The sequence below is a fragment of the Amphibalanus amphitrite genome, unplaced genomic scaffold, assembly GCF_019059575.1.
Source record: "Amphibalanus amphitrite isolate SeventyFive unplaced genomic scaffold, NRLGWU_Aamphi_draft 002198F_arrow, whole genome shotgun sequence".
Lineage (NCBI taxonomy): Eukaryota > Metazoa > Arthropoda > Thecostraca > Balanomorpha > Balanidae > Amphibalanus > Amphibalanus amphitrite.
In genome coordinates, this window is record NW_024883689.1 from 1 (window position 1) to 51143 (window position 51143).

Sequence of the window (51143 nt, forward strand, 5' to 3'; positions counted from 1 at the left end):
TATTCCTCCTTATGTGTTGGTAGAAAATGGAAACGGGGGTGGTAACTCTGGGAGATAATGAGATAATGTTCGCGCCGGGGCGGGGCGGGGTCGTGCGTTGGGCACGGCTCTGGTGACGCGCCAAGCGGCGTCCCCTGCACGCGACGTCCGCGTGCTCACCCCCCCCCCCCATGGTGACCCCGCGGCGGGGGGGGGGGTGCGCCTGGCAGCCCCGACTGCTGAGCCAGTTACGGTACCGCCCGCGTCTGCTGAGGTGTTTACCAAAAAGAGCCGCGCGCGTGCGGTGTGTGGAAATGGGGCGCTTTTCACACGTAATCTGCGTGTTTTTGTGGGGGGTCCGGGGTGGATGGAGTGTTTTCTGAGCTGCGTTGTTGTTTCTAGAAGAGATGCTGGACTGCCTCTTCGTTTTTGTCGGTGTTTTTACTTTTTAAAGGGACTATCCCACCTTCTAAAGACTAAAATGTTGTTAAAACCAGTTAAATTGTGCCCGACTTTATAGATTGGATGACCAGGAACACGGTTCTGGCATTTATTTTTCATTAAACATCTTAGGCTTCCCGTATTCCAAACACAAACTTTCAAATATGTGACGTCACAGCCAAAATAACCTCCTTCCCCAGGCCACATTACTGTCATAAAGCTGATTCTTTTTACTCTGTAGGCACCACAACAAAGTTCAGACCAAGTTTTAAGCGATTTTTCAACGAACAAACCCATTTAAATCAGAATGACTAAACGAGGTGACGTCACACTAACGGTCGCTCCATGTTGAAGATAGGGCCTTGTACAAGGCCCATTTTCAAATGAAGGGAACGAATTTCTTCAACACCTAGAGGCCGCGGGGGTTGCAACCTAGATAGATAGTGGTTTCTGAACCTCGCCGCAAACTTGGCTATCTCAACTCAAACCCCATGTTAAAGGTGGGATAGTCCCTTTAAGGTGTGGGATTCCTACAGCCAGTTAATTGTTTTATTTTATGGTTGATAAGATCCGCAATGCATTGCAAGTTTTCTTGATCATTGTTAACAAAGTTAAAAATAATGAAACTTAACTCATGCTGCAAACACCGATATTCGTGTATGAAAAAAGTAGCACTCCCCTGCATTTTCTGTATTATTTCCGATCTACCTGTCCAAATTGTGACGGGTCACTGGCAGAAGCCAGTGTTCGGCAGAAGCCAGAGCCTGGTCATTTTAAACAGCAATACTGTGACGATAACATAACGTTAACGGAGCTAGGATGAAGCTATCTGGGACCGATTCGCGTTGGCGCACTAAGGCCCTAGTGACACTTGATTTCAAGCGTCACTATGCGATTTCGGTTCGCGCTGAGCCACTAGCCGATTGGTGTAAAATACCGCTTAGTGTCACTACATTCAAGTGTCACTTGGCCGCCTAGTCTTACTAGCTTCCTAGTGCGCCATCTCGAATCGGCCCCTGGCCCTGCTTTTGTACCCTGTTTTCCAAGCCATTTATTGCACCATCTTGCTTAAATTGCTGCTGGGTGACAGATGATGAGATGCTCCTTTGTTGGATAAAATGAAACATAGTCGCATTTATTTTCTCCCGCTGTGCCATTGCCTGGATGCTATTGTGCGTTTAAATCCCGAATGCGTTGGTGCGTTGGTTAAATGCGAAACGTTCTTGTTGTAATGCTTGGAATTCGTTTCGAAATACCTACAAGTAATATTTTACAGCAACTTGCGGGAGTAATAAGAAGGCACACTGGTTTTGGTGCACTGTTTGATTTTTGTCGACTTTTGAGCCCTTTTGTGTCGAAGGTGAACTGAACCGTTTCCTGACACAGATTCTCAATATCACGTACGGTTTTTATTTATCGTATTCCGTTCCCTTGATGTTGGACGGAAGCTGCTCGCATTGCGACATGTCTTGGCACGTTTCATTGTGTCTAGTATCCGCTCCGGTAATAACTCGTTCTGATTTTTTTTGTAATATATTTTTCTTACGTTGCAGGTATGTACCATTTACCCGGGGCGGTTGCTGCCATCATCCCACCATCGATCCCTGTGTGTCATCAACCAAGGTGAGAGTATCGGCCGTCTGACAGTGGTGACGTCATCGAGGGGTCCGAAATGACGTCACAAGGGGCACTAGTCTTCGAAAACCGATACAGAGTTTTTTTTTTGGTACAGTCTAGCCGCAAATCGGTGTCATTTCCGGATTTTAGGATATTGTATGTAACATGGAAACCTGAGCGGAAGTTTTGTCGGCGTCATTGATGTGTGAACATTGGTGAGCAGAGAATTCTTACCTAAATCTGGAGAACTAAAACGGATAAAATCGCCTCAGGAACGGAGACAGCCCATGAAACCCATTGGCCTCGGTAGTCGGTGCGAGACGCTGCATTTCCTTGGGCGTTTACTGGACACACGGGAACAATTCACAACTCCCAGGGTGGTCTGCTCCAGCCTGCCCCATATCCGTTTTTCTGACCGCCAACTCTTCCCATCCATTTCTCCCCTCCCCTCCCTTCCCCCACCGACGCCAGTCTCCCACGGCGGACGCGGCATTGATCTTACCGGGTACACTCTCTGACATACCGTCCCCGGCTGCGGCGTCAGAGACTGTACCGGTCGGAGCGGCGCCGGCGCTCGCTCCTTTCCGAGGCGCTGAGCCGCAAACACGTGCTACTCCGCGCCGCCGCCGCCGCCGCCGGCTGAGTTTGAGCGATTGTGCGTGCGTGTGGACGCCAGACGCCAGACGCCAAACGTGGAACGCGAGACGCTCACGCGACAGGGCGCCGTGCGTTGCGTGCGTGCGAGTGAAGCTCGACTGCTCAAGTAACGGTGTGGTGTGACTGGGACTCGCCGGCGGTGCTGTGAGTCGGGAGTCGTTGCCGGCGCTGTGAGTCGGGAGTCGCTGGCTGAGGTGTGCCTGTGAGCGGACCGCGCCGGTGTCGACACCGACGGGCCCCCGGCGACTGTGCGCGTGGTCCGGGCGTCCTAACATGTGGCCCGCGGCCGGTGCGGTGCCCTTCATCACACCCGAGATGTTGTCTGCTTCTCAGGTGAGTTGAGTGGTGTTTCGGGCTGTAAGACTGAAAAATTCACCCAGAGACTGATTCCAGATAGGCTGCTGTCGGTTTTGGGGTTTGAGTTACCTAGCTTTGCCTTGAGATGACGTCGATCTTCGAGGACATATTTGAGATTCTGTAGACTCGGGTTCGATCCTGTCGCGTATTCGGTGTTTCGTCTCCGTTCAATGTTCAGCTTTGCTGGTTACATGCTTGGCTACTTCACTGGTGAGTTTGATGACGTTGGACGCCAAATGTGCCCCAAGCCGTGGTTTGCGATAGGTCCGTTATAGTTTTGAGGTCAGGGTTGTGGTGTGGTTCTGTCAGTCTGGACTCCGAGCTCCTTTCGGACGACGGTGAAAACAGGGCGCCTGGGGCGATTTGATCAAGGTTCGTGAAATTCACACGTGATGTTTTACATGTAGAAGGCCCATGAAGGGGGAGAACTTCCAAATATCACGTGACTACAGGGTGGGGCAGAAAGATTTACCTCTTGATTTTTGAAAATATTTCGGTCCAGAACGAAGATATTCAAATGATTTTTGGTACACGTATTCAGTAGCATGTACACATCTCAGCAACGGCACTATGAACCAATTTGACCACCTTTGGTCTTCACCCCTGCCCCGAAACCTCTCCCTGCGGAGAGGCGCGAGCGCCGCACGGTGTCTTCGTCGAAATTCGACCATGCCGTCTCGAGTGCCAGCTTCAGAGCGGCGATGCTGCTGTGTGGTGTTGCACACTTCTCCCTCTCCAGGATGGCCCAGGTGGTGAAGTCCATCGGGTTCAGGTCTGGACTTGGTGTCCGCATGTCCTTGTCCCAGAATCCAGGCATGTGGGTCTTGCACCACTGTTGAGTGAAGTTGGCCGTCTGAGACGACGCAACGTCCTGGACAACGACGTATCCGTCTCGGAACGACTGAGTGATCCAAGGCAGAGCATGTTACTCCAGCAGATGGACATTAACGTGTGAACTGACTTTCACATCCGCCTCGATGAAGATCAAGGGTCTTTTTGAGCCGTCGGATGCGACGGCAGCTCAAACCATGACACCAGCAAGGTTGTAGCGACCAAAACTGGCCTGGATAGCAGGATCAATGCTGGATGTACCATCTGCCAAGATTCTGACGCCTTGAGAGCTCATCTGGGGCTCAACCGTGGAAATCTTTTTATCAGATCAGAGGAAGACCTTGCTACCGGCGCTTCTGATTTCCTCCAATATCTTTTGGACCATGTGAAGCCGCTTCTCCTTGGATGCCGCCGAAATTAGGCGTCGACGTTGCATCGTGTATGACTCAAGGCCCAAATCATCGTTTATGATTCTCCTGATCGTTTTAGGCGAAAAATCGAGGTCCTTTGCCAGTTTGCGCATGTTTCGCCAAGGAGTTCGAGACACCATCTTGTGCACGATATCAACCAGCTCTTTGGCGCGGACATGTCTTGTTCTGCCTGGGATGGGCTTCCTCGACACCGTACCTGTCCCTTTAAGGCATTTAATTATACTGTTAGCAGTTTTTATGGCAACACCGAGCTGTTTGGGAACGCTTCGGACGCTGTGGCCAGCCTGCATCGGCGCCGCAATTTGGGTTCTTTTTGCAATCTCCGCCATAGCTCATCAACAACCATGACGAAATAAAACACAATCATAAAAATTATACACGAGTCAGTTGGGAAGCCGCATGCAAAATTTCACTAAAATCCGTCCAAAACTTTTTGAGTTATGGGCTGAAAACAAACAGGTAAATCTTTCTGCCCCACCCTGTAATATGCCCTCCGGCGCCCTGTTTTCACCGGCGTCCCTCCTTTCGCCTGTTCTGTTGTTTGGTTCATGCTTAGAGCGCGTGTTTGAGAGGCCAAATTCCAAAGGCTCACTCATTTCAGCTCGATTGTGGGTAGAGTCGGGGTTTCGTCAGTAGGCGTTTCGTTGCTCTTCCACCTCTTCCACTGAGGCTAGTGGCCAGCGTTTGAGTGCTCCGGGCATGCAAAAGGAGGTAATCTGCCCGCTCTCACCCTGCCCTGTGTCCGTGTACTCCGGTGCCACTGCCGGCTGTCCTACCCCGTCCCACCCCGTCCCTCCCCAGCCAGAGGGTCGTCCCAGGGGGGGGGGGGGGCGTCTCCTGACGCCATATGTGGCCACGGGTCTCCCCTCCCCCATCCCCTTCCCTCCCCTCCCCCTTCCCTCCCCTCCCCTCCCCTCCCCTCCCCTCCAGCTGGCGCCTAATGGTTCACAACGGAAGTCGCCTCTGACGGCTGGGAACACTAAGAACCCCCACCGGGAGTCCTGAACTGCCAAACTGCTCAAACCCTGAGAACCCCATACTGTCCACTGGGAATCTTGTACCGTTGATTCTAATTCAGTGTCCAATCGGAACCCTGTGTCATTTACTATTTTGCTACGCACCTGGAAGCCATGTTCTGTCCTCCAGCAACTTTGAATTGTCTTTGGAACGCCATTGTGATCGAGGAACCCTGTACCCTTCACTGGAAGTGGAACCCCACTCTTCTGGAAACCCAATTACGCGTTTTGAGAAGCAAACTGCTCACATCTTATGGAAACGACCCCTCAACTCGTACTGTCCAGACTGGCTAACCTACAAGCTGCACTGTTTACAAACCTTGCACTGCTCACAAACCTTGCACTGTTCACAAACCTTGCACTGTTCATAAACCCTGCACTTTCCACAAACCCTGCACTTTCCACAAACCCTGCACTTTCCACAAACCCTGCACTTTCCACAAACCCTGCACTTTCCACAAACCCTGCACTTTCCACAAACCTTGCACTGTTCACAAACCGTGTGCCGCGCTTAGGGAACCGCGGGCTGCTACTGGGATGATTTTCCTCGCTTCTAGGATGCATCCACAGACCCCAATATGCATCCCGCTCCTGATCAAAAGTTTTCTCACAACGACCCATTCATCCATAGTGTGGTGAACAACTTTTGTCATTAAAGATGCATGATTTATCAATGGAAGTTTAGCCATGCTATGCAGAACTATATGTGGCTGAGTGCAAAGAGTCCGCCATCGCACCAGAAGTTGTATGGTTGTTTTGGATGGAATCTAAACAGACCCGTCCCTGCTGGTCATTTCTACCCGGAACAGAGCTAAAATCTATCGCGCAATGTGTATTGTGGCCGTCTGACTGGGTTGCCCTTTCACCCTCATTCAGAGGTGACGTTGAGGTCCGAGATGGGGCTGGTCCTCCCGCTCCGCTGAGGTCATATTGCGGTCAGTGGGGCTGGTCCAAAACCTCCACACACCTCCCATTACATTGGCCACTCGTGCTGCCCTGAGACCTACCCAGAGGTCATGTCCTGGGGCCCAGAGTACTTTTCTGCGTGTCCCGGCGGTCGTGAGGGAATAATGGCTCGCGCGCGTGCCGTGGGACACAGGTAACAGAGGCACTCTGCCAACTCGGGGGAGGGAACGGAATGCCAGGCGCGGTATAGGTTATCGCCGAATAGCGTGCAGAAACTATTGGTGCCTAGCAGATGGAGTGATCCGAGTTTTTTTCCTGTGTTTGCCTCATCAGCGAGATTGGCTCCGAGTGTTTTTTTTCTTTGTGTGTTCCTCATCAGCTAGATTGATCCAGGAAGGTTTTCTTTTATGCATGCTCGCGTCGAGTGATTGGTCACGGAGGAATACCGATTGCCCATCCGTTGATCTTTGGTCATCGGTCACTGTTCATCGGTATTGTATTGTATTGTATTGTATTGTATTGCGTTGCGCATCGTTGTGGTCTCCAAACATGCAGTTGCTTGGCTCTTACCACCACAGAGTCAGAACAAGATATTGCACGGCCTATCTACAGCACGAACATCTGTCCCTATGCTTAGACATAATGTACAATATAATAATATACATAAAAGCGAATAGCGATGTTGATGAAAATTACTCGGGTAAAAGCTTACAATAGAAGGCAATAAAACACAGAAAAAGAAGCACTCAGCCGCGAATAAGAAAACCATCATACCATCTAGCTAAACATGTGTCGGGTCGACAAGCGCGGCTCGGACGCGACTTCTAAAACGTCTCCTGCCCACCTCCTGCCGTAAACCAGCGGGACCCGTGGATCGTTCGGAGGTCATTGGTCAGTGTTCAATATCATTGGTGAGCGGTCACTGATCTTTTACACTCGGTCAATCTAGAACTGTTTGAATTTGCAGATTCACCTTTGTTGATACGACTGTGATGGGAGAGGGGGACGGTTCCGACTTTTGCTCCCAGTCCGTAAATGGCTTGGATCCATAGAGCGTTGGTTTAGAGCAGGGCTGCAGAGTCAATGACGTTTCGATGACCCTGACTCTGACTCCGATTTCGAGTCGGACTCCGCAGCTGTAGCAGGCCTGCGGAGCCGATGGATTCTCGGTGACTCCAACTCCCACTCGTAGTTTCGGCCTCCGAAATTGACTCAGACTCCAGTCAGAACTGTCGACTCCGACTCCGACTCCGACTCCTGGTTTAGAGTTTGTGTATTCCTGAGCCTCTACCCGTCTCTATCGATCCGTTCGTTGCCGGACGGTAGACTGCGCCGCAGTACACCCCGCCTGGCTGCAGGCTGTGCCGCAACACTCCACCAGCTCAGCTGATCGCTCCGTCACCGGCCCTGTCAGCGTCACTGGCAGAGGTGTCACAGACGTCCGCCTGGCACCACCTAACACCATCACCACCATCACACAATCCCGCTGGCCGTGTTCCAGAATTTGCTAATAACATAAAAATGAAAATAGTTTTTCACACTCTTTCGTCCAATTAAGAACAATTTTCCACTCGATGTTACAAAAAACAACAACATTGGGTTGGCTTGTTGTTTCATGCCTTTACCACACTGGATAGAAATGTAGGCAATTGATCCTTTTCTATTTTTTGGAGCCGGCTATTCCCGTTTTTTATTAGGAATTTTTTCCTCTTACACTTCTGCCAAGATACGATTTTCGGACACTGCCCACTGGTGATTGGTGATTGGTGACCCCTCGCCACCCATTTATCCACCCCCCCCCCCTGACCTGTCGATGCGATCAGCGCGGCTCCCCGACCCCGACCGGTGCGACCTTTGTTCTGGTCCGTCTGATTGGACCTTCCTTCGCCAGAATGGCCGATGCGCTGCCTGCCGATGGGCGTCGGTTGCGATGGATGGCTCCGATTTATTATTTACCTCTATCGATGTCTGTGATCGGTGCCTTGGCCAGGTCGGGTTCCGGAAAGGGTCCGAAGGCGGCCTCCCTGATCGACGCTGGGTGCTCCCGTCGTGTTGCAATCTGGATGCAGTGAAATTTCACGATGCTTCTTTTCGGTTGGCGATAATGGAAACAAGGAATGATAGCATATTACTAGAAAAATAGTTTATTCAACAATCGCCTGGCTTGTTGACAGATATGCTGTTTACTTGTTGGCTGAACCAACAATGCTCCGACTACCATTTTATTAATTATGTATATGTAACTACACTTGTGTCGAGGGCAGCACTTCACTCATTTCTCCATTCAGGCCCAGCGTTCAGAATTGAGGAATGTCTTGTTTACAGGCCCATATAAATAACTTTTTGTGGAATGGCCCTTACATAAACCCGCGCTCCGGTCCGCCAGCTGGCTTTTTGTCGGTGTCGGGGACCAGACCAGCCAGCGCTGCGCGACGAACCGCACAAAGACCCGAGTGTTTACACGGGTGGCCTGACGGTGGTGTGAGTCGCAGATCTGGCACGGGCCGCGCGCCCGCCGCGCTCAATGGCGGCCCTGTGCGCCCCTGCTCTGTGGCGGGGGGAGGGGAGAGGGGGGACGCGCAGTGAGTCGCGCTGGAACGACGCTCCCCACAGCTGCCGACGCGGTGCCTCGCGGAGGGAGGCGCTCCGGTGAATCCATGGACATTTTTCGGGCATTTGTCCCTACGCAGCTTCCCAAATTGGCAAAATTCTGTCATTTCTTAGCATGGAAAGGAAACTAGTCAAGTCTGTCATACAAATTTGTAGTTGGACACCAAGCTTACTGAATGTGAAATCCGAGGAATTTTACGCCATAAGAGAACCTTTTCGGGGAGAATCCCCGTCCCTCGCGGCGTCCAGTGGATCTTTCTGTCTGGCTCGGCCAGTATGTGCGCTGGGTGGCAGTGTCCCAAAATGTGTTGATTTGGATGGGAAACGACATCCAAATAAAAATCGTTTTTCACTCTCATCTCTACTTTTTAAGAACAATTTTCCACTCCCAATTTTACTGACAAAAAACATGTGCGTGGATGGTCTTTTACATCTTACATTTTACCACACTTGTTCATAAATTTATGCCATTGACCCCTTTTCACTCTTTTTGGGCCTTATCTGACTTGCAATTTTCCACTCTTATCCCCATTTTTGGAGAGGAATTTCCCCTCTGACACCCAAGCCCCCAAACACAATTTTGGGACACTGCTGGGTGGGGTGCTCCGCCGGGCCACTGCTCGGAGCACGGCTGGTGCTCGGCAGCGGCTGCACAAAGGTGCCGCACAGGCGTCTGTCAGAAGAGCGGGGCATCTATTTCTGTCCCCCGGACCGTCACCGGAGAGCCCCCGGAGACAGGTCGGGGAGGTAACGCAGCTCCCAGAAACAGTCGTCAGAGATTTCCGGTGACGTGGGGCCTCGGATGGCTTCCAGGATGGGATATTTGTAACTGGGGTTTGTGAAAAAATCGGGTGATTTATTCTTTTTTTTTTTGCTCTGCTTTGGAATATTTAAGCAAGCTTTTTTATCACATTACCTACGTCACGAATTGGCAATTGAATGTGGTTGAAACTTGAACAAATTTATCTGCGGACCCAATTGAACAGGAGAAATACAAGTGAGCCTTAAAAATGTCAAATGATGTGTGTCATAGGAGTAGGAGTGTGATTTTAATGTGTTCAGTATTGTTTCATTATTTTTATCAACTGCATTGAATGCGTCAAGCATCTGTTGACACTATCAAGTATCAACTAATTGAGCCAAAGTCTTGGCTGAGCTCAGCCCGACTCAGCCTAATTCTAAATAAATCGTTCCATACTGATGGCCAGAGCTACGTCAAAGTCGAAGATGAACTTATCGATTTCGCTCAGATAAGCTTAGAATTATTTTGCGATGAAAGCTCATGGCGCCCGGTGACCATTTTCCAATTCGAGCCTCGCTCCAATGACGGTCATTGCGCCACCATTGCGCCACAAATGTCTGACGCCGTTAAAACGAATGGCATCCTGAATTGTGGTCATCTCACGTGCCTCTGATGCTGCCGCCGCTCGCTGGGACGGAAATTTAATCCACTGTGTGGGGCTACTGGAATCAGCTGGAGTTCGGCTGTACTGAACGACGGTCTCGATGGATTGACCGGAGCTGCAGCTCTGTCGCTAAATTAGGTGACGCAACGGTTCAGAGGATAGTCATAGAGTCGCTCTCTGAAGTGTCTCCAATGCTCATTTGAGGTAGGGAATGCTGGATTTTAGTGACATATTGCTAGGATATGACGTAAAATATCTTTCTCTAGTTTCTGCATTTTTATTTATGTTCGGTATATTTACGTCTCCGGGCTCTGTATCTGATGTCTTCCGATATTTGAGATTTCTGAAATATTTTAGTCGGTCACTTCTTGGCGACGGCCTGAAATTCATGTGGCAGCTATTGACTCCCCCCTAGCAAAGCATGCATAGGTACCTCTCACATCCCTCCCCACCACCAACTGCGCCCATCTCTGGTGCCCTTTGCTAATGCTCTGGTGCCCTTTGTTAGTGAGTTGAGCGCCATCGACCGACAGATCTTGTTTTCTCGTTGGCCGCGCAGAGAGCCTGCGAGGGCCGGGGGTCAGTGCGCTCCCCCTGCACCAGAGTATGTTTGTCGTTCTGACGCCGGACCAGAGGCGGATCCAGCTCAGAGTTTTTTTTTGGGGGGGGGGGGGGCAAACCATAACAATTTATCGATTCTTTCCATGCATCGTCCATAGGCGTAATGTTAAAATTCTGCCGTTTGGGGGGGGGGGCAAATGCCCATTTTGCCCCCCCCCCTGGATCCGCCACTGCGCCGGACGCTCTACGTCTGGTGATCGTCATTCGGCGGGGGCGACGGGTGGTATTCTTGGTACTGGGGCTCTGCGTCAAGAGGAGGGGGACAGGAAGGCCTGGTCAGTTGAACTAGTGAGATGTTGCTGGGATTGAGGGCTGAGGGGATGCAGGGCTATGCTCCTAGTTCAGATATCAGCCCAAATGAACTGTATTTCTGGCTGTCTATTTGAGTGGAATAAGACTGGACCCAGGTCACCTCGATGTCATTTCGACTGTTCTTTGGTCACCAACGTCCAGCTGAATCAGGTGTTTACCAAACAGTGCAGAGTCCAGCCACCGGGCGGCGCTGACTGTCGGTCACGTGATATGTGATCTGAACCACCCCCAGTCCGGCGGCACCGTGCCGCTCACGGGCCACGGCCAGTCGCGGCCCGTCGTCAGCGGCGCAGCCATGCGGTCCTGGTGCCTGGTTCTGGTTAGCGCCGTCCTGCTGGGGCCGGCCGGCGCGCTCCAGACGCCTCTGGGCCAGTTCTTCCCCGAGGTGCCGCCCCACCAGGCGTCCCCCGATGCCGGAGATGCGCTCTTCCTCACGCCCTACATCCGCGCCGGCAAACTGGAGGAGGGACGTAAGATGGCGCGCGTGAACGGTCTGCAGACGGACGTCAGCAGCTTCGCCGGCCTGTTGACCGTCAACTCGACGCACAACTCCAACATGTTCTTCTGGTTCTTCCCGGCCAAGAGCGGCGCCGCCGACGCGCCGGTGGTGCTCTGGCTGCAGGGCGGACCGGGAGGATCGAGCCTGTTCGGCCTGTTCGTCGAGAATGGTCCGTTCAGCGTGGACGCCGCCATGCGGCTCCACCCTCGCCAGTACTCGTGGCACAACACGCACAGCGTGCTCTACATCGACAACCCGGTCGGCACCGGCTTCAGCTTCACCGAGAGCGACGACGGCTACGCCAACAACGAGGACGACGTCGCCAGGGACCTGTACGCGGCGCTCGACCAGTTCTTCACGCTCTTCGACAGCTACCGCGCCAACGACTTCTACATCACCGGCGAGTCTTACGCCGGCAAGTACGTGCCGGCCATCTCCTACAAGATCCACCAGGAGAACCAGTCGGCCAAGCGCAAGATCAACCTCAAGGGTCTGGCGATCGGTGACGGTCTGTGCGACCCCGTCAACCAGCTGGACTACGGACACTTCCTCTACAACGTCGGCCTCGTCTCGGCGCGCGTCCGCGACCAGCTACTGGAGCTCCAGAACAGAACGGCCGACTACATCAAGAACGGTCAGTTCGACAGAGCTTTCGTGAGCTTCGGCATCGCCATGGAAATGTACGAACAAATTACTGGTCTGGGGTTTGTCTACAACTATCTCCTTCAAGAAACTCCAGTCGAGTTTTCATACTACCCCAAGTTTCTCACCGCCTCAACAACTAGGAGTGCCATCAACGTTGGGAACCTAGTCTACCACGACGGCTCGGATGTTTACAAACATCTGGAGGGTGATTTCATGCGCACGGTTCGTGACAAGATCGCGGCGCTGCTGGACGCCGACTACAACGTCCTCATCTACAACGGCCAGATGGACGTCATCATCGACTACATCGGCACGGAGCAGATGGTGCGGGAGCTGCCCTGGAAGGGCCGCGACCAGTTCGTCCAGTCCAAGAGGCACGTCTGGTACGTCGGCGACGAGGTGGCCGGCTACGAGCGACACGCCGGCGCCCTGACCCAGGTCATGGTGCGTAACGCCGGCCACATCCTGCCGTTCGACCAGCCCAAGTGGGCCTACGACATGATCAGCAGGTTCACCTCGGAGAAGAGATTCGCCTGAAGTCCTGCTGACTGCTCCCGATTTTCATCACTGGTGTTTTATCCCGATGTATTTTCTGCGAGTTTTACTCTGACCAATTATAAGCGATATCTGCGGCCGTTATTTGGGCCGCTTTAGACAAAAGACAAAACCCTAACTCATTATTTGTTTCCCTGAAGCCATATCTAAGGACTGATGTGTATCTGTGTTTATTGAGCAATGTTTACCTTTGCATAGCGTCGGTCAATAAATGGATCGTTGACGTAAGCCTGGTGTGTTTCTGTGAAAACTGAATTCAGATTCTTTACCGCTGAATTCAAACAATTCAGTCATATTGGTGTGAAACAGGTCACCATAGAATATATTTGATCTTCGGTGCCTAGGTGCATTGCAGTGTGGGTTGCATTGCATCGGCACTGTATGCTTTCGGTTGCAGAGATGTTCTAATTCATTTGAACAGTGAACACATTAGACAGCTTGGTCCTTTGGGATTATGGTTTATTGAAAATATTGGTACAAGCATGGTGCACTTACACAAGACATAGATGTTCAGAAACGTTCTTCATCATTTCACGCTCAACGCACGAAAGCCTCAAACGCACCACAAATTATATACATTACCCAGCATTTCAACGGGCTTAGTATTTCAGTACTTCAGTACTTACTTTTATCACGTCTCACACATTGGGGCAACAACTTCGTGCTTGGTATGTGTATGACGGACATCAGGAAGTCGCTGTCTGTCAAGGCTCAGGCGAATCTCTTCTCCGAGGTGAACCTGCTGATCATGTCGTAGGCCCACTTGGGCTGGTCGAACGGCAGGATGTGGCCGGCGTTACGCACCATGACCTGGGTCAGGGCGCCGGCGTGTCGCTCGTAGCCGGCCACCTCGTCGCCGACGTACCAGACGTGCCTCTTGGACTGGACGAACTGGTCGCGGCCCTTCCAGGGCAGCTCCCGCACCATCTGCTCCGTGCCGATGTAGTCGATGATGACGTCCATCTGGCCGTTGTAGATGAGGACGTTGTAGTCGGCGTCCAGCAGCGCCGCGATCTTGTCACGAACCGTACGCATGATGTCGCCCTCCAGGTGCATGGCGACATCCGAGCCGTCGTTGTAAGCGAGGGTGCCGACATGAATGGCTGCTCGAGTCGCCGAAGAGGTCACAAAGGTAGGGTAGTAGGAAAACTCGACCGGGGTCGATTGAAGGAGGTAGTTGTAGACAAATTTAAGTCCAGTGATCTGCTCGTAGACCCCCATGGCTTCATCAAATCTGGCCGATGCCTCTTTGAACTGGCCGTTCTTGATGAAGTCTGCTGTTTCGTTCTGGAGCTCCAGTAGCTGGTCGCGGACGCGCGCCGAGACGAGGCCGACGTTGTAGAGGAAGTGTCCGTAGTCCAGCTGGTTGATGGGGTCGCACAGACCGTCACCGATCGCCAGGCCCTTGAGATTGATCTTGCGCTTGGCGGACTGGTTTTCCTGGTGGATCTTGTAGGAGATGGCCGGCACGTACTTGCCGGCGTACGACTCGCCGGTGATGTAGAAGTCGTTGGCGCGGTAGCTGTCGAAGAGCGTGAAGAACTGGTCGAGCGCCGCGTACAGGTCCCTGGCGACGTCGTCCTCGTTGTTGGCGTAGCCGTCGTCGCTCTCGGTAAAGCTGAAGCCGGTGCCGACCGGGTTGTCGATGTAGAGCACGCTGTGCGTGTTGTGCCACGAGTACTGGCGAGGGTGGAGCCGCATGGCGGCGTCCACGCTGAACGGACCGTTCTCGACGAACAGGCCGAACAGGCTCGATCCTCCCGGTCCGCCCTGCAGCCAGAGGACCACCGGCGCGTCGGCGGCGCCGCTCTTGGCCGGGAAGAACCAGAAGAACATGTTGGAGTTGTGCGTCGAGTTGACGGTCAGCAGGCCGGCGAAGCTGCTGACGTCCGTCTGCAGGCCGTTCACGCGCGCCATCTTCCGTCCCTGCTCCAGTTTGCCGGCGCGGATGTAGGGCGTGAGGAAGAGCGCATCTCCGGCATCGGGGGACGCCTGGTGGGGCGGCACCTCGGGGAAGAACTGGCCCAGAGGCGTCTGGAGCGCGCCGGCCGGCCCCAGCAGGACGGCGCTAACCAGAACCAGGCACCAGGACCGCATGGCTGCGCCGCTGACGACGGGACGCGACTGGCTGTGGCCGTGAGCGGCACGGTGCCGCCGGACCGGGGGTGGTTCAGATCACATATCACGTGACCGACAGTCAGCGCCGCCCGGTGGCTGGACTCTGCACTGTTTGGTAAATATGATCCAGGCGCCAGTCACCCCTGACTCAGCAGAAAGTTGTTACTTGGTCTTCTTTATTAGTTTTTGTTGCTCAAGTGGAGTGTCTCATTTCTGCTTATGTATCTGTGTTCCTAACCCGAGCTCTCCAGGGCCTGACTGCGACGTTTTCCTCCATCACTTCTTTTTTCGCATTCCAACATGTTGATTTGTGTGTCTTTTCAAACATGCAGTGTGATTCGATATGTTGAAAAAATGCACGACATGACTGCCACGTTTACCATGTCTCGTGATTCACCTCGCGTCCAGTCACCCACACCTCGTGCCTTGACCATTACCCTGTAACGTGACCTTAACCACCTTACCTGACCGATGCCCGGTGACCTGATCTGACCCCCCCCCCCTTCTGTCCAACAGCAAATGGTGCACACGGCCCAGATGACGTCAGCGTTCCCGTTGCCGGCTCCGCACGCCGAGCCGGCCACCTCTGGCGCCGCCACAGGAGGGAAGGCTGCTGAACAGGCCAAGGAGGCGGCATCGGCAGCAGCGGCAGCAGCAGCAGCGGCGGCCACCAGTCTGGCCCAGCCGGGTCTGACGGCTCTGGCGGCCGCCGCAGGGGCCCCGAACGGCCGCGAGCCACCGCCGGCCGCCGCGGTGAGGGGAGAGGGGTCTAGAGAGTCAGAGGGATAGTGAGGGAGAGTTAGTGTGTTGGTATAGATATCAGTTTCCTTTTGTTTGGATGGAAAACAAGGAAAATACCCAACAGTGGCTCAAGTCGGTGATATGGGTGCAGTTTTGGATGCCCAGGCTCATTCGATCAATATTTGGGGACGAACTTTTATTTTGACAGCAATGAACGAGACACGCGAAACTCCAGCAATGATCTGATGATCTAATTGATAGTGGATCGAATAACAGTTGTGTTCCGCCGCGGTCTATTGATGTCAAATGCTCTGTTGGCCTTTTCTGTCCATCACCGCCCCCGACCCGACAGTACTGAATCCTTCCCACCTGGCACCCACGCTAAACTCCTCTTGTTCTCTCCATTCCAGGCCACTGAAACCAGCGGCGATCCGCCCGCCGGAGCCGGCGACGGCGAGGGAGCCGCCGCCGCGCCCGCCGCCGGAGGGGTCGCCGCCGCCCCCGCCCCCGCCGGCGCCGCCACGGCCGGCGCAGCGGCGACCAAGGAGCAGCCGAAGCGTCTGCACATCAGCAACATACCGTTCCGGTTCCGAGATCCTGATCTACGGGCCATGTTCGGGGTGAGAAGGGAGAGGGGTGGGCTGGATGGAAAGCCTTTGGGGTGAGGTAGATGCAGAAAGCTGCATTTTGGTGGACTTTAAATTGATGAATTGGGAAGGTAGTTAGTACAGCTTCCAAGGTAAAATAGAGTTTTAAAGCTAAGTTCTTCTTGGTATGTAGTAGTTACTTTCATGACATTTATTAGTTACTCTAGTGCGATGGTTGTGCCGACAAGTGTGGTAATTGTTTCTTAGATATTATCACCGGAAATATAATCATTAATCCTTGTTGCCTGTTTCAGCAATTTGGTCCGATTCTCGATGTGGAGATCATTTTCAACGAGCGAGGCTCCAAGGTAGGGTTTGCCGGAATTGACGATCGCTGTTAGCCTTGATATTCAATAGCCATGTTTTCATTAGGTATATTCTATATAAATATAGCTCAAGTTATCAGAAGTCTTGCTAGCATTTATATTAATGTAATACCTATGTAACGTAATCTACAGACGTCATTTTGATTGAGGACAGATATAACCTAGGTACACATTAACTTCGTTTTATGTACTGCTAGAAGTTTGTTGTTCTAAGCGTTTTGAAGGACCCACTCTTGTCTGCTGATGATCGTTTATAGGGGTCTGATTATCATTTTTGGCATGTGTTGGACAATCATTGTCTTGCTACTTCTTTTGTTGTATATTTCTTCTACCGGCTCTCAGTTTTGTCATACGATCGGCTTCATACCATATCTGATTGTGAGGATGCTTGCCCTTGCCGATTGTAATGAGATGGCTAAATTAGAATTAATCGTAAGCCCAGTTTGCCTTTCACTAGCGCTGTTCACTGTTGATGTCAGTTAGCCCCCACTCAGCTGTTTCGTGTTGGCCGATGCTCGTGTACCCGTTTCGTGTGTCCATAAGCTGGGAGCGCACAGCTCGGGTAGTTGGTGTCGGGTCTGGTTAATTGGCCTGTCCCCGGTCCCGGTACATATCCTCTCCTTCTGATTCCGGCCATGTTTCTCCGCAAGTGGCAGCGACTAACCGAGCGACTCACGTGCAGATTTAGTGCTTTGACTCTAAACTCACTGACACTCACTCAACTCTCACTCAACTCCTAGCCGACCTCGGTAATCCGAATATGATCCGCGAGTTTTCCTTTCGTCCTAACACCACAACTCTTTACAGTTCAAAATTTTCCTCGTTTCAAAAGTATAACTGGTCTAGCTATTAGCACATCATTTGAAAAATGTAAGCGGTTTCCAGAGTCATTTGAAGCTTTTTTATTGGTGTCTATCTTTTGCAATATTTTGCATTGACGTTTTTTCGTGCTAAGCACGATTTCAAGTTACGAGTTCATATGCGTACAAATGCAACCAAATCAGTCGCATTCTGAAGTCTGGCCCCATCCAGCCGTTCTCCCGTGACCATCCCCTGTTCCCCCTCCCCCATCCCCGCCCCAGACAGAGCCAGGTCACTCTGTGGCCGGCGCCGTGCCTTTCTCAGTCAGTCTGTCGGGGTAGCTCGGTGTCTGGCTGCTGGACGGCTCCCCGTCTGGAATTGCGGCCCAGTGGGAGATCCTGGTCCTAGTTTATCCGTCAGTATCCCGTATCATGGCCAACGTTCAATCCTTCTTTGCTTTGTTTCGGTTAGGTATTACCTTTTGATTTCTTCCTTGCTGCCTTCAATGGCTCAAAGGAAATCACAACTTTTTCATGATATTTTCTTACGTAGCTCTCCTGCTACCAATCGCCCTATCCTTTTTGCTCCCGTCGCCTTTGCTTATGTTTTTCTTCATCCTGACGAAAAAAACATGATCCATGTGCTCTCTTTCCAGCCTGACCTGGCCTTGCCTGACCGTGCCTGACCGGACCTTGCCCGGCTTACCAAATATTGCCTTTTGTCGACTAGGCCTGTGCTATTCCTTCATGCCTTGCCATCCTTTTCCTTTCTCCTTGCCTGGCTTCACTCCTCCCGTGTCTGGATCTGTCCCCTCTCCGCCCTGCTCCTCCCTCTCCCCGCCCTGCTCCTCCCTCTGCCTGCCCCCACCCCTCTCTCCCTGGTGACTGCGCACCTCAGCACTCTAGAGCAGCCTGGCGGGCGGCCGGCGCTCCGCCGCCGCCGCCGGCGCCCGCACGCTCGTCCGGCATCTGGGCGGCATGTGAGACCGGCCGGCGCCGGGTCTGACGCCTGCCGCCCCCGCCCCCGCCCCCGCCCCCGCCCCCGCCCCCTGTCTCTGCTGCATGGTGCCTGCGCGCGGCCGGCCGCCGCCCCGGCGCAGGGATTTGGGTTTGTGACGTTTGCCAGTAGCGAAGACGCTGACCGCGCTCGTCTCAAGCTTCATGGACAAGTGGTTGAGGGCCGGAAAATTGAGGTGCGTGTCGCAAACGAGCCGCCTGAGCGCGCTGCCGCCAGGGTGGAGGTGTGATCCCGGGCAGCACGGCCGCGCCCCGCTCGGCGGGTAATAATGGTAGTGAAAATACCGTGCTTGTTGCATTTCTAAAAGCTAATTGTCAGTCAAACTAGTCGGAATTGGACCAATGTCGAAATTAGAAAACAACATGTGACTGTGAGCTTAACTTTCCGAGTTTTTTTTGCTACATATTTGTGTAGTTTTCCTTTTCAAATAACCCTTTGGCCTTTCTAAAAAAAGTTTTTCTTTCTTTAAAGCCTCAGCGCTATCCAGATCTCAACTAAGCCGTTTTGGCTGCCCGGCTGCACCTCTGCCCTCCCGGTGGCCGGTAGCACTGCCGGAGGCGGGGAGAAGGGGCGCCACCCCCCCCCCCCCCGGCAGCCACCCCGCATGTGCCACTGTGTGCGGGTATGGGGCGGCCCGGCCGGCGGCGGACTCGGTTGTAACCTAAAACTGCCGCCGTGACGTCATGATGACGTCACGGTGGCAGTGTGTCTCGGTCGGCCGCTGGCCGTCCGCCGCCCCGTCCCTGCTGCCTGACTGAGGCCGCCGCTGGGCGCCTATACTAGCTCTACTGTCGGAAGGTGCTCCTAAATGGGGGGACGGTCACACATGATCACTCATTGCTCCGGCCGGGTTGGAGTTTTGTCTAACATACTTTATCTTGAAATTGACTGAGCCTGTTATTTCTTACGATCATTTTTGAGATTTTTATTTTCTTAGTGATCCTTCAAAATGACTGATTAAAACATCTCGTGCAAACTTCAGATTTCTCTTCAGCTCATAAAAGACGCAGAACCGGATAATTACATGCCAACTGTTGTTTCTGACGAATCTTTGGCACAAAATTATCTCGAGCGACTGTGCACCTTGCTTTAACAAAGCTCTGCTTACATTCAGGCAGTCGGGCTTCTTCAATTTACTTACCCCTTCAAAGGCATGTGAAAACGAGACAGACCTAATGTAAAAATGGTTAATGTGATTCTGATGTGTTTCCAAGTTTCAATTCCTAGCACGTGACCGTCCCCCCTGGGTGCCCCTGGCGCCGCACTCTGTACTCTAACTGGCTGTCCGTGAACCACGGTGTGTGCGCGTCTGAGTGTCTGTATGTCTGTCTGTCTGTCTGTCTGGCTGTGACTGACCTGATGGCACGCAGCTCGACGTTAGCCACGCCCACTACCACTCTGTCCGTGTCACCGGCGGCTCCTCGAGGCCCCCGCGGTGCTTGACGCCTCTCTAGGAATGCTCGTGTTGGCTGAACAGGCAGACCTTCAGCTCGGCTGCTTGGATGTGTGATGTCCACAGCAGGGGAGAATGCAGACGCCGGCCGGCGCAGTCGCTTGCTAGCTAGGAAGTGTCGCGCAGACTGTCCGGGCACATAACGTTACGTGTGACGTCACACAGTAGCTGTTGGTGACGTCACACACAGGCTGCTGGTGACGTCACGGCTGGGAATGTTGTATCTAGAGTGAGCGGTGCTGCTCCCGGAGAGTGCAATGGGTGGCTGGTCTGTCTACACTCTCTGACTGATTCACTGACTACCCTAACCGGCACGAGAGAGACCCACGGGGCGCCTAGTCTGGGCTGTGTACTCTGCATTTCAATAGATAATTGTAGCTAGTGCTTCTGACGGCTCCTCACGGTAATATGCTTCTTATTCATTTGAATATCCAGTTTTGAAGCGACCATGATTGAACGCTGTGCGCGTGAATATGTCACTTTTTGAGATGAACACCTTTCCGGCCCCGCCCGCTCTTCATGTAGCTCTACTCATCACCGGTTCTCTGAGCATGCCACGTCCCTCGGTGGGTTTTCTGTGTCCCCCCGCGGCCGCGCCGGGTGCCTGTCCTCTGGACTGACCCCCAGCTGAGGGGATGCCTGCCCGCTCGAGTCTGTGTCGCGGCGCCGCTCTGAGTCACCCTCTCTGCTCTCACCCTCTCGATTTGTGGACTGGAAACACGCGTGGCCTGCCTGCCAGTTGACCGTGTGTGGCTTCGGGTGAGCGCGTGTCTCTCGTTGTGTGACCTGCGGCCAGAGCTGTTTGGTTGGCTGCTGAGGGGAGGCGGTGGCCGTTTAGTGCACCGGACACTAGTCTAACGCACGAATGGCGCGCGCGCGCGAGCTGCCTGTGACCGTGCCGGCTGTGGTCCCGCCCGCGAGCTGGTTGGTAGTGTTGTATATATCTATTGTAACTGCGGGCACAGATCAGATCCCTGCTCACTGCTCAGTTTCCGTATCATTACACAGACCTATAATAACATTCCCTGATCCGAAATGGTCTGGGGCTCAAACCCTGGAGGTTCGATGTGGTTCCTTATCTATGAGTCTGTCGTTTTCTCCTTTGCTTTTCCGGGATCTTGTGGGCACAGTTGTAAGTAGAAGTACTAAATTGTAGCTGGACATACAAAGTTCCCTAGAAATCCTGACATGAATGGTGGCTTGGATAGCATGGCAATGGATTCACGGTTCTAGCTGGCATTGGTAAGCCTTTTTGGATTTCCATGTCCCAAGTGACCCCCGATCGGGCGATCTCTAAGGATCTGGGTCGACCTGGGCTGACCTCTGGTGTCCCCCGGCTACCTGTGGCGTCCCCTGGCCACTGGCGGTGACCTCTGGTGATCGCCGCCCGCCCCTCCATCCGCGCAGCGCCACCGCTGCCCCGTCGGGCTATCGTCGGCCTCATAGGCTATCGGAGAGAGAGACAGAGAAACACACATGGTGATATCTTCGTCACGGGTCAGCGCGGAAACAGTGGTGACGCGTCGCGGGTGACGCACCGTGCTCGGTGGTGACGGGTGAGTGACGTCATTGTGGCGGAGAGCGAGCCGCGCTCCATCCAGGTGTACCGACCATTTGCGGTCCACCTGTGGTCGGCGTTCGTGTGATCATGCGCCGCCCGCGCTGGTTTTATTTAGCTTGTCAAAGTCCTGCGTATGGCTTTTGCAGGTGCCTTGCTTCCATGGGGTCCCCTGACATTGTTATGTGACCTTTGACGATGCATAGATTGACTGCCTTGGATACACTAGGACGTGGGTCCTTGGTTGTTCAAGGCATGAGCTCCGACGAATAGCTGTGTTGAAAATATCTTGCACGTAAACGCAACACATCAACCGGATCACAGGATCTGACATGCCTCGATAAGATGATAAGTCTGATCCGTCTCTGTCAGAATCAATCAGGCCTGAAAAATATGCAGAAACGGAGCTGAAATTCAATACAAAATGCAATCAGCAGAGGCTTATAGTTGGCGTCAGAAGTAGGTATAATTGTGTTGGGGAAGGGGCTATTGAGTATTAGGACTGATGATTACCTTAGTACCTATGCGGTTGATGGGAGAAGCTTAGCTGCTTCGCTTGGACGATGAAAGGGAATAAAGACATGAAACTTGTCCTAGTGACGACTTTTCTGACGGTTTCTAAAATTATAGCATTCAACAGGATGACGAGTATCTAATCCAATGAAGAACGTCATTTTCATGGGTGAATGCGATCGTTTTACGATTCCAAGTACAAACATTATGTCACGTCTAAAATTTCGTTCATAAGAGGTGACGCCAATGCCGACTTTCCATTCATTCTTCCATTTATCCGTGCCTCCACGAAAAGAACCAAGCCTTCCGTATGTGCCGGGAGCAGTTTAAACTGTGTACCAGTGTTTTACCGACACAGGCGCTGCTTCTTTGCCGCTAAATAGGCGACGTTTCACGATGTTTAGTCACCAGTTTCAAGGAGGTCTTGTTTTTCCAACAAGCGCGAGTAAACGTCGTTTGCGATATCTGAAAACTCGGCTTAGTTTCGTCAATGTGTTTATGAATGGGGGCTTGGAGTTTACATCTGGTGTTTGATTCTTCGCAAGTGGAACTTTTAGAAACGCTCAAAACCTAACCGTGCCTAGCTAGCATAAATCTGCAGATGTCATTTTGCTTGCGTGAGGCAAAAGGAAGTATCGCGAAATATCAAACGAATGCTAAGTGGGATCCCCTCAAACTTGGCGAAACGATTACACACATGGATTACACATTCGTCAGAACATCTGTGATCTGCAAGCAACTTCTTTCACACAGTATACGATCATTATAAAGTGTTGTCATGCGTAATCGATGGTACTCTTTTATAACCCTTTTCAGCTATGGCGAGTTGTGTGAGTGGGCGTGTGTTTGTATGCGTGCCCATGAGCGTGCGTGTGTGGTGTCTGCTCTCTGACTCTGGTTCGTTTGATGACCCGGGACTGACAGTTCACAGGAGAAGCCGACGGGATGCAGGCGGATATGGGACTCCTCAGAGCGATTGTCGCTGAAATGGCTTGTGTCTGGTGCTGTGTGAATGTTTTACATGCTGAATGACTGCTTTCAGTTTTTCAATCGTATTACTTTTCACTTTTTTCATTTCAATTTGATATCAAGAATCATTGATATTTTGAAATGTTGACCATTTGGCGATCATTAGGTGATCACTTTTACTAATCATGCGAATTTAGAAGCTGTACCTAATCAACTAAGGTAGTTTTAGCGTATCAGTGCCTATCTATACGACATACAATGTGCTGGTGTTTACAGGACTGAGATTGTCTCTGATGGATGCCCTCCACGCCGTATTTGTTTCTGTATCCCTTATATCACTACGTCCTTCTAACCCACCGCTCACGTCACAGGTCAACAACGCCACCGCCCGCATTCAGACCAAGAAGCCCTCCTCGTCCTCATCGGCGCTACCCAATGGTGAGTGTGACGTCATTGGATCGCAACGGGTGACGTCATAGGGGATGAATGAGTAGCGGGGAGTTGGAAAATTTGTATCAGCATCATGTTTCAAGCTTTATTTTCATGTGTCCCGATAAGGGTTCCTGTGTCAATTTTTAAAGCATCATCAGAACATGTGAAGGTAAAGAAGGTTAACCCGCGCCCGGCTGGGGGTCCTGGATTTCCACGCCCTGCTGGGGGGGGGGGGGGGTGTTTGAACACCCCCGCCCTTGTAACTCGGCTCCTGGGCCACGTAGCGATACGCGGAAGGCGGCGTTCGAAAGAGCGTCAAAAATAATGACGAAATCACTTCGGTCAATTTTTTGGTCAGGTCAAAGGTCAGGTCACCAGAGGTCATTGAAGGCAAAATTTCGCCGATTTCCAGGTCGAATGTCGAAAATTTCCAAGAAGCCAACGCATAACTCGGGAACCAATAGAGCTACAGCGCCGCGGAAAAGCGCATTCGATAGCCCTTTTAACGCCCTTTCTGAGTAATTTTCTCAGATTTGACCTAACGTCAACGGTTTTGCCTGCAGGGGGCAAAAACTGCAAAAATAGCCGATTTTTTCGGAAACAGTTTTTCTGCAATAACTTTTGACCCAAGCCTTGTACGAGCTTACTTTTACCGGCATCGTGTTCCTCTCGTCAAGACGCATCGAATGAACTATATCTTGACCTTGAAAGGTCAACTTGAAAATTTGACCTCAGGTCAAGGTCATGACCTGGCCGGAAAGGGTCATGTTGCATATCAGTCGATCCGTATCGTCGAGCTGAACACATCTAAGGCGTTTTCATCGCTCTAGCATGCCTCTATCAAAAGTTATTTGCGAAAAACTGTTAGATACCATTCGTGACTTAAGATGACCTCAGGGCATAAACAGGGGTCACGGACACCATTTTCATGTTCAGTGTGTCTTAAACACTTGTAATTCGGTGTTTGGGAGTGTTTATAATGTCTTTCGTCCAAAAGAGGCGCATTTCAATTTTCTTCCATTGACTTATAATGGGGAGGTCGCAAAATTGACCTGACCTTAGGTCATCAATATCAAAATTCTGAGATATACATTTCGTACATGCTATTGCTCTTAGCAATCGCTGAAAGTTTCAAAGCGATCGGTCACTCGGTGTAGCTATGGCAGACATTGAAACTTTTTATGAGGTGAGGTCACTTCAAGTGACCTGGTGACCTGACCTTGAATGACCTTGGTCTGAAATTTTCACAACATGTGTAGAATTGATGTATGATAAGGTGTACCAAAAACGGCGGCGCGGACACAAGGGGGGTGTTCAACCCCCCCCCCCCCCCAGCAGGGCGCGGGTTAAAACGATACCAATCCTTAGTTTTATCGATCGTAATTTCCTAAGCTCTTTCATGAATCGAGGGAGCTGAACATCGAATTGCATAGAAGCGTGAAATTATGCACTAGGTATACGCATATCTAACGTTACCAAATGATATCGGTTCGGGGAGGGACATTTCATCGTTGGTTGTGATGCGACTTTACTAGTACCTACCCCTTTATTTTCTGTCAGACAATAATAGTTATCTTCAACTCAGCCATTTGAATAGTTTCGACATAATACGCGCGTTACGAGTACTCATACCGTCCATGTTTTGAATTGGTCGCTTCATAAGATGACTGTCTGGGGGTATGGGATTTGAAATGCACGTGCAAGTCTCGGTTTAGGATACCTCCTGTTGTGATTGACCTGCCTCCACTGCTTTGTCATTACCAAATCAGCATGTGTTGGTGCTATGTGCTGGTATTTTCCATACTGTTTGGTTGCCATTTTGAAAATACCAATCGGCATCGTACCTAGCCCATCGGTATTGTACCATAGTTTGGCGTCTGGACTTTGTCATACTGTGCCCCCCCCCCCCCCCCCGAGAATCGAGATACGTGCATCGGAACGCTTTGTCCTTGATATCCTTGTTTGCAATTCCATATTGTTCCTCTTCAGTCTTCATTCCCTGCATACGCTTGCTCACAATTCGTTGAGAGCGATATTCTTCTGTAGTCTCCGTTTTGCTTATCTGTTGTCTTCAGTTTCCATTCATTCGTTATAGGTGTGCATTTACCTTTTATCACTTAACCTCTTCTATGCACATTGAAGCACCGTCCCCAGTTCCTCCAGCACCCCATGCCAAACCAGTTCCTCCGCCGCCCGCTCCGTAGCCTCTGCGCGTGTCTGGGTAGCCTCTGCGCGCGTGCCCCTAATGTCGATGCTGTGTCTCTGGTTGAAGTGGCGCTGCCCAGAGGTGCTCTGCTCACGGCTCCGCTGGGTGAGAGAGGAGACAAACCCGCCGAGACGCGTCTCCCTCCGCCAAAGCATGATCGCTGTCTCCCCCGTCTCCCCCCGCTTGGGAGTGTCCCGCATGGCAGTCCGCGTGCCCTGTGCGGTGTCTCACTGGGTTTTCTCTGGGGCAGTGTGTACACGATGCTGCTGCTGTATGAGGTCATGCAGGTCATGGAATGTCAACTTTGGGTCCCGCTGCCAGCAGTGTTTTTGGAATGGTTATGTCGACGCTTGCCTAATATGCTGGTCTCTCAGCTTTGCTGCCTGGAAAACCTTGGTCCGCACCATTGCTGTGACCATCTGTTGCGAAGCTTTGCCATGTTTGTTTGAATGAATCGGTTCTGTGCGTTGCACAAATGTGTGAATATGAGATCAACGTGTAACTGCATTGTGCAGTGGTGTGGCTCTAATATGATAATTCCCGGCACGGAAGTCAGTTTTCTTCCTACACAGTACACACGACTGTTGCCGCATGCGAATGTCTCATGCTTGTTGCATTCGGTTGGACATCTAACACAAACTTGTCAAGCGGATCTGACTCCTTCAAATTTTGTACTTCAGCTGATCAAAGTGATTTCCCAACATCAGGACCTGTGTATAAGAAAATCAATCGTTTTATTTTTGTGGCTAGTTAAGTTTAAAACAATGCTAACATTGTTAACCTCTGCGGTGGTCTTTTTTTAACACCGAATATCAACATGTGAATTTAACCTGGCGTGCAGCTTGGTCATCGGATGTCTATCCCCACCCAGGTTTTATTTCTTTTTTGGAGCCCCTTAGGACATGACACTGACAGCCAATGCTCTCGTGTTCACCCCCTCCCATCTCCGCCCCGTGTGCCCCCTCTAACCCCCTCGTTTCGACCCTCAGCGGCGGCGCTGCGCGGCGCCGCCCTGCGCCGGGGCAGCGTGCGCGCGCTGCCGGCCGCTGCCGCCGCGCCGTTCGCGCGTCATCCGACCCCGCTGACGGCTGCCGCCGCCGCCTCGGCGCTCCATGGATACGCGCCGTGAGTGGTTCAGTCTGAGTTTGTACTTTTGAGTGTGTATTTGGGTTTAGGAGCGCGTTGACCACGAATGCGGAATGCGCCATCACACGGTGATTGGGGTAATAACGTGAGTGGGGACGAGTTAAGATGGCCGGAGTGATGCCAGACTTGTTATCTTGAGAAGTGACGCCACATTATCGCAGGGAATGTTTGATTTTGTGAGTAGCTGATATAAAAACACGTCATTTATAAAAAAGTTATTTTTGATAAAATATCATGCTGCACATACTTGCTATGTTGTGAATTCACTCCTCGTTTTAGTGCTCGGATTTAGTTTGTTAGATGTCTCCTTTGTCGTTCAGCTGCAGGTGGTTTTGATCATGATTCAACAATTATCGCGATAGATATACTGCCTCTACTGACCGTTTGGCTCTGTCCTGTTTCAGGTTTTACTACGACCCGATGATGGCGAACCCGGCGATGGCAGCTCAGCTCCAGGTAGGTGGTGGTAACGAACATCTGGTGACGGAAAGACCATCGGCCAGCTCTGTTCATAGAGATCTTACATAGAGGTCGTGGAGATCGTATGTATAACATAGCTAATTTTGTTGGCTCCGGTGACTGCTGATGGCCTACGGGTGGCTTTGGTTTGAAATATGTTGCCGGAATGGGAGTAACAACCCGAGTAATTAACCCGCGAGTTGCTGGGGGGGGGGCGTTAAACGCCCCCACTTTTTTCGCCGGGCCATAGCATAAAAACGGCGCGCCGCAGGCGCGCCAAATTTTGGGTACCTGTAGGGAATTGATTGAAGTTTATTGTGACAAAGTTTCAAAAAAATCGGTCGGAAAATTTTTGAGATATCGAGGTTTTAGTGACGTCATGATTTCTGAGTTTTCGACCAAAAACGGCATATGTTCAAAAAATCATATAAAATCACAGAATAGACATACAGACATGCCGCAAACGCCATTAGACTGCCAATACCATGAACAATCAAATGGCTATCTTCGAATATTGAATATCGTTCCGCATTTTCCAAAATCTTGAACTGAATCTTGGCAATTTCTCGTGACTACTTCACGACCATGATACATGCATTTCTTAAATTGAGCTTTTTTAGCCAAACACGCACTTATATGATAAAATGAATGTCACCATCGTGTTCTACGCCCCAAATTACCCATAAAACATGTGTCACAGGCTGCGAATATCAGTTTTTATTTTCGGGGATATGTGCCTGCCCGGTTGACCTGACCTTGACCCTGACCTATGCTTGACTGACCCCCGCATGGAGCTGACACTCTTGTAGGCCTTATATGGTGGATTGTGCACCGTTTTGACAGAGTTTATGACGAGAGGCGCCCATTGCGAAGTCCTGAAGTTCATGCTACTGAAAGCCCGATTTCAGGTGTTTGACCTGACCTTGACCTGACCTGTGACCTAAAAATTCAACTTTAAAATACTCATCTGAAGCGTCTCGTCGCGTTCTTTCGTTTGCCGCCTCGTGCGTTTCGCTGCGCCTATTGGTTCTCGAGTTATCGGCTGGGGGCGTTTAACGCCCCCCCCCCCAGCAAACGGTGGGTGGCGAAATACCCCAGCAACTGCCGGGTTAAGGTGGATCTGAGTAGATTGAATAATGGCAAATGAGTTGCTACGGCTATTAACTGCCCACCTTGTTAAATTGTTGTGCTCATCATGTTGCATGACAGTTGTATCATTTAAGGTATATTAATTGTTGTTGCGTCAGAACTAAAACCTCTCGCCGTACCAGCCAGCCCTACGACTTGGCAGGTGTTGTCTGATCTAGTTGTCACCTGTTCCGTCTCACTGACGACTTATTGTCCTCCCCGTTTCCAGTCTGGTCCGGCGGCGGCGGCGGCGGCCGCTGCCCAGGCGGCCCTGCTCAAGGGGCCGGCCGTCTCTCTGGCCCAGCCCGTCTCGGCGGCCGCCTACAGCGCCGCCGCGGCGCGCGCTTACACGGCCGCCCTGGCCGCCCAGCAGCCGGCTGGCCTGGCGGCGGGGGCGGCCGCTCAGCAGGCGCAGCTGGCCCAGCTGGCCGCTCTGGGGTGAGCGCTAGTTCGGGAAGGGGATAGGAGATAGTACTCAGCCTGTAGAGACGCCGCCGGATATTCGATTCTACTTCCCACCACCTGTATATGCTGATTGCGAGCATGGCTGCTCTTGGTTGGATATCAATGATAGGTGATTTGGACCAATATGTTCGAAATATGCTCATCTGAATGTTACGAAGCCTTTTATGACATGTCTTCATCAGACTTTCCGTTTTTGTTGTCAAAGAAGACATGGATGTGCAGGGTTTAGATGTGCATTTTGCGAACCTGTTAGTTGATCCTGGCAGTGGCGGATCCAGCTCAGAGTTTTTTGGGGGGTGGGGGGGGGGGGCAAACCATAACAATTAATCGATTCTTTCCATGCCTCGTCCATAGGCGCAGTTAAAATTATGCCGTTTGGGAGGGGCAAATGCCCATTTTGCCCCCCTGGATCCGCCACTGGATCCTTGCTTTAATTTGCGCCATTCACTTAATTCTCATTCGCTTTTTTCACCGAGGTTATTTCTGACGTGCAGCCAGCCAACACATGAGACTGTCACCTATCAACATGAGAATTAGCTTTTTCCGTTCTATCATTATTTCATCCTTTTGCTATTCCTGCACGCTCCCGCGCAATGTTGTGTTTTGACCGGTCCCTTACGGGCATGTTTCAGTATCCCGACGTCTGGGGAGTACGGATCGGATCCGTACCTCGGACACGGAGTGGGACCCGTCGCCGGATACGGGGTACGTACCGCGTGCATGGACGGGTACTCGGGGTACCGAGTACCGTGTACCTGTCCGATGTGGAGATGACGTCCGAACATGGACACTTTCCATCGTTTTGAAGTACGTCAGTAATGTCTGGATATTGTGGGAATGCTGATTATTTAGCGACATCGAGCACGCCTTCAAACCATGGATGAAATAATATCGACACCTTTTTTTAAACCCCACATTTGTTCTCCGGTGAATTTCAGACAAGTTGGTTAGAGACCTTCAAAAAAGGTACAATCACTCGATTTTTCTCAAGTTTGTCTGTCTTGGCAGATAAAGCAATACCAGAACAGGCCTACGAACACACATATTTGATCAGGATCGGACGATTGGACACTTTTAAAAGGAGATCTTTCGTGCCTCCCGGAAATTCACGGGAGAGCAGATGTTTTAAAAAAGGTGTCGATATATACTACACCGCGAGTAGGTAGAACATAGGCGAGACGTTTAAAAGACTTTTCTACCTACGAGCGGTTTAATAATTTTATACCGTACCGCCAATATCTTTCGGGCGCTTAACCCTCTAGTGCCCCCGGTATCATATCTGTAAGTCAATTTGCAGAAAATTCGCCTGCTAATCATAGAGGTGAAAATTGTTGAAAACCCTGCTGTATCAGAAGTGGTACGTCTTGGCAACCACCTGGTGGCAAAATTTTTAAGTAATGATTTCTCAGTTTCCCACCAGGTGATTTTGAAGAGGGTCAGTTTGTCCTTTGCCAAAAATCAATTTGAGATGCAAGTGTAAATTTAAGCATTTAGAAAACAAAAAATTAGTTATTTGGAAAGAAACTTGGTATACTGTGAGACAAATGTTCAACACATATCATAGTATGTTGCAAAACATCGCAACTTTTTCAGGGTCAAAGATATGGACCCCTATTTTTGGGGATGCTAGATATGATACAGTGGGCATAGCACTCCAATATTTTCTATGAAATTTTCGCCGCTGCAACATACGGTGTGCCAATACCATAGTTTTCTCAGGTGATAAGCATTGCAATGGCCTGTGAGTCATTGCAAATGACGATGGTACAAGATGCATAAATTTGTGAAGTTCGCACCTCTTGCGCCAGATAACTCTATTTCGCTCCAGACTTAAAATGTCATAACGATATTGGTACGCTTATGCCGCCTCTCATCCTTGTCAATCTTCCAACATCTAGCTTTCTATGAGTGGCCTTACATGCCTCATACATCTCGACTTTTCTAACGCTCATAGGAATATGGTTTTGCAACTGTTTGACGATGACAATAGTGAACTTTTTGATCTGCAGGACACTAGCAGACCATATCTTCTAAAACCACGTTAGGAATGACATGCTATCGATGACAAGCTTGTTGATTTCAAGGAACGATCATCCGTGCGAGCATTTATACTCGTGAAACCAAAAATTGAGACTTGATGTTAGGGACAGGAGGATTCAGCGGTCTCTTGCACAATTTCGATATTCCAACAGGGGTTGTGGACGGGCTTATTTATGTCTTGTGGGTCTATGTGTTAGCTAGGCATGGCTGAAGACTTGCATTAGCAGCCAGCAGCATTTTTCACTCATATTGGAGAACGACTCACAATTTGTTTGCTATTCAAATCTCCTCCGTTCATCCCAGTAGTAAGAGATTGAATGTGGAGTGGAAAACTATACCGTCATCTTCAGAGGAAGCTGGCTAAACGGGCTCGCCATGAAGACAGACTCCGGACCGAAGGGCGTGGTTCCTTTGATTTCCTATATAAGAAGTAGGTAACCATGCACTGCTGCCAGGTTCCAGCAGGTGCCTGACACCTGGCAAGCATTTTCACTGCCAGGTATGTCATTTGTTGCCATATATTGACATATACCGCCAACTGTGGTAGCTGAGTGCCACTGAACAAAAAGGATTTATAGGTACTAAAACATGGATACTACTTTTGTACTGACCATAAGAATAAAAGTTAAAGTGCGGCATTGCGTAATGCGTATGCTCACCTCCATATGAGGTCAATGAATATTGTGCAAGTTCCTGCCGATCGGTGCACAGTTACCTGTACCTTTGTTGTCTGACACGTACAACGGTTACTGCACTGGTCAGTGCGCGGCTGTTATACTGACGCCGATGACATCAGGACCGCATGACCATCGACCAGTCAAAGTACTAACTGACGATTCACAGGCTGAGAGTTTCAGTCACCCGAGATTGTCCGGCTATCATGAAGATAAACCAACATCGTCTTTGGCATTGATCCCGGTCCGTCGGCAGGCTGTCCAGCATTTTGCATCAGAACTGCTTCACTTCAACCACTTACCGCGAGCCAACTGTAATGTCTTCATTTCTATATCAAGTATGCATAACGCATCTACGTTTGAGAAGCACGGCCCACATGTCTGAATTATGAAAAAATTGCACAAGTGCAACGCGCTGTATCGTGGAAATTGAAGGAATAGAAGGCACTCGTAAATAGATGCCTATGATTAGCGTTGTTCCCTAAGCACCGACTGAAAGGACATTTTGATACAAGAAGGATGCCAATGAAATATTAAGAAAATGTTCTGATAAAAAGTGCACAATAAAGGATGTCTTGTTGGCATTTTACACATTTTAACTGCCACTTTTATCACTGAAATTTTTAATAATATATATTTTCTCATCTATGTCTTCACTTCCTTCTGTGTGGTCTGATACCACTAAAAATTACCAAGTGGAATGCCCAATGTATCATATTTGATACAAAATTTATTTCCGAAATTTGAACTGCGAAAAAATATTTGACTCCAGAATTTGAACAAGGGACCCAAAATGAATCATATGTCACAAGGTGCTAATTTTAGGAACCGTGGAACTATGTGTGGGCATTAGAGGGTTAAAGGTAAAAATACATTTGATGTAAAAATAAGACATATTTCAGACTAGACGAATGTTTTACTAGACGTTTAAGAGTTTGTAAACCGTCTAGACGTTTAATAGTTTGTTAATCGTCTAGACGTTTAACGATTCAGTTACACGACACCTGATAACTTTCTCTCTTTGCACGTGAAGCAATTGTAAACATTCACTACGTTTCCATGACACGTCTAAATCTATTCAGCGAAATTTCACGTGCGTTTTTCTCGGAAACTATTTACCGTATGCAAAAAATGAGCGTACATATGGTTTTAGCTAGCACCTAATCCTGTATTTACATTTTTACATTATGCTTAAGTGCTATGATGGAGTAAATCCATTTTTCAAAATCGGCTTAGCTTATGCCATGGAAACGTGGCTACTGTCCAGGGTATATTGAATTAGGGGGTAGGACCAAGTTTAGTAGGCATGATCTCAACAATTATCTTGTTTTATACGGCGGTTTTCATTTTCACAATATTATTTTTGATATCATGATGTTTGTATATCTCGGTTTTACGAAAAATAGTAGGGCAACAAAGATAAATTTCGCGAAAAAAATAATTTTAGTCCGAAACATCCATTCTGGTATGCAAAATTCAGTATGAAGCCCAGTATGGTGACCGTCTAGTGCGTCTAGTGACCGGCTACTGTCTACGGTGCGGGATAATACTGGATTGGTGTCTCGTGGAAATAAACACAGGGATCCGCGACATTAGGATCAGGTCTGCCATCTAGCGAGAGAATTATGGTTAGGTAGTGGTAAGCTAGATAGGCATTGGGAACAGGCCTGCCACCTAGCGAGATAATAAACGTTAGGCAGTGGTAAGCTATATGTCAAGCCTGAGCTCCATGTTGCCAGAAACTGCTAAGACACCAATCCAGTATTATTACATCCATGTTTAAACCTTATTTATCCGGAATGAAACTGAAAACGCAGTGTGGCTTTTATGTATACCTCATGATTAACTCGGATGTGTCAGTATTTAGTTACAATGTAATATTACGCCTGTAAATATATGACTATGAATGGGACATTGATTTGCCTGAAGGGTCATCGTATGGAGTTACCGATTGATTTGAATCCGATAGGTAGCTAAGCTAGGCATTTGCAATATTTGGTACCTGACAGAGTTCCTGGGCTGTCCCCCGCTGCACCTCTGGTTCCGTCTTTGTGTCTGTGTTCCAGTTCTGACCGGTTTCATGTCTTGCTCTGTGACCATCTGCCGCTGTCATGTTCTGACCGCTGTATGTCGTTTTCGCCGGCAGGCGAGTATGTACCGGGGAGCGTACAACCGGTTCGCGCCGTACTAAAACCACCTCACCACTACTATTGGCGGCTGGCGATCGGCTGAAACAAAACCAGTGGCGGCTGGCGATCGGCTGAAACAAAACCAGTGGCGGCTGGCGATCGGCTGAAACAAACGAGGCATCTGGTGTTGTTTTCTCTTTGAAATCTGGTGACATTTTACCGGCCGCAGGTGGAACTGCATTGCATGGCAGGGATTTTACCACCAATGAATATTGACATTTTAGTAAATGCTGTCGCTGTTGGCAGGCATTGTTGGCTCAGGCATTTGAACTCACTGTCAATAGGGCATTGATTGCATGCCCTGTGTATAGGAATCTCGCTCCTGTTGACATGATGTCGTATGCACCGTTCTGCGTTTGGGCGTTCGATAAGTCTCGTGTCTGTTGTGTTCCGCCTTTTTTCGCGCAATTCCCCAGATCTGGGACCGATATTACTGCGTCGATGACGTCATCCGGCCGCCAGACGGCGCGACGTCATTACACGAGTGTTGCGGCAGACCAAACGCCAGTGCCGACGGCATCTGAAGACATTCGCAGAAATTGGGGATATTTTGTCTCGGGAGCTGTGCGTTGAATTTCGGGTGTCTGCGTGGCCCGCGACTGAGCTACCGGGCGGCTGGGACGCTCGTCTCGATTTTGGGGGACGATCAACACTTATGGTGGCCCCATCGTCTCATTGTTTAGGTCGCGGTGCTGCGTCAGTGGTCGATTGATGTGAAAACGCCTGTACAATACTCTGGATAAGATCTGTGGCAGCGATCCCGGGATCGAATCCCACCGTCTGCCGGGTTTTCTCGCCGCCGTCGCACGCACATGGGAATTGGAGGCGGTTGGGTAGTCGATGCGAGGTGGATACTGCTCATTTTGTGTTAGTTGGAGTTACACCATCTCATGACGTCATCTGGCCGTCATTTGCCTGTCATCGGACCGTCATTTGGCCGTCATCGGCTGTTTGGTGACTGACCGGCGCGGTGACGGCCGCCCTCCCGTGTACAAAGTAGGTGCAATGTCATGAATACATCCGCGGACAGGTTGACGGCCATTTTGTGTTTGTTTTTGCTGGGTGACTGAGGAGAGGTGAAACACGTTGAAAGAGGACACATGAGCCATAGCAGAGAAGGCACTTCGGGACGATAGACAGTTCCTTCCGACTCTGTTCAATTAAAGGGATAGACACGGTGCATCGGGGAGGACAGAGACGGGCGAGAGGGGAGGACAGAGACGGGTGAGAGGGAGGACAGAGACGGGTGAGAGGGAGGACAGGGGCGGGTGAGAGAGGAGGATCTGGACGGGTGAGAGGGGAGGACCGGGGCGGGTGAGAGGGGAGGACAGGGACGGGTGAGAGGGGAGGAGTATCCAGTAATCAGTATGCTTTTGTCTTCAATCTCAAAAAGGGTGATTATTTTCTCGGAGATAAAGTCCCACCCTGATCGCCATTCACTGGCGGTCGCAGCCGCTAGCAAAAGGGGGGGCCAAAGTCACACTCGCGGGACATAACATTTATCCGTCACCGGAGGGGGGGGGGGCTGATCGGCTATTTTTTTACGTCCACGAGGCGCCGCGCAGTTGGCATTACTTATGCTTCGTCCATCTCATTCTTACGTGAAATATTTAAGCTCAATTTAAGGCAAAATCACCAGTTCCATTTCCCGTCCCACGGTGCTTCCACCGGTCGGGCCACTGCACCATGACGCGGATCGGTGTAGCATAGGTATTCCAGTATACCTATTAGGTATACTGGAAGGTCAGGCACGCGGATTCATGACCTTACCACTATAAAACAATTCCGAAAAGTACAGATACCTCTTGCTTTGAACAAGCATGTGAAACCCAGAGAGCATTTTCAGACTATGACATTTACCCATATAGGTACCTAGTTGTGTGGCGGCGGGAGAGCGTAGGTACACCGACCTCTGGAGACCCCCACAGGTTCCGAGCTTTCAAAATTGGCATCTGAGGGCCGCGCGTGACTCCGCGGGGCTTCGCAACGGCTCTATTGGGGCTCACTCAACCTGCCTAGTCCTACTGCTAAAAAGACTGGCCCTGAGCCCTAAGGACTTCATCAGTCTCTGCCAGCCCCAGGACCCACACCGGCTCATGGGGTCCCGACGTCGAAATATGAGGGAATCTGCGCGGGACCATCAGGACGTAAAGTAATCTCGATCAGGACCAACGTAAGGCTGTGCCGGAGACTGCGTGAGCCCTCTGATCTTCAGAAACCCTCCCATGTATGTTTTCACGTAGAGGCCAGTTTTAGGCCCTAAGAGACCAGTACAGGGCCTGCAAACTACAAAGGCTAGTAGTTTGAGACCATCAGAGACCGAGTTGGGCTCTCAGAGGCTAATGTGGGTCCTTACTCATTACAGGCCAACATGGGCCCTCAGAGGTCAGCGTGGGGCCCTAAAAGACCGGCATGAGCCGTCGTTGGACCCCAGAGGCCAGCAGAGGGCCCTCAAAGGCCAAGATGGGCCCTCCTCAGAGGCCAATGCAGGCCCTTAGAGGCCGGCATCGGGTCTTCAGCAGCCAGTGCGGGGCCCTCATTGGCACCTAAAGGTTCGTCTTGGAACACCAGAGACAGAAATAAGGCCACCAGAGACCGGTGTGAGACCCTCAGACGCCGGTTGGGGCCCCTGAGGCCGGTTAGGGCCCCTCATAGACCAGATGTGGGGCCTCAGAGGTTGATGTAGGCTCTTAGCGGTCAACGTGGGCGCTTGAACGCCACTGAAGTTCCCTCAGAGGTCAGTGTAAGACGCTCAAAGACCGGTGTGGGAGCTATATTAATAGCTGGGCGTGGGTTTTTTGAGCCTTGTGACGATCGAATAATTGCCAGGGCCCCATACACCTATATGGGGGCCCATTGGCTGTTAGCCCCCCCCCCCGCAACCGCCACTGTGTACACATTACACACATGCCTCTGAGATTACATACTAGCTCACGCAAACTCTATGCAGGCCCCGGAGGTCCCACGCCAATCCCACGAAACCAAGCCGGCATACGGCGTCACCACCGGGCTTCTGAGGTGCACAGCACCAACCCATGAGGTCTTACTTTAGTGTCTTAGAGCCAATCTCCTTTAGCAGGGCCCACCCGCCACTGCCGAAGAGGGTCTCATGCCAGCCATTGCTGGGCCTACGAGAGCCTCAAGTAAATCCACGCTGATATTCCGTGTAAGATCCATGTGCGTGAAGTTGGCGTCGGATTCGGATTCGTATTCAGCGTCGAGTACCGAATCACTTGAAAACGTCATATCTGGTCAATTCGGGGACGGGGAGCACGAATATGACATTAATTTTGCCCTAGCAGGTATCCCTTATCCCTTAATCGTCCCTTAAACGACGGGGCGCGCCAAAAGTGCCTCAGGGGCTCTTCCGATCACGAAAATAATGGTCCCAGGCGATTCCCCGGGTCGATATCTAGCCGCACCACCACTAACTTCACACGTGCCTCATATCCCTTATCCCTTAATCGTCCCTTAAATGACGGGGCGCGCCAAAAGTGCCTCAGGGGTTCTTCCGATCGCGAAAATAATGGTCCCAGGCAATTCCCCGGGTCGATATCTAGCCGCACCACCACTAACTTCACACGTGCCTCACATCCCTCATCCCTTAATCGTCCCTTAAACGACGGGGCGCGCCAAAAGTGCCTCAGGGGTTCTTCTGATCGCGAAAATAATGGTCCCAGGCGATTCCCCGGGTCGATATCTAGCCGCACCACCACTAACTTCACACGTGCCTCATATCCCTCATCCCTTAATCGTCCCTTAAACGACGGGGCGCGCCAAAAGTGCCTCAGGGGTTCTTCCGATCGCGAAAAGAATGGTCCCAGGCGATTCCCCGGGTCGATATCTAGCCGCACCACCACTAACTTCACACGTGCCTCATATCCCTTATCCCTTAATCGTCCCTTAAATGACGGGGCGCGCCAAAAGTGCCTCAGGGGTTCTTCTGATCGCGAAAATAATGGTCCCAGGCGATTCCCCGGGTCGATATCTAGCCGCACCACCACTAACTTCACACGTGCCTCATATCCCTTATCCCTTAATCGTCCCTTAAATGACGGGGCGCGCCAAAAGTAAATGACGGGGCGCGCCAAAAGTGCCTCAGGGGTTCTTCCGATCGCGAAAAGAATGGTCCCAGGCGATTCCCCGGGTCGATATCTAGCCGCACCACCACTAACTTCACACGTGCCTCACATCCCTCATCCCTTAATCGTCCCTTAAACGACGGGGCGCGCCAAAAGTGCCTCAGGGGTTCTTCTGATCGCGAAAATAATGGTCCCAGGCGATTCCCCGGGTCGCTATCTAGCCGCACCACCACTAACTTCACACGTGCCTCATATCCCTCATCCCTTAATCGTCCCTTAAACGACGGGGCGCGCCAAAAGTGCCTCAGGGGTTCTTCCGATCGCGAAAAGAATGGTCCCAGGCGATTCCCCGGGTCGATATCTAGCCGCACCACCACTAACTTCACACGTGCCTCATATCCCTTATCCCTTAATCGTCCCTTAAATGACGGGGCGCGCCAAAAGTGCCTCAGGGGTTCTTCTGATCGCGAAAATAATGGTCCCAGGCGATTCCCCGGGTCGATATCTAGCCGCACCACCACTAACTTCACACGTGCCTCATATCCCTTATCCCTTAATCGTCCCTTAAATGACGGGGCGCGCCAAAAGTAAATGACGGGGCGCGCCAAAAGTGCCTCAGGGGTTCTTCCGATCGCGAAAAGAATGGTCCCAGGCGATTCCCCGGGTCGATATCTAGCCGCACCACCACTAACTTCACACGTGCCTCACATCCCTCATCCCTTAATCGTCCCTTAAACGACGGGGCGCGCCAAAAGTGCCTCAGGGGCTCTTCCGATCACGAAAATAATGGTCCCAGGCGATTCCCCGGGTCGATATCTAGCCGCACCACCACTAACTTCACACGTGCCTCATATCCCTTATCCCTTAATCGTCCCTTAAATGACGGGGCGCGCCAAAAGTGCCTCAGGGGTTCTTCCGATCGCGAAAATAATGGTCCCAGGCAATTCCCCGGGTCGATATCTAGCCGCACCACCACTAACTTCACACGTGCCTCACATCCCTCATCCCTTAATCGTCCCTTAAACGACGGGGCGCGCCAAAAGTGCCTCAGGGGTTCTTCTGATCGCGAAAATAATGGTCCCAGGCGATTCCCCGGGTCGATATCTAGCCGCACCACCACTAACTTCACACGTGCCTCATATCCCTCATCCCTTAATCGTCCCTTAAACGACGGGGCGCGCCAAAAGTGCCTCAGGGGTTCTTCCGATCGCGAAAAGAATGGTCCCAGGCGATTCCCCGGGTCGATATCTAGCCGCACCACCACTAACTTCACACGTGCCTCATATCCCTTATCCCTTAATCGTCCCTTAAATGACGGGGCGCGCCAAAAGTGCCTCAGGGGTTCTTCTGATCGCGAAAATAATGGTCCCAGGCGATTCCCCGGGTCGATATCTAGCCGCACCACCACTAACTTCACACGTGCCTCATATCCCTTATCCCTTAATCGTCCCTTAAATGACGGGGCGCGCCAAAAGTAAATGACGGGGCGCGCCAAAAGTGCCTCAGGGGTTCTTCCGATCGCGAAAAGAATGGTCCCAGGCGATTCCCCGGGTCGATATCTAGCCGCACCACCACTAACTTCACACGTGCCTCACATCCCTCATCCCTTAATCGTCCCTTAAACGACGGGGCGCGCCAAAAGTGCCTCAGGGGTTCTTCTGATCGCGAAAATAATGGTCCCAGGCGATTCCCCGGGTCGATATCTAGCCGCACCACCACTAACTTCACACGTGCCTCATATCCCTCATCCCTTAATCGTCCCTTAAACGACGGGGCGCGCCAAAAGTGCCTCAGGGGTTCTTCCGATCGCGAAAAGAATGGTCCCAGGCGATTCCCCGGGTCGATATCTAGCCGCACCACCACTAACTTCTCACGTGCCTCATATCCCTTATCCCTTAATCGTCCCTTAAATGACGGGGCGCGCCAAAAGTGCCTCAGGGGTTCTTCTGATCGCGAAAATAATGGTCCCAGGCGATTCCCCGGGTCGATATCTAGCCGCACCACCACTAACTTCACACGTGCCTCATATCCCTTATCCCTTAATCGTCCCTTAAATGACGGGGCGCGCCAAAAGTAAATGACGGGGCGCGCCAAAAGTGCCTCAGGGGTTCTTCCGATCGCGAAAAGAATGGTCCCAGGCGATTCCCCGGGTCGATATCTAGCCGCACCACCACTAACTTCACACGTGCCTCACATCCCTCATCCCTTAATCGTCCCTTAAACGACGGGGCGCGCCAAAAGTGCCTCAGGGGTTCTTCTGATCGCAAAAAGAATGGTCCCAGGCGATTCCCCGGGTCGATATCTAGCCGCACCACCACTAACTTCACACGTGCCTCATATCCCTCATCCCTTAATCGTCCCTTAAACGACGGGGCGCGCCAAAAGTGCCTCAGGGGTTCTTCCGATCGCGAAAAGAATGGTCCCAGGCGATTCCCCGGGTCGATATCTAGCCGCACCACCACTAACTTCACACGTGCCTCATATCCCTTATCCCTTAATCGTCCCTTAAATGACGGGGCGCGCCAAAAGTGCCTCAGGGGTTCTTCCGATCGCGAAAATAATGGTCCCAGGCAATTCCCCGGGTCGATATCTAGCCGCACCACCACTAACTTCACACGTGCCTCACATCCCTCATCCCTTAATCGTCCCTTAAACGACGGGGCGCGCCAAAAGTGCCTCAGGGGTTCTTCTGATCGCGAAAATAATGGTCCCAGGCGATTCCCCGGGTCGATATCTAGCCGCACCACCACTAACTTCACACGTGCCTCATATCCCTCATCCCTTAATCGTCCCTTAAACGACGGGGCGCGCCAAAAGTGCCTCAGGGGTTCTTCCGATCGCGAAAAGAATGGTCCCAGGCGATTCCCCGGGTCGATATCTAGCCGCACCACCACTAACTTCACACGTGCCTCATATCCCTTATCCCTTAATCGTCCCTTAAATGACGGGGCGCGCCAAAAGTGCCTCAGGGGTTCTTCTGATCGCGAAAATAATGGTCCCAGGCGATTCCCCGGGTCGATATCTAGCCGCACCACCACTAACTTCACACGTGCCTCATATCCCTTATCCCTTAATCGTCCCTTAAATGACGGGGCGCGCCAAAAGTAAATGACGGGGCGCGCCAAAAGTGCCTCAGGGGTTCTTCCGATCGCGAAAAGAATGGTCCCAGGCGATTCCCCGGGTCGATATCTAGCCGCACCACCACTAACTTCACACGTGCCTCACATCCCTCATCCCTTAATCGTCCCTTAAACGACGGGGCGCGCCAAAAGTGCCTCAGGGGCTCTTCCGATCACGAAAATAATGGTCCCAGGCGATTCCCCGGGTCGATATCTAGCCGCACCACCACTAACTTCACACGTGCCTCATATCCCTTATCCCTTAATCGTCCCTTAAATGACGGGGCGCGCCAAAAGTGCCTCAGGGGTTCTTCCGATCGCGAAAATAATGGTCCCAGGCAATTCCCCGGGTCGATATCTAGCCGCACCACCACTAACTTCACACGTGCCTCACATCCCTCATCCCTTAATCGTCCCTTAAACGACGGGGCGCGCCAAAAGTGCCTCAGGGGTTCTTCTGATCGCGAAAATAATGGTCCCAGGCGATTCCCCGGGTCGATATCTAGCCGCACCACCACTAACTTCACACGTGCCTCATATCCCTCATCCCTTAATCGTCCCTTAAACGACGGGGCGCGCCAAAAGTGCCTCAGGGGTTCTTCCGATCGCGAAAAGAATGGTCCCAGGCGATTCCCCGGGTCGATATCTAGCCGCACCACCACTAACTTCACACGTGCCTCATATCCCTTATCCCTTAATCGTCCCTTAAATGACGGGGCGCGCCAAAAGTGCCTCAGGGGTTCTTCTGATCGCGAAAATAATGGTCCCAGGCGATTCCCCGGGTCGATATCTAGCCGCACCACCACTAACTTCACACGTGCCTCATATCCCTTATCCCTTAATCGTCCCTTAAATGACGGGGCGCGCCAAAAGTAAATGACGGGGCGCGCCAAAAGTGCCTCAGGGGTTCTTCCGATCGCGAAAAGAATGGTCCCAGGCGATTCCCCGGGTCGATATCTAGCCGCACCACCACTAACTTCACACGTGCCTCACATCCCTCATCCCTTAATCGTCCCTTAAACGACGGGGCGCGCCAAAAGTGCCTCAGGGGTTCTTCTGATCGCGAAAATAATGGTCCCAGGCGATTCCCCGGGTCGATATCTAGCCGCACCACCACTAACTTCACACGTGCCTCATATCCCTCATCCCTTAATCGTCCCTTAAACGACGGGGCGCGCCAAAAGTGCCTCAGGGGTTCTTCCGATCGCGAAAAGAATGGTCCCAGGCGATTCCCCGGGTCGATATCTAGCCGCACCACCACTAACTTCACACGTGCCTCATATCCCTTATCCCTTAATCGTCCCTTAAATGACGGGGCGCGCCAAAAGTGCCTCAGGGGTTCTTCTGATCGCGAAAAGAATGGTCCCAGGCGATTCCCCGGGTCGATATCTAGCCGCACCACCACTAACTTCACACGTGCCTCATATCCCTTATCCCTTAATCGTCCCTTAAATGACGGGGCGCGCCAAAAGTGCCTCAGGGGTTCTTCTGATCGCGAAAATAATGGTCCCAGGCGATTCCCCGGGTCGATATCTAGCCGCACCACCACTAACTTCACACGTGCCTCATATCCCTTATCCCTTAATCGTCCCTTAAATGACGGGGCGCGCCAAAAGTAAATGACGGGGCGCGCCAAAAGTGCCTCAGGGGTTCTTCCGATCGCGAAAAGAATGGTCCCAGGCGATTCCCCGGGTCGATATCTAGCCGCACCACCACTAACTTCACACGTGCCTCACATCCCTCATCCCTTAATCGTCCCTTAAACGACGGGGCGCGCCAAAAGTGCCTCAGGGGTTCTTCTGATCGCGAAAATAATGGTCCCAGGCGATTCCCCGGGTCGATATCTAGCCGCACCACCACTAACTTCACACGTGCCTCATATCCCTCATCCCTTAATCGTCCCTTAAACGACGGGGCGCGCCAAAAGTGCCTCAGGGGTTCTTCCGATCGCGAAAAGAATGGTCCCAGGCGATTCCCCGGGTCGATATCTAGCCGCACCACCACTAACTTCACACGTGCCTCATATCCCTTATCCCTTAATCGTCCCTTAAATGACGGGGCGCGCCAAAAGTGCCTCAGGGGTTCTTCTGATCGCGAAAATAATGGTCCCAGGCGATTCCCCGGGTCGATATCTAGCCGCACCACCACTAACTTCACACGTGCCTCATATCCCTTATCCCTTAATCGTCCCTTAAATGAAGGGGCGCGCCAAAAGTAAATGACGGGGCGCGCCAAAAGTGCCTCAGGGGTTCTTCCGATCGCGAAAAGAATGGTCCCAGGCGATTCCCCGGGTCGATATCTAGCCGCACCACCACTAACTTCACACGTGCCTCATATCCCTTATCCCTTAATCGTCCCTTAAATGACGGGGCGCGCCAAAAGTGCCTCAGGGGTTCTTCTGATCGCGAAAATAATGGTCCCAGGCGATTCCCCGGGTCGATATCTAGCCGCACCACCACTAACTTCACACGTGCCTCATATCCCTTATCCCTTAATCGTCCCTTAAATGACGGGGCGCGCCAAAAGTAAATGACGGGGCGCGCCAAAAGTGCCTCAGGGGTTCTTCCGATCGCGAAAAGAATGGTCCCAGGCGATTCCCCGGGTCGATATCTAGCCGCACCACCACTAACTTCACACGTGCCTCACATCCCTCATCCCTTAATCGTCCCTTAAACGACGGGGCGCGCCAAAGTGCCTCAGGGGTTCTTCTGATCGCGAAAATAATGGTCCCAGGCGATTCCCCGGGTCGATATCTAGCCGCACCACCACTAACTTCACACGTGCCTCATATCCCTCATCCCTTAATCGTCCCTTAAACGACGGGGCGCGCCAAAAGTGCCTCAGGGGTTCTTCCGATCGCGAAAAGAATGGTCCCAGGCGATTCCCCGGGTCGATATCTAGCCGCACCACCACTAACTTCACACGTGCCTCATATCCCTTATCCCTTAATCGTCCCTTAAATGACGGGGCGCGCCAAAAGTGCCTCAGGGGTTCTTCTGATCGCGAAAATAATGGTCCCAGGCGATTCCCCGGGTCGATATCTAGCCGCACCACCACTAACTTCACACGTGCCTCATATCCCTTATCCCTTAATCGTCCCTTAAATGACGGGGCGCGCCAAAAGTAAATGACGGGGCGCGCCAAAAGTGCCTCAGGGGTTCTTCCGATCGCGAAAAGAATGGTCCCAGGCGATTCCCCGGGTCGATATCTAGCCGCACCACCACTAACTTCACACGTGCCTCACATCCCTCATCCCTTAATCGTCCCTTAAACGACGGGGCGCGCCAAAAGTGCCTCAGGGGTTCTTCTGATCGCGAAAAGAATGGTCCCAGGCGATTCCCCGGGTCGATATCTAGCCGCACCACCACTAACTTCACACGTGCCTCATATCCCTCATCCCTTAATCGTCCCTTAAACGACGGGGCGCGCCAAAAGTGCCTCAGGGGTTCTTCCGATCGCGAAAAGAATGGTCCCAGGCGATTCCCCGGGTCGATATCTAGCCGCACCACCACTAACTTCACACGTGCCTCATATCCCTTATCCCTTAATCGTCCCTTAAATGACGGGGCGCGCCAAAAGTGCCTCAGGGGCTCTTCCGATCGCGAAAATAATGGTCCCAGGCGATTCCCCGGGTCGATATCTTGCCGCACCACCACTAACTTCACACGTGCCTCATATCCCTTATCCCTTAATCGTCCCTTAAATGACGGGGCGCGCCAAAAGTGCCTCAGGGGTTCTTCCGATCGCGAAAATAATGGTCCCAGGCAATTCCCCGGGTCGATATCTAGCCGCACCACCACTAACTTCACACGTGCCTCACATCCCTCATCCCTTAATCGTCCCTTAAACGACGGGGCGCGCCAAAAGTGCCTCAGGGGTTCTTCCGATCGCGAAAAGAATGGTCCCAGGCGATTCCCCGGGTCGATATCTAGCCGCACCACCACTAACTTCACACGTGCCTCATATCCCTTATCCCTTAATCGTCCCTTAAATGACGGGGCGCGCCAAAAGTGCCTCAGGGGCTCTTCCGATCGCGAAAATAATGGTCCCAGGCGATTCCCCGGGTCGATATCTTGCCGCACCACCACTAACTTCACACGTGCCTCATATCCCTTATCCCTTAATCGTCCCTTAAATGACGGGGCGCGCCAAAAGTGCCTCAGGGGTTCTTCCGATCGCGAAAATAATGGTCCCAGGCAATTCCCCGGGTCGATATCTAGCCGCACCACCACTAACTTCACACGTGCCTCACATCCCTCATCCCTTAATCGTCCCTTAAACGACGGGGCGCGCCAAAAGTGTCTCAGGGGTTCTTCTGATCGCGAAAATAATGGTCCCAGGCGATTCCCCGGGTCGATATCTAGCCGCACCACCACTAACTTCACACGTGATTAAGGGATAAGGACGATTAAGGGATAAGGGATATGAGGCACGTGTGAAGTTAGTGGTGGTGCGGCAAGATATCGACCCGGGGAATCGCCTGGGACCATTATTTTCGCGATCGGAAGAGCCCCTGAGGCACTTTTGGCGCGCCCCGTCATTTAAGGGACGATTAAGGGATAAGGGATATGAGGCACGTGTGAAGTTAGTGGTGGTGCGGCTAGATATCGACCCGGGGAATCGCCTGGGACCATTATTTCGCGATCGGAAGAGCCCCTGAGGCACTTTTGGCGCGCCCCGTCATTTAAGGGACGATTAAGGGATAAGGGATATGAGGCACGTGTGAAGTTAGTGGTGGTGCGGCTAGATATCGACCCGGGGAATCGCCTGGGACCATTCTTTTCGCGATCGGAAGAACCCCTGAGGCACTTTTGGCGCGCCCCGTCATTTAAGGGACGATTAAGGGATAAGGGATATGAGGCACGTGTGAAGTTAGTGGTGGTGCGGCTAGATATCGACCCGGGGAATCGCCTGGGACCATTATTTTCGCGATCGGAAGAGCCCCTGAGGCACTTTTGGCGCGCCCCGTCATTTAAGGGACGATTAAGGGATAAGGGATATGAGGCACGTGTGAAGTTAGTGGTGGTGCGGCTAGATATCGACCCGGGGAATCGCCTGGGACCATTCTTTTCGCGATCGGAAGAACCCCTGAGGCACTTTTGGCGCGCCCCGTCATTTAAGGGACGATTAAGGGATAAGGGATATGAGGCACGTGTGAAGTTAGTGGTGGTGCGGCTAGATATCGACCCGGGGAATCGCCTGGGACCATTCTTTTCGCGATCGGAAGAACCCCTGAGGCACTTTTGGCGCGCCCCGTCATTTAAGGGACGATTAAGGGATAAGGGATATGAGGCACGTGTGAAGTTAGTGGTGGTGCGGCTAGATATCGACCCGGGGAATCGCCTGGGACCATTCTTTTCGCGATCGGAAGAACCCTTGAGGCACTTTTGGCGCGCCCCGTCATTTAAGGGACGATTAAGGGATAAGGGATATGAGGCACGTGTGAAGTTAGTGGTGGTGCGGCTAGATATCGACCCGGGGAATCGCCTGGGACCATTCTTTTCGCGATCGGAAGAACCCCTGAGGCACTTTTGGCGCGCCCCGTCATTTAAGGGACGATTAAGGGATAAGGGATATGAGGCACGTGTGAAGTTAGTGGTGGTGCGGCTAGATATCGACCCGGGGAATCGCCTGGGACCATTATTTTCGCGATCAGAAGAACCCCTGAGGCACTTTTGGCGCGCCCCGTCGTTTAAGGGACGATTAAGGGATGAGGGATGTGAGGCACGTGTGAAGTTAGTGGTGGTGCGGCTAGATATCGACCCGGGGAATCGCCTGGGACCATTATTTTCGCGATCGGAAGAACCCCTGAGGCACTTTTGGCGCGCCCCGTCATTTACTTTTGGCGCGCCCCGTCATTTAAGGGACGATTAAGGGATAAGGGATATGAGGCACGTGTGAAGTTAGTGGTGGTGCGGCTAGATATCGACCCGGGGAATCGCCTGGGACCATTATTTTCGCGATCAGAAGAACCCCTGAGGCACTTTTGGCGCGCCCCGTCATTTAAGGGACGATTAAGGGATAAGGGATATGAGGCACGTGTGAAGTTAGTGGTGGTGCGGCTAGATATCGACCCGGGGAATCGCCTGGGACCATTATTTTCGCGATCAGAAGAACCCCTGAGGCACTTTTGGCGCGCCCCGTCATTTAAGGGACGATTAAGGGATAAGGGATATGAGGCACGTGTGAAGTTAGTGGTGGTGCGGCTAGATATCGACCCGGGGAATCGCCTGGGACCAGGACCATTATTTTCGCGATCAGAAGAACCCCTGAGGCACTTTTGGCGCGCCCCGTCATTTAAGGGACGATTAAGGGATAAGGGATATGAGGCACGTGTGAAGTTAGTGGTGGTGCGGCTAGATATCGACCCGGGGAATCGCCTGGGACCATTATTTTCGCGATCAGAAGAACCCCTGAGGCACTTTTGGCGCGCCCCGTCATTTAAGGGACGATTAAGGGATAAGGGATATGAGGCACGTGTGAAGTTAGTGGTGGTGCGGCTAGATATCGACCCGGGGAATCGCCTGGGACCATTATTTTCGCGATCGGAAGAACCCCTGAGGCACTTTTGGCGCGCCCCGTCGTTTAAGGGACGATTAAGGGATGAGGGATGTGAGGCACGTGTGAAGTTAGTGGTGGTGCGGCTAGATATCGACCCGGGGAATTGCCTGGGACCATTATTTTCGCGATCGGAAGAACCCCTGAGGCACTTTTGGCGCGCCCCGTCATTTAAGGGACGATTAAGGGATAAGGGATATGAGGCACGTGTGAAGTTAGTGGTGGTGCGGCTAGATATCGACCCGGGGAATCGCCTGGGACCATTATTTTCGCGATCAGAAGAACCCCTGAGGCACTTTTGGCGCGCCCCGTCATTTAAGGGACGATTAAGGGATAAGGGATATGAGGCACGTGTGAAGTTAGTGGTGGTGCGGCTAGATATCGACCCGGGGAATCGCCTGGGACCATTATTTTCGCGATCAGAAGAACCCCTGAGGCACTTTTGGCGCGCCCCGTCATTTAAGGGACGATTAAGGGATAAGGGATATGAGGCACGTGTGAAGTTAGTGGTGGTGCGGCTAGATATCGACCCGGGGAATCGCCTGGGACCATTATTTTCGCGATCGGAAGAACCCCTGAGGCACTTTTGGCGCGCCCCGTCGTTTAAGGGACGATTAAGGGATGAGGGATGTGAGGCACGTGTGAAGTTAGTGGTGGTGCGGCTAGATATCGACCCGGGGAATTGCCTGGGACCATTATTTTCGCGATCGGAAGAACCCCTGAGGCACTTTTGGCGCGCCCCGTCATTTAAGGGACGATTAAGGGATAAGGGATATGAGGCACGTGTGAAGTTAGTGGTGGTGCGGCTAGATATCGACCCGGGGAATCGCCTGGGACCATTATTTTCGTGATCGGAAGAGCCCCTGAGGCACTTTTGGCGCGCCCCGTCGTTAAGGGACGATTAAGGGATAAGGGATACCTGCTAGGGCAAAATTAATGTCATATTCGTGCTCCCCGTCCCCGAATTGACCAGATATGACGTTTTCAAGTGATTCGGTACTCGACGCTGAATACGAATCCGAATCCGACGCCAACTTCACGCACATGTAAGATCCGGCCATACTCGTGAACCGGTGCCAGCGACGCTGACCGCCAAATTGACAGAATGCGAAACTGAGCCCACTCATGAGTGAAATTTACGTTCTTTGATGGTGCAAGAAAGAAAATGAAACATACGAAAAGATTTTCTAGGACTTTTGTTCGATCTGAAAGGTGGGGCCAAAAGATAGTATGGCCCCACCTTTCAGCACCAAAGGGGGGGCCATGGCCCCCGTGGCCCCCCCCTGGGACCGCCTATGTCGCCATTCGTCAACACTCAACAGCGACATAAGCGCGCATCGCATTTTGTAACCCCACTTCCCCCATCCCCTAGTGACCATCCGACACAACTGAGCTTCCCGTCCCGCTCACCAGATGGCAGTGATCTGCCTGTCCAGTTCAGCTATGACGCCATGACGTCGCGCGGTATCCCCTTCCCCCTTGCTTCCCCCGATACGGGGCCGTGGTGCCCGGCGGGGACGGCGCCAAGGCCCTATATACCGGCGCAGCAGGACTGCTCCCCGGACGGCGCAGCAGCCGGGGAGCAGCGGAAGCGGTGAGCGTGACGTGTCCATCAACCTCGGACGGTTGGAGAAGCTCTGTGCTCTGTGTATGAGATTGTTGTAACCTAGAGAAAGATATCCTGGTTGATGAACCCCTCAATTACGACCTTCGTCAGACGACCCGGTGAATGGAAATGTGCCGTTTTTGCAACACTAAATGTTCTGTACTTAATGGTGCGGATCATTTGTTGTTCAAAATACATGTAAGTGCTTATTTAACGACTTCCCATGGGTGGAGGCTGGTTGCCGAGCATAGGGGTGCTCGAGCTCTCCCAATTCCACGCCGGCTTGGCTCTGGAGCCGCAACAGACGGCGGGGGTCAAGGTCACCGCTAGGGCTGCGGCGGGTTTGTTGCGCCCGGGCACCCCCGGCTCGGCACGATGTTCCACCTATGCGACTTCCTGTGAACCCTTCAGCGCAGCTAAGGACATCCATTGAACATGAGGCTGCGTTCCCATAAACGCTATTCTTCATGAATGTTCCGATCCTTATATTATCTTTATTCTCTCTGCATTAATTAATCGCCTTACGTGCCGCAGGAAGGCATCGCTATTGTAATATAAGGCTCGTTTTCTGCCGAGTCGATCCGACGCCTGGCTGCCCTCCCCAGCCGGGTCCATCGCCGCGGCCGTCACCAGTCAGACCGGGACAGCCAGCCGGCCACCGAGCCGGCCGGTGCCCAGTCCGCCGGCGGGGACTCTCGGCCACCGGTGTCGGCCGGCCGAGCGGGACGCGCCAGCCGACGGTCCCAGAAGCCGCTCCTTCCGGCCGACTGTCCGCTGATGGAGAGATTCCAGAGGACGCTGCAGCCGCTCTGCTGAGGAAACAGATCGGGAGGCTGGACCTGGACATGGTGGAGCTGGTGGGTGACCGGGGGGGGGGGGGATTGGTCTGAGTTGGTGGTTTTAGTGGTGTGTTTGGTCCGGTTCGTTTGGTTAAATGGCTACACTAAATTTGGGAACAAACTCTAGGTAGAGTAGGGATGTTACTCTGGGGTGAACTAGAGTCCTGGATCCAGTGGGTAAAAGTGGCTTCTTTGTACCGGTAGGGTGGACTGGAGATCTGCTGCTTTGTGGCTGAACGGGACGCTGAACTGCCTGAGCTGCTACTAATCGTGTTGGGTTGCACGGGCAGCTGCCGAACAGACGCTCACCGCCGTCCGACAGAGACATGGCGATATTGGCGATCGTCTGGAGGCCGACGGGGAGAGGGGTGAGAGGCAGAGAGAGGGAGGGAGGGGAGGGTCAGTGAGGAAGGGAGGGAGAGTGACAATTAGAGCGATGGAGACGAATACATGCTCGAAATTAATCGATACTTTCCATCTCAAACACTGCGGTTGCATTTTATGATCTTTATTGTATTTTATGATGCATGTTTTATTTACGTAGCATAGCATAGCTCATTATACTATATATGTTACAATGGGTGCAAAATAACATCGCGACTTCTTGATTATACATCATATGCAGACCCCAATAAGCATACATGCTACTGTGTTGTGATTCGTCACACCTGTGCTCCAAATCAGCGTAATGTATTCCCTCCTCGTCACTACCCGCGTCCCTGCGGCGTATTATGACCATTTTGCTCTGTACCGGTCTGCCTTATTGACTCCAGACATGTCACACAGAGTAGGCCCCGCTCGTCGCTGATCGCCCCCTGCCTCTGCGTGACGCCCCCAGAGCGGCAGCTGCGTGCCGACGTGTCTGCTCTGGAACAGAACGACTACCACCTGAAATCGCTGGAGGCGGACGCCGACACGGAGCTGCAGCTGCGACAGAAAATGGCCGAGAGGGCCGAGGCAGAGATGTCTCAACTGGAGCAGGATCAACAGAGACAGGTATGGAAGGGAGGGAGGGAGGGAGAGAGAGAGAGAGAGAGAGAGAGAGAGAGAGAGAGAGAGAGAGAGAGAGGGAGAGAGGAGAGAGGAGAGAGAGAGGGAGGGAGGGAGGGAGGGGGGAGGGAGGGAGGGAGGAGAGAGAGACCGACGGACACGTGGTATTGAGTCCTATAGATAA

At 52.0% G+C, this 51143-nt stretch overlaps 2 protein-coding genes across 3 annotated transcripts; one reads left to right on the forward strand and one right to left on the reverse strand.

Annotated features, from left to right (window-relative positions):
• Positions 1–2629: 2629 nt before the first annotated feature.
• On the forward strand, positions 2630–34809 carry LOC122376556 (RNA binding protein fox-1 homolog 3-like). Of its 2 annotated transcripts, XM_043356455.1 has the most exons (11): positions 2630–3027; positions 15518–15754; positions 16153–16362; positions 16644–16697; positions 18616–18708; positions 23398–23464; positions 26654–26789; positions 27215–27266; positions 28627–28835; positions 29495–29567; positions 33723–34809. In XM_043356455.1, the coding sequence occupies exons 1-11, from the start codon at positions 2968–2970 to the stop codon at positions 33765–33767; spliced, it is 1236 nt and encodes a 411-aa protein (XP_043212390.1). In that variant the 5' UTR covers positions 2630–2967; the 3' UTR covers positions 33768–34809. The 2 variants fall into 2 exon arrangements, with proteins under 2 accessions (XP_043212390.1, XP_043212391.1); XM_043356456.1 differs by lacking the exons at positions 26654–26789; positions 27215–27266; positions 28627–28835; positions 29495–29567; positions 33723–34809 and adding an exon at positions 25731–26381.
• On the reverse strand, positions 13322–15035 carry LOC122376555 (venom serine carboxypeptidase-like). Its single transcript, XM_043356454.1, has one exon. The coding sequence runs from the start codon at positions 14978–14980 to the stop codon at positions 13595–13597; it is 1386 nt and encodes a 461-aa protein (XP_043212389.1). The 5' UTR covers positions 14981–15035; the 3' UTR covers positions 13322–13594.
• Positions 34810–51143: the final 16334 nt, after the last annotated feature.

What these genes read in the sequence shown, in the direction of transcription:
- LOC122376556 (XM_043356455.1), top strand. Translation starts at nt 2,968, where the DNA reads ATGTGGCCCGCGGCCGGTGCGGTGCCCTTCATCACACCCGAGATGTTG. An exon ending in AGATGTTGTCTGCTTCTCAG is followed by an intron (nt 3,028 to 15,517) that starts GTGAGTTGAGTG and finishes TCTGTCCAACAG; the next exon opens with CAAATGGTGCACACGGCCCA. An exon ending in GCGCTCCATGGATACGCGCC is followed by an intron (nt 26,790 to 27,214) that starts GTGAGTGGTTCA and finishes GTCCTGTTTCAG; the next exon opens with GTTTTACTACGACCCGATGA.
- LOC122376555 (XM_043356454.1), bottom strand. Translation starts at nt 14,980, where the DNA reads ATGCGGTCCTGGTGCCTGGTTCTGGTTAGCGCCGTCCTGCTGGGGCCG.